Here is a 55,530-nt window from a genome sequence, read left to right on the forward strand (position 1 = left end):
GTCTCTGGTACTATGCATATTACGATTTGTTACCGTGCTACGGCTCTATATTTGAGTTTTCAAATCCTAACGGTCGATCCGAACCGTTCATCTTGTTCTCCATATTAATATGTGTTTGGAGACCAAATTTTATATTTTTTGAAAAATTTTTACTATTTTTTTAGATTTATTGAAAATCACTGTTTTTGGATGGTCCAGAATTTTCAGATCAAGTGATTTTCTAAATATCTAAAAAAAATAGTAAAATTTTTTCAAAAAATATAAAATTTTTTCAAAAAATATAAAATTTGGTCTCCAAATACATATTAATATGAAGAACAAGATGAACGATTCGGATCAACCGTTAGAATTTGAAAACTCAAATATAGAGCTGTAACACGATAACCCGTGATATGCATACTACCATAGACTCACTCAAAAAAAAATTCTTGTAAATATTAAATAATTACGTAACATCTCTAATCTTTATTCAAAAGTTTAAAAAGATAACGGAGTTCAGCATTTCCATAAATTCTGAGCTGGATCAGAAGCAGGCTAAAATGGGCCATGCGGCCCATGTAAAAACCCATCCTTCTCCCCACCGCAAGACTGAGGTGTAGCGAGTAAATGAGGGTAAATTAGTCTTTCAGCTCTAAACCCCCCACCTGGCCACGGCCACCTCCCCATAAGCCCTCTTCGTGTCCTCTCCATTTCTTGTTGAACAAGCCCTTTTCTAGCCGCTCACTGCCTCCCCTCTCTCTTGTTTGAAACCGGGAGAAGTCTCCATGGCTTCTAGAGTAATCTTGGCACGAATCTCTAGGAACAGTTCCTTGGCTGTCAACCGACTGATCTCCTCTCGGCCCGAACCACGGCTATTCGGTTCCGACCTCGTCTCTTCGTCTCCGATCAAGGTCAAAATTTTCAATGCTCATCTTGGCTCTTAATTTTAGTATATTGACTACTTGGGGTTTTGCCTATATGTCTTTCCAAGTTTTTTTTTTTCTTTCTGGATTTATGGTTTTGGTAGCTTGAGTTTAACAAACTTGAGATGAGAAGTCTTTAGCTTGCATTCTGTTTCCCTTTACGTTCATTATTGCAAAATAGGATCATGCTATGTGATTACATTTTCTAGTATTCTTTTGAAAGATTTGTGGTTTTATCTGAGCTGCAAATAAAATATATAAGAAAATTTTATAAGTTGTAGTCTTTAGTGTAGCCTAATCAATTTCCTAATATGCAAAGTAGGAAAATATTCTATGAAATAAACAAGGGGGTCTCGATATATGAAACATTGCTTTGTCTCTGCTTTACTAACATGCTTCCACTAACTGGATGAAAATTTAACCAGTGTTACAAGTCTCATGCTTTTGCTATCAGATCCTAATGGGATTATGTATGGATACAGGTACCAGTAAATCAGTTCTCAAGCATTTCAGCTCTTCTAAACGGAACGTTCCACAGATTAGGGTTTTCATCTACAGCATCGCCTGAATCTAATTCATCAGCAGAAAACAGAAAGGGGAAAGAGTCGTCAGATGAAATTGCGAAAGAGTCCTTAGAAAAGGATTCGGCCAAGGTTGAAGAAGCAACAGACTCAGGTCATATTTCATGCTTTTGTGAAAGTTTGTAGTATTGCCATATTTCTTCCCTTAAAGTTTATCTATTCATATTTACCCATTCTCTGATATGTAGGAATAAGTTAATTTATTCAGGGAACTTAATGGCATACGATGTAACTGACATTAGCTAATTTGTCAGGGTCATAGACATGAATTTATGGAACCATTTTGAATTATTTAGTTAACTCCAGCTAAAAGCCACTATATTTGCTATTATAGACCTATAATTTATTTTTCATTAGTTTATTCTGGTACTCTCTTCATGTTGTCAGGTAGCAGTAAAAATCAGGTTAGTAGGTTGACAATTGAAAAAGTACTAATGATTTGGTAACAATAATGAGGTTCTGTGATGATCCTGTACACCAGTCGGTAAATTTTGTGAAGTGCAACATCAGTGAATCATATTATTAACCACTAAACAAAAATGGTGATATATTCATACAATAGCCCTAGTCTGAGCTTTGTTGCATCTAAATAAGGGCCTGTTGGTACACTACCTTGGTGGTGTGGTACCTTTAAAGAAGCTTGCCTATTATGCCTCAATATTAAGGTGGCTATCAAGATACAGTAATACTGACTCTGGACCTGACCTGCTAACTATTGATACAAGGGATCGTTCTGTTTTACAATTAATACAATGGATTGGTGTTGCAATTTTCCAAATTTGGACGTTTTTTGGATGCAGATTTTGTATTGGTTTTTTCTTATTGTGGCTTTTCTATTGAAAATTTGGCGAACTGATAGTTTAAATTTGGTTATTAAAATAAAAATCAAGTGTAGACAGTTTTGGTTGGATGGATGGGTCCGTATCCCCCCAGGTACCTGAGGTGCAATTTAAATAAATGGACGGCCCAATTAATCCCAGCCGGATCAAACTCAATCCGGTGCCTATAGAAACTATAGGGGGTCCACTTTGAGATTCGTGCCAACTAAAAAGAACGGTTCAGATTTACTTATTGCACCTCAGGTACCCGGGGGGATCCGAATTTGGATGGACTGGACCCAATAAACATGTTGAGTAGGGTCAGCAACTTCTGCAAACTTTTTCTGCAAGACATGACTGGTACTAGTTCTGGTTTTTAGTATGCTTGAGACTGATTAGTGTTCTTAAACAGACAATGAGCCTGAGTTGTCAAGGGAAGATTTAGTGAAGCTGTTAGTAGAGAAAGATGAGTTGCTAGAACAAAAACAAAAGGAGTTTGAAACAATGAAAGATAAACTCATAAGGGGTTATGCTGAGATGGAGAATGTGATGAGCCGGACTAAAAGAGAGGCTGAGAATTCTAAGAAATTTGCCATTCAGGTTCTCTCTCTTTAGGATTTCTATTTCTATTTCTTTTTTTAGTTTTTTGAATAGCTTCTACTATGTTTGCTTTCAATTGTTGCAAGTGTGACTAGCATTCCCTGTTCTTTGAGATGCTTGCCAAGGGACAGCTTTATATAATATGATCCGTAATTAGATTTTAATAATTTTATACTACCTTTAGTGAAGCGTGTTTTCCCTCCTTTTTTGGTCTCTAGTGGGATTGATCTGAAAACCAAGCTAGAATGATTTAAGATGTTTCCTTGAATTTGAGGTTTCTCTACTGTTTATCAAGCTATTTACTGAAAGCTAATGCCAAAATGATGGGGGCAAGATTTTTTTCCTTTTCAGAAGAAAATGTGTTCTACCAGTTTTTTCACAATTGAAAATGAGCCAGAAAAGTTTTGACTGTTACTTGTACATACAAAAATTGGTGATTGATATATGATACTATGCAGAAATTTTGAAACTGTAACACCCAGTTGGAAACAGTCAACTGTGTATATATATTGATTAAAAAATATTTTTCAACTACAAATTTTCTTCATCATTACGATTCTATTCTGGGTATAGAAGATTTAATATTGTTATGTTGGATGGCATTCTTAAATTGTAGAGCTTTGCAAAGAGCTTATTAGATGTAGCGGACAATCTGGAGAGAGCTTCCTCAGTTGTAAAGGAGAGTTTTGCAAAAATCGATGAAAATGAATCTGACAAGGCTGCCCCACTTCTTAAAACCTTATTGGAAGGTGTTGAGATGACTCAGAAACAACTGTCTGAGGTATATTCCATAATTTCCTCCTATTTCATTTTGTAATAAATCTTGGTTCTGTGCATTGTGTCTGTACTGGTTTACACAAGTGACCATTTTGCAGTCCCCAATTTAACATGGTGAACTTCATTCAAATGATCCATGCCCAAACTGGGCCAAATTAGAACTGCACTTAACTCTCCATTCTAAATGTAGCATTCTATTTAATACATTTTCTTTTCGAGTGCTATGAAACTCCAATTCAAATGAGTTGGCCTCAATTTACCTTCTTTATGCAACTAAACACCGATTATATTTCCCTACCATTTAATAAGACTTGCAAATATTTCTGCATCCTATTTATATGCTTTCCTGTGCAATAGGTATTTAAGAAATTTGGGGTGGAGAAGTACAGTGCAGAAAATGAGACGTTCGATCCACATAGGCATAATGCAGTTTTTGAAGTTCCTGACCCTTCTAAACCACCTGGAACTGTAGCTGTTGTTCTCAAGGTACAATTGCTTTTACTTTCACATTTTTAGTCTGATGTTGGTCTGTTGCAATATATATATATTTTTTTTCTGAAGGTTAGTAGGCAGGCTGCCCATTAACAATTGTATTAATAATAAAAGGCACTTACAAGTGGTCTGTTGCAATCTTAAATATTGGTACCCTTAATAGCGGAGCAATAGGATATACGGATATAGTAACCGTATTGGTGGTAGTGGTAATAGGAACTTTTATTCTGACTTTGCTCTTTGCTAACAATTTTCTTGCATATTTTTACTACTGCAGAATGGTTATATGTTGCATGAGCGGGTCTTACGTCCGGCAGAAGTTGGCGTCACGAAATCACCAGCTGAAAGTTCGGAATAAATTCTGAATGTGTGTGAAATTTTGCAATTGTTAGGTTTGCTCCTACATAAAATTAGGGTTCCCGCTGAACTTTGTGACCAGAATGTTTTATATGAAGATGCCCGAATGTACTGTTCTTTTATGTTAATCAATTCATAGAGCGTTCTAATATCCATGTGCTTCGGAGAATCGAGGTAAATTTGCACGCAATGTGATTTTGCTTCTAGATTAATAAAAGTTAACTTGAGATTTGTCTATTCAAAATGTAACTCTGTTGATTATGACATGCATTTTTCCTTCAGATTTGATATTTGGCAATGTATTGCCCATACCAGCAACTTCTTTTTGACACGCCAACAAATAACTTTCTTGACATTTAATCACGTTTAGTTTAATGACAAAATCATCTCTTAGGGTAAGTGTAAGAGAAATAAACAAGGTGGCCTAAAACCAGTCTCTCGCTCCGAAAAGTATTAGAGAGCTATATTTGATCCTCTAGTAGTAGTTTCTTGAATATTTTGTGGTTTATTTATCGTTCTAGTGATAAATTCTTGCGTAAGAATTTTTTTTTTTTAAAATTCGTTTTTACTCGCTTATGCATGATTCCAATATATGAAGTATAAAATGGAATAAGCAATGATTTAATACCGGTTTCACACGCAAATTACAGAACATTTGCATCATTCCTCTCATTTTATGGCAACTAGAGAAGCAGCAATCACAAAAAGGAAAATGAAAATGAATGTGCGGTACCTGGGGTCTAAGTTCTCTGAAATTTTCGTTTCAATCTATTAACATAAAAAAGATTACATTTATTTACTATAATTGTATTAAAATAAATGGAGTTTACATATATAATTCTCTTCTGTAACCATCAAAATGATCCCAAGAAAAGGGAAAACAATGTCATAAATAAAATATTCACGGATAACTAATCATGATATGAAGTCAAAATTTACACCATTTGAAACTAAACCCATAAAAATGAATGAATTCACCAACCTGATTCATCTCTAATCCACCTAATTCTATCAATCACTGAATCAACAGACACATCAAAAGCATCTCTTATACCTTCTACCTTGTATCTTGGATCATTATACACTAGCTTTGGAATCATGTTTATAATCTCTCCTCTCATATTTTCGATTTGCTCAGCACTATAGGCGAGCAGCACATCCTCGATCTTCACCGTTCCGTTTCGTACCGCATCCTCTGGTATGTACACTGAATATTTTGTATGATCTCTTGGTAGATGCCACTTATACTGCTCATGCGCTGAGTTGTGGTGAAAAAACACCGGTATACATCCCGCAAGCATTGAATCAAATGTCGACCTACGAGTATACGAATCACCTCTAGGTTGCATGCAAAAGATTGAGTTTTGAAAAAGGGTCATTACACTAACAGGTGACCGGCATTTTCCTCCGTAGATCCCGCACTCAAACAATTTACACCTCGGCGCCGACTCAAGACACTGTTCAATGACCTGATCTCTGATTGCTGATGCAGTATGATTCTTTCGCCTGGCCCCGGTAAAAGAAAAGAGGTGCGGCCTTGTGATATGCCGTATCTTCTCCTGCCATGCAATTATATCACTCATCTTCGAAGGATGGAAGTACGTAGGGAATGGAATACCGATCTCGTTACTGTGTGTTGTGTTTGACATGTACTCCGGAATACAGGCCTCGACAATAAGCACTGTCATGTTCTTGGTCTCTGGTACACGCATGAACTTGCCGCCCCAATATGAATCATGGTCCTTTTTGCGCTGCATATCCCATGTGGGCCGACCCACCACAGTGAAATGGTCCCGACCGCCTCGTACCGCCCATACGGGGCTCGATCTCAGCCACTGAAGCATTTCATTCATCAAATCATCACGCACCTCTATAGTTTGATTCCATAGGTGCCGGCCTATGTCAAGAGCAGCGTAGTACGGTAAATATATAGCAGTGGCTTCAGCAGGGTTGTCAGTCAGACAATCATACCGCATCATGCGGTTGTGGAAGATAATTTCTAGCGTGAATTGGTCGCTACCGTACCTGTTAATCAAAAGATCAAACTTTCATCCTAAAAGCAAAGCCCAATTTACATTTATATATGGAAAATGCTTGACTACTATAAATTATAGGATTAAAACTGTAATAGAGCACAGTTCATATGTTATGGATTAATTCAACTTTTTAATTAACACATTTTCCTCAAAAAAAACTTTTTATTGACACGTTGTGATTCATGACTTCCATTAATCCTACAGGATTGATCATGAAACCAAAGAGAACAAGGGATCTTGTGAACTTAAAACATGAATGTTGGAGAAAAAAAAATTACAAACAGCGGTTGTAGCTGCTTACCATACACCGGCAGGAACAAGCGTGCCACTATTGTCGGTTAGCAGTTGCCCAAAGCCGTAATTGTCGACAAGCGGACACATGTCGGACCAACACGAAAGATTATAGCATTCTCGAACAAGACCCAAGTTGAACCGCTCCGGCAACTTTTGAACATATATGTAACGACCGGTACATGATGGTTTGGTAAAATTAACAGGTGTGCACATGGTTCTGGTCAAATTCACAAAAAGGAAGCTAGAAATAAAGAAAGAGATGAGAGCAAGGGTTAAGAGGAAGGAGAGGATGAGGAGAACAAATGAGAAGAATTTTTGGGATGTGGGTTTGATGTAATGCTGTTTCGCCATTAATGGTGCCATGGTTATAATCAAAAGGTTGCGTTTTGATATTTTGTTATATATAATGTTATATGTATTGTGGAGATGTTGCTAAGTTTCACACTTGCACCTACATTTTATAAGCAGGTTCATTTCATAAAAAATAATGATAACAATTATCAGGATATTATATATATATATATAAAAAAAATTAACTCAAGGTAGTTGGACTTGTATATTAGGTCTTTGCGTAGCCAAATTGCTACATGCCAATTACATTGCAATAAAGAGTGTGGCTATTTTATTTACTGTGTAATGCATAGATATAGATAGATCCGTTTTATGAATGGGTTTAGTTTTTGTTCAAAAGGTTTTGGACAAAAATTCATTCAAAGTCAGTTGTAAACTGTCCGATTTGTGTTAAAATTTACACGGATGGTTTAGATTTACGGAGTCATTCAGAGTTATTAAATTTTAAATATGTTGGCATGAATCTTAAAGCAAATAAAATGGTAATGTTCAGCTTTTGATGAGATTTTGTCCAAAGCCCTTTGGATAAAATCCAATTCCTTTATGAATATGTATCTTTATTTTTAAAGTTCAAATAATTGATTCAAACGGTTTAATAAGATATAAAAATATACTTGAAAATCAAATTATATATTTTTTTAGATTTTTTACTATTTCTTTAGATAAATAGATAATCACTATTTTCAAATAGTTCAGAATATTTTGATTCAAGAAATTTTCTACTTATTTAAATAATAATAATAATAATAAATTCTTAAAAATGTAAAAATTTGGTCTATAAGTATATTTTTATATGAAGATCATATTAAGTGGTTTGAATTGACTGTTTGAATGAAAACAAAAATATAAATTTATAATACAGATCATTTTGTGCATTGCAAATTACCATAGCCTTACTCTTATAATAAATTATTTTCTATTAGTGTTACATTGCAATTTTTTTTAATATTCGAATCACTATACACATTGTTCAATTTTTTTTTGCTTATTGTCTTATTAGTGTGACAATAATTCATAATTTAGTAATTTCAAGAAAATTAAATTTTGATCACAATAGTAAATATGAGCAGTATAATTTATTCTGGAGGAGGAGAGCAATTCAAGTTCTGCGCACCATGTTTAAAAAGAAAAAGAAAAATATTCTAACCATATGATCAACAAATGAACAACAATTTGTGATTGATTATGGTAACGAATTTAACAATTTTGATTCTAATATTCGCCATTGGAAGGACCTGGATTCTTTCTAGAATTGTTAAAAGAAAACTTTGTCAATGATTAAATTATTCTTATATTATAACACGTAAAAGAATCCTTAATTTATTTAACAGTGAAGAAATTTATTATTTTATCATCCTCTGACCAGCGATGAATTAATTAATTGATAGAAAATGCTGAAAAAAGAGAGAAAATTAAATAAAATCAATTTTTGCCGGAACTAAGAAATGGAGTTGCATGCACGTATATATATATTTGAGTTGAAAACACAGCCTATGTTGTGTATACAATAAGTTAAGCTCTGATGATTATTAATTATACCCCAAATTTAGGATTAGTACATGGTGACAAACCGTCCTTTATACCTAATTATGTGTTGAGATAATTAAATATAGAATATATATATGCATGCATGTCGAACAACCTGAGCTTTAGTTGCATGCACATAGCTCATTTTATACTGGCTTTGATCAGGGGTGGACCCGGAAGCGTATCCTCTGCAGAGTCGTTCTGTGCGGAGCTTTTAATTTGGTTTGTTCGTTTCAGATTAGACGGACAAGATTGAAAGCTTTGCAAATTTTGAGAATTTTTTCAATTCGGGCAAGATCTGATCTGTTCCGTCCGATCCGAAATGAACGGACCAGATTAAAAGCTCCACACGGAATGACTCCACAGAGGATACTATTTCGGGTGGACCCAGCATGTAACAGAGAGGGGCATCCGTCTCTTTCTGGATTTTAAGTTTTAGTGGTGATCTATCGGCACTGATCGACTTTGTCCTCTCTGGATGTTTGATTTGTAATTCAGATTAAGTTTAGTGTTAAAATTAAAATAATTTTTTTGAATTATGATTGATAATTAGAATTATAAGTTGCATTAAAAAATATAAGTCAAAGCATTGTTTTTTCGAGTATCTAATTAGTTAATGGATTTAAATCTGATTAGCTATTTAAATCCAATTCGATATTTTTCTGGATCTGCCTTTGATATATTAATATTATAATCAAAGCCAAGGCTTGTTCATCCAATTGTCCAGCAGACCAATAAGACTCAAATTCTCTAAGCCTGATAAATTATATTATACAAGTATATATATATAACGTAGTGTATAGGGGTGTCAACGGGTACGGTAAGGGTCGGGTGGAAGCATTTTTATACCCGTACCCGTCACAAATTATCCTTATCCGTACCCTACCCTTACCCGTTACAAATTGCCTTACCCGTACCCTACCCTTACCCGTTATAGTTGTCGGATAACGAAACGGTAGCGGGTAAATAACGGTTAATACTTGTATAATAATTATTTTTATTATTTATTAAATAAAACACTAAGACACATTTATTTGTCACATATATAATCACACTAATAATATGAAAATTAATTCTAACTATATTGATTTTTATCAAAACACAAATTTTAAAAAAAAAAATATCTCTGTTCTTTAATTAAAAAAATCAGGTATGCAAATAAAAGCAAGATGGTCAATTGTTCAAGTACTTTAACGGTGATTATGTTTAACACAGTTACATAAATGGTCAATTGTTCAACTTAGAAAATTTAATAAATTTTATGCTCATTAAGATATATAATATATACAATTTTTTTATATATTTACCCGATCGGGTAACGGGTACGAAATAGGCTCTACCCGTACCCTTACCCGTTTTGATAACGAAAAAAAATCTTTACCCGTACCCGTACCCGATAAGTTTACGAAAAAAAAATCTTACCCATACCCGTCTTATCGAATACGGTACGGGTCGGGTAAACGGATAAAAGGGTGCCATTGACACCCCTAGTAGTGTATAACTTTAATAATATTAATAATAGAGTTAGGGACCACCACTTAAAACAACTTTTTCGACAATATTTTTTCAAATCCTCGCAAACCCAAAATAAAAAAAAATAGAAAAAATTTCCTCAAAAAAAAAGAAAAAGAAAAAGAAAAAAACATTAGAGATGATGATTTTCTTATATCGTTATCTGTTAATTTTTATGTAATTTTAAGAAAGAAATAAAGAGTACTTTATGTTTTGACGCGACTAAACTAAATAGAAAATTCCGTTTTTTTTTTATTCTAATTAAATTCCGAAGTCAAATGTTTGAAATGAGACCATCAGACCCAAAATCCTTCATATCAGATTGTAGGATATTATATATTAAATTAACTTCTGTGGTACGTACATTCAATGATCCTGACCGTCCGATTTGACGAAAGAAAAAGATTTTTGAAGATTGTAACAAAAATTATGTGAAACAAGGTTTGGGAAGGAGATAAAAGGTAAAAAGGGTTCAATTTCATTCAACCACTGTCAATTAATTTATTTCTCCTCTGAGTCCACCAGTCTCAGCTCGTTTAGAGCTCTTAAAAATAGTTCAAAATTCATGAAAGCATTGGGAACTAGGAAGTAGAAGGCTGTAAATTTTGTAATAACCTCAGTATTTAATTAAAAAGCATAAATAAGATACAAGAAATAAAAAACTTGTAAGGTTTGAAAAACAATTTTACTTTATAGATAACAGTAGCAGTGATATACTATGATATATTGATATTCATAATTCATGGCAGCGGACGTGAACTCAACTAATTTAGTACTGGAACCAACAGGTATTTGGACACAAAAAGGTCGTCACAAAATTTGGTGATGCATAGATCTGGTCCAGCCAAAAGCACAAGCAGGTTCGGTGTTTTAATATTCAGTTTATATATATGTGATATACGAAAAACCACTGCATACCGTATAAGCATATGGGAATATATATTATATATGAGAATTTTAAATGAGAATTCATATATATACAAGTATACGGTAATATGTGGTATAAACCACTGTTAATATATTCTAAACCAATATTTTTATCATGGTTAATATACTCTAAGCTGCATATCCGAACCGAATATAGATTTTCTATTCGGATTGCAACCGAATAGGAATATTCGACCTAATATTCGGCCGAATAGACCGAATATTACTACACGGCAGGTTATTCACTGGTGCAAGAAAGCATACGCCTGCCGATATGCACTAGAAATCTTTGGTTAAACCGTAAAATCCATAACATTACAACAAGCTCTATAGACTGCTAGACAATACCCAAAAAAAAGTAAGCAAAAAAAGGGGGTAAAAGTAACACATCCTATAAAATTAATGCGCAACAAAAACTGCCAAAAGCATATAACAGTTGGAAAGACCAAAAAATTAGAAAAAGAGCCTCCGAGGCAGCCTTGAAGGGGCAGGTTGGGTAGACGGCCCGCTAGCCACACCAACGGGCTGGGCCCCACTTAACTTTGCATCTTGGATCTCTGACAAGCGGGCCCCCTTGGGGTCAGCAAGTAGTGACTTTTGGAAAGACTGAGGGAAGCCGGTGGCAATAATTGTGACATGAATCTCCCCCGTATACCGGTCATCAACAACTGCCCCAAAAATTATATTTGCTGATGGATCAGCCAGGCTTGTCACCACCTAACAAAATAAGTAATTTTATTACAATAAAATTAAGATGTGCAACATGTTGAAACATCATCTCCATCTCTGTGTAAAAAGAATGCTATGCATAGCTTTACAAAAGAAAGAAACCAACAGAACATGAAAATATCCTCTATAACCCCTCGTCCATCTACTTCAAATAATGCCCACTAACCATTGTGTTCCTTATATCTGCTTTAGGAAGAAAAAAAGGGGTAACTTTGCATTTTCAAAGATATTAAGAAAGAAGCCTTTGTGATATTATGCATGATTCAGACAGAGAGGAGAGATCTCTCATGCTGCAGATGTACGCAAATATATGGAAGTGATGGGACTTAAAGAAAAAAAATGAAAGAGTGGAAGAATGCTCCTCAGCACCACGAGTTTCCATTTTAGTCTTTCAATGTTTCAGTTGTATCACTATGGTCCCGTATTTTTAGTTTTTACCCATCTATATCTAAATCAAACTGAATCCTAAATTGAGGATTAACCTTTAATTATTCCCCTTCTTAAGAAACAAAAATTTGTTCAACCCTTTCAATGTGAGAAAAAAGGACCAAGTGTAAAATACAGTAAAGCAACTAAGCAGGTAAAAAGAGAAGTAGAAAGCTGAGAAAGAAGAGGCAAGAGAGAAGACTGAACCTGAGAGACTTTGTTGACCTCTTGCAAGGTGATGTCCTTGCCACCAGTGATGTTGTACACAACACCAGTAGCGGCCTCGATAGAGGAACCGATGAGAGGGGCAAGGGTTGCCTGTTCAGCTGCTTCCTGGGCCCTATTTTTGCTTGATGACACGCCAACCCCCAGCATGGCTGTGCCTGAATTCTTCATTACTGCCTTTACATCCGCAAAATCTACATTTACCAACCCTGGTATCTGCATAAGAAATACATGTTAGGAGGTCAGTCGAACTGGGTCTTTAATTCTTTGTTCAAATTAATGCTAGTAATATTGTTATATCAACTTTCAATTGTATATATCTTCAGAACATATTACACTTTTGGAAAGCCTGCTAATACAATAACCATATTTGACATTGCCAGAATGCTGATAAGTGAGGAACCTCTTCTATTTGGAAACATTAGTGACCAAATAAGCAATTCAAAATACCAACAACAACAACCAAGTTTAAAAATACCAACAACAACAACAACAATTCAAAATACCAAGTTTAAAAATTATAAAACATGAGTTAGCAACTTTTAAAATATGGCCAAGGTTAAAAATAAGGTTTGTGCACTGAAAGTATGGTCTTCAAAATTACAGAATTGTGTAGCTTCTTATATTACTGTTAACAGGAAGAATATATCAAATGGATCGTAAGAGCTTGTATCTGCATTAATGCTTATGTCGCCTTCACTAGATAAGTCTTTGTCACCAACCTATACTAGCTGTTATGCTGAACTTGAGGAAACCAGACACGTAGCTCCTCTCAAGTACACATATAACAGGATTCTATTTCAAGGTCACATCGTCAAAGTACAGCCCTCATTTGATGAAGACCATAATTATTAGAAGTTGGTCTGTCGTGTTTTGTAATTTTTAAAATACGGCTTCTTCAATTACAAAGTTAGTGCTGTCAAACACAAAAAAATTCCTGATAGGTGGGTTATTGAGTCCGGCCCTGGTTAATAAAAAAATGCCACTCTAACTGCCAACAACTCTGATCACGGAACTGTTTTAAGTATCTGTCATTGTAACAGTGAGTATATTAAAATTAGGGTGACATGACCGCAGTAATTGATCAAGTCAAGGTTCAGTAATATACATAATGGGTACTAATGCAATCAGATATCTAGCATCAGGCTGCAACAAATTCCTACTTAAGACCAATTTTAGAGGTATCAATGCAATCAGATATCTAATGGGTACGTACCATACCTATTGTATTAGAAAGGTATCAATGCACCCGCATTACTGATTTTTATGCATATTTAGTTTTACTGACCAAACTGGTAGTCATTATTGCAGATATCAATATCTGACAACCTTTATAAGTAAAAAATGGTAGCCTTATTTTTGTGACATAGTATATACTCCTCACAGTGATAATATCAGAAATTCCCTGGACACCCTGGCGAAGTACATCATCAGCAAAGAGGAAGGCATCTTGGAGAGGGGTATTTTCGTCAACTACATCCAAAAGCCGGTCGTTAGGGATTACTATTAGAGTGTCCACGCTCTTCTGCAACTTCTCTATCGCTTCTAGTGCCTGAAGAAAGATAAATATAACCAAAGAAAATACAAAGTTCAGTTGAGTATGGATAGGACTTTACTAGTGCTACTTTAGCATACTTCTGCAACCAAGTAATGAAAAAACTGATTTTTTTTTTTTTGAGAAGTTAGAGATCTGCCTAGTACCTGTACAAGTCTGATACTGGCAAATCGATGTATGGATGAAGTATCAATACTGGGTGATCAAATTATTTAGGAAAAATAAATTGGACTGTTTGCAGAACAATTGCAGATAATGCAACTTGAATGAAACCTTATTGCTGGATTAAGGGCAAATTGCAGTACAATTGAAGTAAATTGAGGCCCAATTGCACAACTAAATCTCAGGAGAAATGGAGATCTATAATATAAGTGCTTCAGCTGAGGCTTCATTAAGGGTTAAATGAGGAAAACTTATTTGACAATCAACGACGTTTAAATATCTTCTCCCCATTTAGATAGGCCGTAAATCAAATTTGGTACAATTGATTTCAAACTAGTCATATCTCAAACAATTTATTCAGTTTTATTGTTTTTTGATAGACAATTGATTATCAATTTGCACCATGTTTTAAACAAGACCAATCTAAGTGATGGAGAAAATATATACAGCCGTAATTTTCCAATTTTTATGAGATTTCCTTTTCATGTCAGTTGTTATGATAAGCATATAATTCTTTGTTAAGAACCACAATGGTGTTGAAGTTAGAAGCACAAATTGCACATCTAATGGACATGTATTTTAACTACCTGTAAAGAGCGTTTACGGCCCTCAAAGCTAAATGGATAAGTGACTACACCAACGGTTAGGTAACCAGCCTCCTTAGCTATCTGTGCCACAACCGGAGCAGCACCAGACCCAGTACCACCTCCCATACCGGCTGTAATAAACACCATATCTGAATCCTTCAGTGCATTTGATATGACTTCTTTTGACTCCTCTGCAGCTTGCTCTCCCAATGACGGGTTGCCACCTGTACCTGTTATCAAAATTATTTCAAACAAAGGATGATATTTTTAATACGTATAGTAGGATGAAACCGTTCTCTTTTTTTTTTAAGAAAATCAGACACCTTGATTTTTAAAGTATGCATGAAATGTCAAAACTGTTCAATTTACAGATAGGATTTCATGTCGGGCTTGGCACTAAATAAGACCCCTTGTACTCAACATACCAATACTCTTGCAAAAATGCAAAATTAAACCAACAAGAAGTATAAAGAATAAGCAGCAAACTGAAACTGATAGTCACTTTTATTCACCAGAACTGATACATCTTAAATTCAAACAAAATTTGAATAGAAATGATTTGTTAAGAAAAACACAGTAAAATAAACATAAAAAAACAACTTATTAAAAGAAGTACCTAGGCCACGAGTCAACTGCTCGCCTATTTGGAGAGGATACTTTGCTAGAGAGTTCACCAGTGCTTGTGAATCTGTGTTGACTGCATAAAATTCCACTCCCTACAATTTCACCAATGTTAGTAGTAGCCCGATGGTCCCTATTTGTATAGTACATCTAACACCAAGAATTACATTACATACTGAATCTTATCTAAGTACTGAGGAAATCCTATCCAGATTGTTGGATAGGAAGACATGTCATCTGCCCCCCCCCCCTGCTGCCAAAAAAAAGAAGAAAATCACTATTTCCCCTTAGAATATTGTTTTTTTATTATTATTGTTTCAGAATTGATTGAGCCTTAATTATCAGAAAATAAAGTTTTCATCAGAAACTATATCGAAATAAAAACAAAAAGACTATATTGGTTCAGTCCAGGAGTGGAGACAAAATTAAGGCATAAGGTGAGCCGAGAAGATGAATATAGCAGAAAAAGAATGATATTAATTTTTCTCAAAAGAAATAATTGATGGTTAAAATTAATAAGTATCATTTAAATTCAACATATCACTAATAACACAAAGTCCACAAAAAAAGTAGCAGTTAATTGATCTATTAAATTGCCAAAATGAATTTTGTTGTAATTAAAATTGCATTAGAAATAACAACTTGAATGCAAAAATACAAAATTTTAACTCCTTGATAAATTTTAACAACAAAATCTAAAGAAAGAGAAGCTCTACATAATCTATTTCCTCTTCCAATCCAAAATTTTAATACTTGTTCATAACAAATTATAACTTATTAGCTAGCTCTACAGCATGAATAATTCTATAGTGCTATATCCGTGTTGGACACGTATTGTGCAAGTGTCTGACAGAATACCCACATTCTTGCTCCAATAGAAATTCAATAGAAATGATGTGTCGTGTCGTGTTGTCGTACTAGACACACATGTCCATGTCCGTGCTACATAGTTCATTAGAACATCCATAATTTACTTTCAAATTGAAAATAACATCAACACCTGATTAGCTTGTAAAATGGTACACTTAAACACACATTCAGGAAAAACAAATCAAAGAGATTAATCAATAACTAATGCCTTCCGAGTAAAATAGTTGTTTGTGCTGTGCTCTATATTTACTACCATAAAAAGAGATGCTATGAATATACACATAAAAAATTTCTTCTAACTTTCATTCTCATAAATTATTTAGTTCTTAATTGATGTAAAAATTAGATCTTAATAACAAAGACATAACTTTAAAATTGAGAGGCAGCAATGCTAAATTTGAGCACCTGTACTCAAAACCTAAAACATGAATAATGTAGTAAACAGAATGCTAAATTGAGTGAGAAAAGGTAACTTTCCGGAATTCCAATACCTAATTAGGGAATTAACTATTCTCGGTAGCTTAGTAGATTAATATTTCCCTTTTAGAGAGAGAGAGAGAACCTGGAGACCACTACCAATCATGCGATTGACAGCATTGTTGCCACCGCCACCAACTCCGATCACTTTTATCTTAGCGGTCTCCATTGGAGCGCCGAATGGAGAGGAAGAGTAGGCACAGCTGACCGACGAGCGGTGGCGCCACCATCTCCGGCAAGGGGTTGCGCTGGACGCAGAGATGGTCGGTAGATGGGTGGAGAGGCGGAGAGTCGGAGCGTAAGTTGACAAAGAAGCCATTTTGTTTCTTTGTCGTTTCCAAGGGATGTGGAGCAAAGGTTGGTTGTAAGACTTGGTAATAGGGGTTTTTGTTTCTTTCTCAGTATACTAGGGTTTTGAACTATGATATCTTTTCTTATTTTTATTCTCAGTAAACTAACTCGAGCAAAACTAGGATGTAAGCACACATCCAAAAAACTATCAGATTAATTTTGAATTATGAATTTAAACCGTTGAAATTCATATACATCGTACAGAATCTAATTTTTGATTTAACCTGAATTTTTTCTTCTGGTTTCAAAATGCCTAGAACCAGCAACTTTTTTTTGCAGAAAGTTTGTATGAAACTGGAAATTTAATATTCGGTTTGGACAGATTTCGAAATTCCTCTGCATGAGATTTAGATTTTAAAATTATTTATTAATTTTGAATATTAATAAAAATTTCGGATTATTATCAATTTTAAGAAAAAGAATTCTTTCTAAAAGAGCTATGGCAAAAAAAAAAAAGGGTCTCTCTGAAAATTTAGTCAAAAATCGGGCTGAATCTAAATTTATTTTGGCTATGTTTTAATGCTTCTTACACTCAATAACTTCGATATTAGCTATTTGGGGGATATGAACTAATAAAAAAAAAATTGTGGCTCCAGAGGTATAAATTAAAGTATAATGATCAATTTTCATTCAGAGCATGTTTGCATGTGATTAGAAAATTCCTTAAAAGATGGTTTTCAATTGTCAAAATAGTAAAAAAATCATGTTAATCCAAATAACATGAATTTAAAATAGTTCAAATGTTATTTGAACTGTATTTTTTTTTTTTCAAAAGAGTAATAACATGTTATTTTATAAAAAAATTAACTAATAAAATGGCACTAACTAATACTATTCTAAAAAATATATCTTTATATTACATCTAAATAAAAGTAATGCTATTTATTTTCAAATTAGAGAGTAATCGTATCAACTCAAATATAATATTTTAATGTGTTATAATTATTTGACACATGTCAAAACAGGTTTTAACTTTATCAAAACCGTATAGCATCCGTCATCAATTTTATCTTTAACTTAGATAAACAAATATGTAGAGCGGGAAAAATGATATGGCGGAGCCAGCCCCATCACAGAACGGCACAGTTACGATACAGAACAGCAAGGCACGCGTGTCACTGCGTGCTGTGACTCGCGTGTCCCATGCTGTGACTATCTTTTAAAACTTTGGCACAACACATCACGTGAAAGATTTAGTCACAACACAGCACGTAATCACACAAGTCATGCTTAATTAGAACCATTAATTATTGATTAAATGTTGAATATTTAATAAACTAACTTAAATTATGATTAAATGGTCACGCAAGTCACGCAAAACAAATTTGGTCACAGTATGTTTGGGCACGGCGTGACTCGCATAGCGTGACCATTCGCGTGCCGTGACCACGGCACATAAAAAATTAAATTGATCACAGCACGATATGGCACATTTTTTCCACTCTAAATACATACACAATAAAGGTGTGCCTAAATCCAATTATATTTCCTCTAAATTTCACAACACCATATCAATTTACTAAACCCGGATTTAAAGAACTAAAATGAAGAAAAATGCCGTCAAAAGGCTCAACAGGTAAGGTAGAAGGCATGCGCAAGCCTGAAATCTTACCAAAATGGCAAAACCTCAATCAAGAAACTCACAAGCAAATTGACAGGTAAGAAATGCTATGGAAAAAAGGTACAGCATGGTACTACTATGAAGATTTTTCTAATATTTTCCTTGTAGTAATTAGTGAGCAATCCATTTTCAAAAGAAAAGATAATACCTAGTAAACTACATTCCGCAAGAAAATTTGCCTCTAACAGAAGCTTGAGGAAATACATGTCAAAATCTACACAAAAACAATAACTAATGATACATAAACGGAGCAGAGCAAATACATGCCAAATATGCCAAATTAGTTGCATTCGCCTAACTCGCTGGCACAAGCTGTAATAAATACTTAATAGCAAATTATCATTGGTTGAAAGATTGAAACAGGTGCAGAGATAATTAATTTACTATTATTTTTTTGCAAGATTTTTCAATACATCCTTAGCACGGTGCTCCATCTTGGGTAGGGCCCACTCATGCTGTAGAATGTCCAAACTATCCTTCTCTACGCCTAAGCTCTGGTAAAGTTATAACAAACATTTCACAGATTAATTGCTCTCATTTTCTAATCAGACAGTATCATGTAAATATCATGGATCAGGATCAAACACCAAGTTTTCAGTTTTTTCAATTGGAAATAAAGGAGTGAACTAGCAAGTAAATCAGTGCACTCATGACAGCCATTGCTTCATAGAATAACACACATAATTGACAATAATTCAAATTCTTTGATACCTGGGATGCGTTGAAACCAAATCCACCACCACCGCTCATTTGCATCATCTTTTGTGCATCATCAGTCGCTGAATTAAAGTAAAAAACAAACATCGTTAAAGTCTGCAAGTGTTTTAACAACCACATAGAAGATAGATAATAATACCAATAAACATAAATCTAATCCAACTTACCATTTTCTTCTCCAAGAATGAGACTGAAGAAACCCCTCAATCCAAAGAGATTCAAGAAATACCTAAACAGGGGTAAAACAGTAAATAGACCAAATTAATCCAAACTTGTGACAACACTGGACTAACCCAAAACAAGAATAGACAACACGGAAAATTAGGGCATCCCTGCCTACCAGACCTTGGGCATTTTGGGAAAAAGGCTCAAATCACATCACCTTCAGCACTGTTTCATTGCACCCAAAAGAACAAACCTTGGGCATTTTGGAAAAAAGGCTCAAATTACATCACCTTCAGCACTGTTTCATTACACCCAAAAGAACAAACTTTGGGCATTATGGGAAATATAGCTGATGCTATAGTGGAAAAGTGGATGCAATCAAAACTTTCCTCATAACTAATTGTCAAAATGTCGTGCATAGCCTTGCAACTCATATCTCTCTACAAAATAAGACATTCTATGCACACCCCACAAATCCATAAAACCTATTGAAAGATATGAGTAGAGTAATGCTAATCATTTAATTGGTCCACTTGGAGATGAGGGGGCTCGGTTGATGTTTCCAGTGCTTTATACGGGCCTACGTGTTTTCAACTTTTGGAGATAGACAAAGGATATTTTGAGTTATTGTAGGGCAACTTTTGATTACATCAAAGTAATAACAAATTAACAACTTTTACCAAGAACGGCTGCTGACGTAGCTGACATCAACAGTGCTCAAGTCAATGCCATTTTGCAGCATGGCCCGAAATCGAGGTGTTAATGGAAAAGGTATCTTTGCTGAGATATCAAATAATTCACAACAAAACGTATGTCAATTCCAATGCCCATAAATAAAGAGCAGTGATGATTACAAACAACATTTATTTAAGAAAATAATTCATCAACAACACTTGATTCAAATCAATTATTTCAATAGTTTTTTTGTCTAAACAATATGGTTGGCCGTACTAACACACACCAGACTTAGCCTTATTTCAGCTCATTCCGTAAAAGCAAGTACTGGTACTAACTCAGGAATCAAAACCTATTTGCTCAAGATATGTTTAATATCATTCCAGCTAAAACAGGGAAGTACTTCACAAAGAAGACATCCAATTATAGTAAAATCTGTTTAGTATTCTTTCAAATTTAGCCTTTCATACTAGATGCAGAGGAATAGGACATAATCCTCGCCAGGATCTCTTATTGCAAGATAAAGTAAATGAAAATGGAAATACTGTAAAATATACCGGAAGTTTATCCTGTGATAGGGAATTAGGAGTTACGCTTGTGCCAAAAAAAAAATTATATTTGTTTCTGAGAAAAAAATTATGAAACTAAAAAACTGCTTTGCATGTACCTGCCACAAAACCGGAAAAGAAGAAGTTCACCCAAGCAAATGTAAGAGTCTGAAAAGAAGGTCAATTTTTAAATTTGAGTGTACAAACAAAGAACTAAAAACAAAAAATGAACTATTTATCATGGTAAATAACAAGTATGCAACACATTGAACATTTATGCAGGGACAAGCATGAAGTAACCAATTACTTTGGGGCATGGACAATATTTTTGTAGTTTCGCCTGGGTAAGAATGTAAAAATTAAAATTGACAATACCTGAGGTATAATCATGGAAAGGTTTTTTTTCATCATGTCCATGGCCATGTTTGGGTCCTGAAACATCTGTGCTTGTGCCGCCTTTGCATCTTCTTTCGGGACATAAAGCAGCCCATTTTCCTATTACAGCAATGAAACTCTTTCTTTATGAACAAAAGCCTCATGTGATGCAGTTATACAACTTATGGCAATACCATTTCCTTTACCAGTAACTCTCTCTTTCTCTCTCTCAATTATGATTACCAATAACAGCTTTGTTTGGTTGAGCGGCAAAGCTACATGCAATAGCTTATTAAAATTTCAGAGCTTATCTTAGGTATGTAACAACATACCCCCTTGGATGCTTAGTCAATCATACATAAAACCGGTATAGTCCCGGCAGGTATTTAATCAAATGCGCTAAACGATACCCATACCAACACGTATATGCCTCAATAGATAGTCAATACTCACATTAACAGGCCTCAGTGGATAGTTGGCTGAAACAGAGTCTTTAGGCAGACATCTAATTGCAGAATTCCAAATAACAAAACATCGACTACGAACATAAAGGGCATTCAAAACAGGATGCAATCAGTGACACTGAGCAAGAACCGGTACCGTACTGTTATCTGGTACTAAAACTTTGTGTACCTCATTGGTGAAGTAAATTCGCCGAGAGCGAAATGACTTTAATGGAATTAGATGGGCTCCAGACCTCAAATTTCTTGCTCTGATTACTGCTTGCCTATATACAAAGTGAAATAAATTGCCAAAAAAAATTAGGTGTGTTTTCTTACTTGAAGTGGGTGAATACTTGGTAATCAAGTACAGACTTTTTTCCCTGTCGATATCAACTCAAGTAGGTTTTTTTCCTGTTGCAGTAACTTAAAACACAAAGAAACAAAGCTAATTGTTTTGTAACCATCGACTGGAACTTATTCAAATTAAAACAAAACTTCTTCCTAAACCAAAAGTCTAAAGCTTGGGCAACTGTATTCCCAATAAAAATCCTATATCGAATAACAAAATAATGACGATCAAATCAACAACCGGTTGGAAAACAATATTGAAAACTAAACATAAAATAATGAAATTTGCACGAAAATAAATAGAAATACCCTTCTTTTATCGCCTTTGTGTCAGGATTCTGTGACGATCGGGTTAGCTTGGAGACGAAGTAGCGGAGAATCCCTATGAGAACCATCACAACAGACAGAGGCACCAAGACCCAATTCCTAATCGCCGTGTCCAAAACCAGATCATCGGCCATTTTTGCTAAGTCAAGCTCGACTGCTCGAGGAACGAAGAGAGAGACAGAGAGAGAGATCTGGTCGAGAACTGGGAGATGCAAACTGGAGCTTGGGTAAGAACCTTCAATGAATGAATCGACGGTCCTGATTCTAAATTAACGAAAGATCTCTTTCCTTTTCAGAATGGTCCCTGTAGTTACATCATATTATCATAAAGGAGAATTTTATGTATACCACTCAAAAACTATGAAATTGCATTTCTTTTATCCTCCAAATTTCATAATTACCTATTTACCGTTTAAAATTTAAATTACCTCATGTATTTATCCAATTAATTGAAAACTAATATTAGTTAGGTTTAATCTTATATAAAAATATAATTAAACAATTCCTTCTAGACAAAAATGATAATTGCTCTTGTTTTCTTTTATCTTTAGCAACAAAATTATGTCCCTTCTTCTTTCCTTCCACGCTAAATATTTGCTTTTGATCGCTTCTAACCCTCTCAGCACCAATTCATCTCCTTGATGCACAACTGTGGTGAGTGAGATTTGAACTTAAGACCTCTCAACCATAAAATAGAGCTTTTACCACTAGGCTACAACTAAAACATTTGTCATTTATTGAGGGTGGCTGGACTATATAGAAAGTTAAAAAAAAAATTCAATTAAATTTCTATATGTATAATTAAAAATTTGAAATCACAGGGGTGGCTTAGCCAATAGTTTGGTGTTTACAATTTATGTAGTGGAATTTATACTTGCAATGTTAGGTGTTCGGAGTTTTTAGTATTAATACCTGCGTTGTAAATTGTTAATATGTATAGCATCTCCATCAGTGCAATTGATTAGCAATTGCAAAACACTTGTCAAATTGAAAGTAACAACTAATTGCAAAATAAATGCATTCATTAAAGAGTAGTAATTGCAAAATTTTACTTTTTAAAGAATAGTAACCGCCAATTTTCTCAGATGAAAGTGCTTTTCAATGCTTTCATAATATGAAAGCTTTCAAATTTTGAAAGGGTTCAATATTTTTGAACATAGAAATGAAACTACCAATAAAGACTTTGCAATTACATTTGCAAGTTATTGGAGATATACTTATTTCATTAGATATTTACACTTGCAAAGTCGAATGTTCACACTTTTACGTGTCTATACTTATTTCGTTAAGTATTAATTCTATACTACAGTGTTTATGTCTTCATTGTTAAATATTTACATGTTATTTGAATATTAACATCTATATAGTCAGTCTGATCTTAGATTGATAAAGTCAAGTACTTATCATAAACATTATTTTGCAGAAGTTCACGACATAATTGCATTTTTATTAATGTTAACTATAGATATGCAAATATATTATAAAAAATATATGCAATTGAGGACGAGATATTCAAAATGTTGCTAAGGAAAAAATATAAAGACGGAAGAGCGGAAAAATGTGGTTTAATTTCTACGAAAAAGAATGACGAACAAAGATGTTTGCTGAAAAAAGAACAACAGATACCATAAAAGAAAAAAGCCTGAGTAAAAAATGTCAGGGACAAACTTGAAAACAATATCAGAAAAAAAGAAAAGAAAGATGGTTTCTCTGAATAAAGTGAGGAAAAGTTTTGACACATCCTATTTTTTCCAATGTATTTATATATAGTCATGTTTTATCCCCTGAAAAATGAAAATGTTTAAAATAAACTCACCCCCACATAAATTGTCCCACAATCTAAAATAGAAAGTGTGATGTATTAAACTTAAACAGATTAAATAAAAGATTGTTATTCTAGTCCACACATTAAGAATAATGACCACAAACTAAATTTTGAATATCACGTGGATAAATTTTTACATTGAAAAAAAATACGTATTTCACAGTAAAATATCTTGTCATTCTACGAAGAAATGCTTGTTTGATTTTCTCAAGAAATATTTAAAGTGTTAAAGCTAAAAAAATCCTTGTATATAAAATATATATTTTTAGTTGAGTAATAATAGATTTTCAGTAGAGTTTCTTTTTTAAGTTTAACCGCTAACAATTGTATTGATAAATTAAAACAAGTTTATATACAAGGTCCTATAAGAAAAAAAATAGATGTTAACAAAAGAATAATTGATTTTCAGTAGAGTAACGCAAGACTTTCCAATACATCCTTAGCACGGTGCTCCATCTTGGGTAGGGCCCACTCATGTTGTATAATCTCCAAACTACCCTTCTCTACACCTAAGCTCTGGTAAATTTACAACAAACATTTCACAGATTAATTGCTATCATTTTCTATAATATCATGGATCACACACTAAGTTTTTAAGTTTTTTCAATTGGATATAAAGGAGTGAACTAGCGAGTAAATCCATGCAGTCATGACCATAGTCACAAGATTCGCGAATTAAACCCGAATAATTCGTTTTTTTTGTAATACCGAACTGAATGCCGAATTATTCGGTTGATCGAACTTTAACCGAATTAAATCCGAATAATTTGCTAATTTTACGTATTTTTCCCGAGTTTTACAAATTATTCACAAATTTTTCCCATACCATTTTTTTTTGTTTTTTGCTCTTTTGCAGGACTGAGATATCTTATCTAGATAATTCCGAATCATTTCCGAATTATACCCGAATTATTTCCAAATCACGAATTTTTGACATCGCCAAACCGAACCCAAATAATTCATTTGTCACTATGGTCATGACAAACATTGCTTCATAGAATAACACAGATAATTCCCCATAATTCAAATTCTTTGGTACCTGTGATGCGTTGAAACCAAATCCACCACCGGTCATTTGCATCATCTTTTGTGCATCATCATTTGCTGAATTAAAGTAAGACACAAACATTGTTAAAGTCTGCAAATATTTTAACAACCACAGAGAATAGAAGATAGATAATAATACCAGTAAAAAATAAATCTAATCCAACTTACCATTCTCTTCTCCAAGAATGAGACTGAAGAAACCCCTCAATCCGAAGAGATTCAAGATATACCTAAACAGGGGCAAAACAGTAAACAGACCAAATTATCCTAATTTGTGACAACACTACTAATCAAAAACAAGAATAGATCACACGGCAAAATTATATCCAAATACCCTTTACTGATGAAAAAGGTTCAAAGTACATCACCTTCAGCACTGTTTCATTGCACCCAAAGGAACAGACCTTGGGCATTTTGGGAAATAAAGCTGAGGCTATAGTGGAAATGTGGGTGCCATAAAAACTTCCCTCAGAACTAATTGCCAAAATGAAATGTCATGCACTGCTTTGTAAATCATTTATCTCTGTAAAATAAGACAATCTATGCACACCCCCACAAATCCATAACCTATTGAGAGATATGAGTAGGGTAATGCTAATCATTTAATTGATCGACTTGGAGATGAGGGGGCTCGGTTGATGTTTCCAGTGCTTTAGTTTTTGTGGGGCACAAGTGAACTTTTGATTACATTAAAGTAATAACAAATTAACAACTTTTACCAGGAATGGCTGCTGACGTAGCTGACATCAACAGTGCTCAAGTTAATGCCATATTGTAGCATGGCCCGAAATCCAGGTGTTAATGGAAAAGGTATCTTTGCTGAGATATCAAATATATAATTCACAAGAAAAAATATGTCAATTCCAATGCTTGTAAATAAAGAGCAGCGATGATTACAAACAACAATTATTTAAGAAAATAATTCACCAACAATACTTGTATAATGCAAATCAATTATTTTATTAGTTTCTTGTCTAAACAATATGGTTGGCCGAACTACGCACACCAGACTTAACCTTATTTCAGCTCATTCCGTAAAAGCAAGTAAAGGTACTAAGTACTAACTATCTAATTGTAGCCAAATCTTTTTAGTATTCTGTCAAATTTAACCTTTCTTACTAGATGCAGAGGAATAGGACATGTTCCTCATCAGAAATTCAGAATCTCTTATTGCAAGATAAAGTATTATGAAAATGGAAATTCTGTAAAGTATACCAGAGGTTCATCCTGTGATCGGGAATTAGGACTAACGCTTGTGCCAAAAAAGTACTTTTTATTTGTTTCTGAGAAAATAATTATGAAACTAAAAAACTGCTTTGCATGTACCTGCCACAAAACCGGAAAAGAAGAAGTTCACCCAAGCATATGTAAGGTACTGAAATAAGGGAGTTGCAATCATCTGAAAAGAAGGTCAACTTTTTAATTGGAGTGTACAAAAGAAGAACCAAAAACAAAAAAAAAATGAAAAATTAACTATTATCATGGTAAATGACAAGCATGCAGCACATTGAGCATTCGTGAAGGGATAAGCATGATGTAACCAATTACTTCGGGGCATTGGTAATATATTGTAGTTTCGCCAGGGGTAAGAAGTAAAACTTAAAAATTGACAATACCTGAGGTAGGTTTTTTTTCATCGTGTCCATGGCCATGTTTGGGTCCTGAAACATTGGTGCTTGTGACCTCTGTGCCTCTTCTTCCGGGACATGAAGCGGCCCGTTTTCCTATTATAGCCATGAAATTCTTTCTTTATGAACAAAAGCCTCATGTGACGCAGTTATACAACTTATGGAATACCTTTTCTTTTCCCAGTAACTCTCTCAATTATGATTGCCATAACAGCTATGTTTGGTTAAGCGACAAACTTACATGCAATAGTTTATTAAAATATCAGAGCTTATCGTAGGTATTTAACATCATAGCATACCCCTTGCATGCTTATTCAATCATACATAAAACCGGTATAAACCCAGCAGGTATTGTATTCTAATGTGCTAAGCAATACCCATACCAACACGTATATGCCTCAATAGATTGTCAATACTCTAATCAACAGGCCTCAGTGGATAGTTGGCTGAAACAAAATCTTTAGGCAGACATTTGATTGCAGAATTTAAAATAACAAAACATCGACTACAAACTCTATGGGTACTCAAAACAGGATGCAGTCGGTGCAAGAACCAGTACTGTACTGTTATCTGGTACTAAAATTTTGTGTACCTCATTGGTGAAGTAAATTCGCCGAGAGCGAAATGACTTTGATGGAATTAGATGGGCCCCAGACCTCAAATTTCTTGCTCTAATTATTGCTTGCCTACATACAAAATTAAAGAAATTACCAATAAATTAGGTGTTTTCTTACTTGAAGTGGGCAAAACTTGGTAACCAATTACATATTTTTTTTCCTATAGATGTTAACTCAAATAGAATTTTGCCTAGTCCAACTTTCTACTTGGAGACATGAAGTTAGGGGTGCAAACGGATCGGATACGGACCGGATAGTGGTAAAACCATATCCATATCTGTTTTTATTTTTCGGATACGGATACGAATCGGATATTAGACAGATACGTACGGATACGGATCAGATGTCAGATATCCGGAGATATATACATAAATATTTTCATAACATATACTAAATTATATGGTATATATTTACTATCAGATATAGATAATTAAAATTCAAAACCATATCCGTATCCCTATCCGTACAGATATTCAAATATCGGATATCCATATCTAATTTTCGGATACGGTTGAATATTATCCGATCCGTTTGCACCCCTACATGAAGTAATGTCCATCTTGCTGTCGAGTAAACTTAAAACCCAAAGAAACAAAGCTAATTGTTTTGTAACTCATGGCAGCATCACGCCCTACAGAAAATCAAGACGATGAGATCTAACTATCGATTGGAACTTACTCAGATTAAAACAAAATTTCTTCGGAAACCAAAAGTCTATAGCTTGGGCAACTGTATTCCCAATATAATCCTAAATTGGGTAAAAACATAATGACGACCAAATCAACACCAATTGGAAAATAAGTATATAAAACTAAACATAAAATAATTGAAATTTGCACGAAAATAAACAGAAATACCCTTCTTTTATCGCCTTTTTGTCAGGATTCTGTGATGATCGGGTTAGCTTGGTGACGAAGTAGCGGAGAATCCCTATGAGAACCATCACAACAGAGAGAGGCACCAATACCCAATTCCTAATCGTCGTGTCCAAAACCAGATCATCGGCCATGTTTGCTCAATGTCAAGCTCGAGGAGCGGAGAGAGAGAGAGAGAGCGCGCGTCAAGTTTTTCAAAGAGAGAGAGATCTGGTCGATGCAAACTGGAGCTTTATATGCGTGAGGACCGTATATGAATCGAGTGCGCATCCTCTGAGGTTTTTGATATTTTACGTGACTGACGTGTCCGGTGCCTATTCGGTGATGCCGTAGGGGCCAGTATTATTGGAGCTTTGAGATTCGTGCCGAACGTCTTTGAACGGTTGAGATTTTCCAAAAGGTCACGCAAAATATGAGATGTCTCAGAGGATGCGAATTCGTATGAATCCACGATCCTCATTCTAGGTGGAGTTTTTGTCAAAGGGTTTTGGACAAACTTCATCCAAAGTCATTGTGAACCGTCCGATCTGTATTAACATTTACAATGATGGTTTAGATTTACGGATTCATTCAGAGATATTAAGTTTTACATATGTTGGCACTAATCTTAAAGTAAATCAAACGGTATGTCTCATTTTTGGATGAGATTCTGTCCAATATCCTTTGGACAAAATCCAATTCCCCTGATTCTAAATTAACGAACGACGTCTTTCCCTTTCAAAATGATCCCCAAATTATTATAAATAAAAAATGAGCTCTTTTATTGGATTTATATAATTAGAGTATTGGTGTTTATTAGAGAATTTGTCGAATTTTTAAAAACTGCGTTTATTTTTGGAGGTACAGGTTTGATTTATTTGGACAATCTAAAAATAATTTAGTTATTGTCAATTTGTCTTATTAAGAAGATGCTAATATGAAATCAAAATTGCTAAAATAACTATTATATCGAACGGCTGTTTTAATTGCATGGTTCTTGTAGTCTGATGTTGTCATAATCGATGTGATTTAACACATAAGATATGTTTGATTGGAGTGAAAATATGTTATATATGTTTAGAACAAGATTATTCTAAATAATTTATATTTTATATTTGGTTGGAGTTAAATAGTTAGAATAAGAAATTCAAACTTTTCGTCTTATTAGAATAATCTATTCTTACAAAATATTAAATTTGACTATTCTAATAAAACAAATGACAAAAAAAATATTCTAACTATTCTTATTTTGCAACCAAACATACCTATAGTCTTTATTGTTCCATAGCTTCTTTAATACAGTGTTTGAGTTTGGTATCTGTCTCCATATCCCAACAGAATGGTGAATATTAACACCTACATAATCATTAATCAGTTGTTTATACATCAACCGTATGATATTTTAAGATTTACAAAGTCATATATTTATCATGAACATTATTGTGCAGAAGTACAACATGATTGCATTTTCCTAATATTGATTACGGATATACAAACAAAAAAATAATAAAAAGTATACAATAAAGGGTAAGATATTTAAAAAATTTTAAGAAAAAAAAACAAAAAAGGAAAAAAAATGTGATTTTTAAAAAGAAGGATTATGACTGGTAGATATTTGATTAAAAAAAGAGAGAGAGAAAAGAATCAACACATACCATAAAACAAAAGAGGCCGAGTAAAAAATGTCTCAGATGTTTTTTTTTTTTTTTCAATCAAAAAATGTTTGAAAATAATGATAGAAAGAAACAGATGTTTTTATATTTTTATGAAAATGTACTTGGAGATCGAATTTTATATTTTTAGATATTTTTACTATCTTTTTAGATAAATAAAAAATCACTTAATCTAAAATTCTGGACCATCCGAAAGAAGTGATTTTCTATCTATTTAATAAAAAAAATATAAAGTTTGATCTCTAAGTACTTTTTTATATAGAGCTTATGTTTGAAATTTGAAAATAGAAATATAAATTCTTATTACTAGTCGATCAGTAATATTACATAGGGGCTCATGTATTAAAAAGAAACATTTTTAGTTGAGTTATAATATATTCAATAGTGTTAATTTTTATCTTGGGTAAATTTTATGGGGTTCACTAAACTTTGTTTTTTTGTTACGATTGGTCACTCAAGTTTAATTTGTCTCTTCGAAGTTCTTAAATTTTATATTTGTTCCAATTAAATTATTTTGTACTATTTTTGTGTAAAATAATAACGTGATATTGCATGGCAGCCAATTCACATACAACTCATCACTTTATATATCTAGTTTAAATACATCAGTTTGATTTTAATTGGAATCAAGGGGCACTTTTAACGAAAATAGCAACAAAGTAATTTCATTGGAACAAATAAAAGTGAATAACCAATTCGTAACAAAAAAAAAATTATAAATGTTCCAATCAAATCCCTGAGTCAAAGAGAAATAAGAGAAATTAAAAGAAAATAACAATCTGTAATAGTGCACCTACATGTCTTCATAGACGTTGTTTTGTTATTTGGATGGTCCAGAATTTTCAGATCAAGTGATTTTTTAAATATCTAAAAAATAGTAAAAAAAATTTCAAAAAATATAAAATTTGGTCTCAAAACACATATTAATATGGATAACAAGATAAACGGTTCGGATCGACCATTAAAATTTGAAAACTCAAATATAGAGTCGTAACACAGTAACAACCCGTAATATGCATAGTACCATAGACTTACTCTATAACAAATCTCATAACAAAAAAACCGTACAATTTTGGATTTGTTTGTTACACCTATTTGAGGCCGGGACCAGAAACTCGAGAATAGATGGAAAGTGTTGCTACTATATATTCGAATTCAATCATTCATAGATCAAAGCGGAATTGAATAATAACAAAATTAGTTAATAGTTAGTTTTGACTTTTGAGGGACGAAAAAAAAACAAGCGCATGAAATGACACAGTCAGTGTGTCATCTGACAGAAAAGATTTAATCTTTTTTTTTTTAGTATAAACCCGTAGGTATAGAAAAGATTTAATCACCGGTGAGGTGAACGTCATAACAACAAAATCGTTTTCTTTTTTTCACGTGCGGGAGCTATTATTTATGAAAGAAGAATAAGTTGTAGGGGTGTTTCTGAAAATTCCCAAGAATATTGAACCAGCCCTATCCCAACAGAAATTTTTATTAATAGAAAAATAAAAAAATATCGATGATGGAGAAAAAATTTGTGTTTTTTTGACATCTAGAAAATAAACGAGAAAACATTATAAACTATCACGATCAGCTTAACGAAAATCTAATTACCCTCTTAACTAAATCACGAAAAAAAAAAAATATGAACTTCATAGTCCACCACAGCCAAAGGACTTTATAGTCTATCACAGCTAGAGAACACAAAAAAAAAGTTCTAAACACAGCATACAAACGCCACAAACACCTCTGATTGTGATGGTTTATAAAGATCAAATTTTTTTTCCGCAATTAAGTTAGTTTATAATTAGATTTCGTTAAGCAGACCGTGATAAACAATCACGTCCTTTTTAGATATAAAAAAAAAAACACAATTTTCTTCTCCATCATCTTTAATATTTATTTAATTATTTTTCTATTAATAAAAATTTCGGCTATCCCAATCCACACAAACGAGAGATTAAATCCTGTACAGTGGTGTTCCAACAAAGGAATAGATTTGAACCGTTAGATATTATCAGACGGCTGATATCAGATATTCTGACGAGATCCGACTGACTGGATGGTGCGGAATTTCACATACGTACATCAGGGGTAAAACCGTCAAAGTCTACTGGGTCTCTCACAGCATACCCTACGTCTTAACCCAGGCAAAGAGAGAGAAAGACACATTTGGAGAGAGATAGACAGAGAGAAAGGGGAAAGAGGCGAAAGAGAGAGAAAGAGACAAATAGATAGGAGAGAGATAGAGAGAAAGAAGGAAGAGAGAGATAGAGTCGAATTATTTTTCCAATAATTCCAGTAATTTCAATTTCCCCTCTCCCGCCTTTCCCACGCCATGGTGTCTGACCAGGAGATCGCCAGTTGCGTCGAGTCTCTCCTCTCCTCCGGCAGCTCCACCGGCGGAGCCGCCGCTGGAGACACCTCCTTCGCCACCGTGCTCAGAGGCGCCGAGGCCAAGCTTGGAGTCGACCTTTCGCATAAAGCCTCCTTTATTCACGACCAGATCGACCTTCTGCTGGGTCCACGGCGGCCGGCCCTCAACCATGCCCCACCACCACCGGCTCCTCCTCCGGTACAGCAACAGCCGCAAGCGGTTCAGCTGGTACAACAGCCAGTACAGCCAGTTCAAGTGGTACAACAGCCGGTACAGGTAACCTTGCCCCATCCTCCACCACCAGCTCACCTACTGTTCCAGCCTATTCCGGGTCTACACCTCATTAATGTGGGAGGGGGCAATGTGGCCGCACGGATGACAACTGGTACAACAGGACCTGCTAGTAGTGGGACCATGCAAATGGGGCAGGTGCCAGCTGGCTCAGGGATAGGGGAGGGGGTTCAGCTCGGGCAGATGGGGCAGGTACCAGTGGCTTTCTATCCACCCCCTCCTCTGGCTTACAGGTTTGGCGCATACCACACTGTACCGGGTCAGCAACCTGTGATGGTAACTCCACAACCTGTGGTTCAGGTCAGTGGGTCTCACACTACAGATGCTTCTAAGGAAAGGTATAGACTTTATGTGCCTCTCTCACGAATTTGAGTTTTCTTCTCTGGAATTGGGTTATGGGTGAAGTATTGATAAACTGTAAACGATATTGGTACTTAAGCGGTTATAAGGAAATTGTTTCCAGAGGTAATGTCGATCGTAGTTCTTCATAGCTTTATCCAATTTCATGAGAAAAATAAAACCACTTAGAACTAGAGCCTTAATTCATTATTGCTATTTAGTAATTGGTTTGGTAAGGTTTATGACCATATTTGGGCTAAAGTTAGAAGAATTCATATCTTCTAAAGTACCAGAAGCTACGTACAAGTACGGGTTTTTGTCAGGTATGAGAGAGGATGGGAAGCCAACGTAGTTTTTTTAGGTATCATTGTGTTTTATCTGTAATTAACTTTGAGTGAATTTTAGAATGTCGGATTTATGTTCTTAGTGTTGTTTGTACTAGTATCGTACCCGTGCGTTGCACGGAGACATATTACAAGATAAAAAAATTATCATACAAATGACATATTTTCATAAGAAATAGATCAATGAAAATAATTATTGTTCATCAATAAAAAATAGACCAACATATTTCTATAATTGATCATGTAATTTGATCTACATTATGTCATTTTGTAATTTGAAACCTTTTGCACCCTTTTATGAGGGAAAACTATTTCATCATTATTATTTCTTATCCACTAATGACATTCCTTATATGATATAAAAAAATGGAAAGAAATGAAGACAAGGCCAATCAATTATCAATCAATTCAAAAATTGACATTTAAAAAATGGAAAGAAGTTGGGACCAAAAGAAGGTAGACTAAATAAACTTGTGACACGTACGTGTGGCAAGTACGTATTTAAATAAATTTAGACTTTTACACGTAAATAAACATAAAAAAGATTCATAGAATCAAAAGAAGGCAGACTATTTGGTAGGAGGGTTGATATTCAATCCAAAATTTTATCTTTTAATCACAACCATTGACGGATCAGGACATCTACGTGCTTAATATAAGAATGAAGATATCAGAACCAGTTGCTTGTTTGAGGCTAAATTGCGTCCTAATAGAGGGTGGTTGCACAATTGAGGGTTAATTGTTGTGAAGGTGGAATCAATTGAGGCTTCTTTGCACAGTAATGCTTTATTTCTGAATGATTGAAAAATATTGTTAGTTTTGAAAAATAAGAAAAAACTAAACATTGGGTTTTTGCCAGTACCTATAAGCACCTAATTGAGTTCAGTACAAATCTCAGTCATTGGATGGACATTATTAGTTTTACATATATCTTTTTTTTAATACAGTGGGACTGGTGCGGTTAAGCGAAAAAGAGGAGGGCCTGGTGGCCTGAACAAAATCTGTGGTGTTTCTCCTGAACTCCAAAAAATTGTTGGCGAGACTGCCATGTCTCGTACTCAGGTTTGTTTCCTTTCCATATACTCCTTCAATCTGATCTTTAGTCTCCAATACAGGCAATACTCGGAGAACATACTTTTGGATAGAAGAGCAAATTTTGACAAAGTAAACTTGGAAAATTTTATAATTACAAATCCCGTGTACAAATAGAGTGGCTCAGAGATCTCTGTTTTCTGTTTTCCTTTTGCACCAAGTGTTTGGAAAAATAAACCTCAATGAACAACCTCAAACTATGAGAAATTTCAAGGCAGCTATCTTTTGTGCACAACCCTGGCATACGTCTTGTCCTTTTCTTCTTTTTTTTCATTTTGTTTCTGTTTTTACTGGAATGGCACCCAATAATGGATGAGGAAACCAATGTAGACAACACCCAGCCGGGCAAAGGAGAGGAGGGGCCAAAGAGTGGGGTCTAGATATATGGAGTGCTGCCAATGATTAGGGTGGCCAGTTTCTCTTTCATGAGTTTCTTTTAATAGCCAAATGACAAAGGAGGGTAGTTTGTGTTACTTGAATGAAATTGAGAAAGATATGTAGGTTGGTTTCTACAATGCTTCCTGGAGATCATCTATGAGAAATATTATTTGCACTGTTATCCTTGCTTTTTTGTAGGTTTTATAAGGAAGGGTACAGCCATGAAATTTAAAACTGGCAATGTTAATGCTTGACTAATTAAATCATATATGATGAAAAAACAGATTGTGAAGATGTTGTGGGCGTACATAAGGGAGAATAACCTGCAGGACCCAGACGACAAGAGGAAGATAATTTGCAACGATCAGCTCAAGATTCTATTTGAAACTGACTCCACTGATATGTTCAAAATGAACAAGCTCCTCTCCAAGCATATCATTCCACTTGACTCATGTACACCCCCTCTTCCTCTAAAATAATTTATTTTGCTGTATTTAATACATGTGTTTGGATTTACTGGATGGCTCCATGCAGGGTTTATGAGTCTTGTTACTGAGAAACTTGTCATAACATTATGCAACAATTTCATAGTTTTCTGAGGAGTCTGTAGTCCTACTCTATTATTTGTGCATATTATGTTTTATTGTTAGCATTCCAAGAATTGGTTAAAGTATCAATATCCAATCAGATGTTGACAAACAATCATTTTATAAAAAGGTTTTCTAGTTACAGTTGACATTAACTGTTCTTTTATTAACTTTGAGGAAATATTTTGATACAAGCCCTGTAAAAGCTGAAATCGTATGCTCTGCAGAGCTTATTATCACACTATTCCTACTTAATGTTGTCGTCATTCAAACCGTGAATCTTTTTCTTCTGAATTGCATTGTGTGAATCATGAATCAAATCGGTTCACAGCTTCACTAAACTATTCTCAATATGAACTTAAACAGCTAGTTCCTGTTTATAGTAAACAAGTACACACAAATCATTATAATACCATATTATATCATGTCTATGTGGGGACCACTTAAGACGAGTGCAATTTGAGGTTTTGAGCGTGAGATCTAAAGAGAAAATCAGAGAATCTTTATTTTTCCAGTCCCGCTTGTAATTTTTCGCCCCTGCTTGACCATGTCTCTCTTGCAGGGAGCATTTTGCTCAACAAAAAAAATAAAGGAATTATGAAAATGCAAAAAAGAGTGAGAGAGGGGACAGACTTCTCTTTTCATTGGATGGGGGGGGGGGGGGGGGGGGCGGTGGGGGGGAGCAGCCTGCCTTAACACTGGTATTTCATGCATGTTTTGATTAAGCATTGTAAGCATTGAGGATTCTCTTTTGTGGTTTGCAAAAATACACTTAGGATTGACTTGGTAACATTTGTGGATTAGACCCTAAATATGCTAGTAAGACAGGTTTTGTGTCTTGGATTAGGCACTATGTGACTCCAGCATAACAGGTGGCACTTACAAATAATTTGTTAATTTATCTATATAAATATCTCTTAATTAATGTATTTGTTGAGTAGTTGAACTGGAAGCAAGAAAACGTAGGGCCGCAGAGCTATTGGCAGCTAAGGGTGACAAGCCTGAATCATCAGATCAAAATTCAAGTTCAAATTCAAATTCAGTGCTGGTTTCTGATGAGCTGGCCATGTTCATTGGCACAGAAGATAAAGAAATGACACGAGATGATGCACTAAAACATGTATTAGACTACGTCAAAGCCAACCATCTAGAGGTACAATTATCAGGCTAGCTGGTATATCTGGATTGATACCACTAAGATCTAACAAAATGAGTGCCAGATATTCAGTAAATGAGCTTCTTGTCATGCACCGCATAGTTACTAATGGAACTTTAAACCTGGCTTGTTGCTTCAAACTACCTGTTGCTTTATTACCAAATTATCTTAGCACACAGTACTGCTAGTTTTGGGCACCAGTCAGTTCGTATGAATATTGAGTGTCGTGTGCTGGTAAGAGCCTGGCTGTTTGTTTGGTTTCTACTGGATATGCCACCACACTCTGCTCAGTCAAACTTGGTTCTAAATTGATTTCATACAGGATAATGAAAATGCAACAATATTATGTGATGCAAAGCTGAAGGAACTCCTTGGTTGCGATAGTGTACCAACTTCTGGTGTATTTGATATGCTGGTCCGCCATTTTATTGCGGAGTCATGATAGTTTTCTCCTAACTGGTTAGTCTCTCTTTGCTTCAGATCTATATTCTCAATAGTTCGTGTATTATAGTTTGTAAAGTTCTGTAAAAAATAATTACTATATTTTTTTTTTACAGAAGCAGATTTAGTTGATTGCGGTGAACCCAAGTTTAGTGTCTAACAATTTGGAAGAGGACAGATATACAATAATATTTTGTACTTCTATCTAATTAGATTAGCTCAATTGTATGAAAATCATAAGGGTTTGTGTTGATGTTGTTTGCAATCTGTGTAGTGTTGGGAGATTCTTTTTAATGTTGCTATAAGTTTGATTGTAGTTTGCTTTGTTAGTTCTTTGTAGTTTAGTTCTAATTTAGTGCTTGGATTTATTCTCTGACTCCTATATGTAAATGTTAAATTATTGATTGCAACTTGCAAGAATTGCCTTTTGTAGTTCCAACTGTTCAGTTATTTCTCTCCTTGAGGGAATCAAAAGAGAATTTGTATCCTCTGAGTTAACTCAAATTTTGAGTTAAGATCTAAACCGACCGATTTAAATCCGCAATAATATTAAAGGCCCTGTGTGTTATAGGCGTGGGCTGGATTGATCCAAATTCTGATCACATGGCAGAAAAAATTAACTCAAACGGTGTGTTAATGCAGAGGATATGGATTCATCAGAAGGTAGGAGTAGGTGAAGTTCTCAACCAAATCTTTTCAGTAGATGTGAACAAGAGTAAACAAGCTCATGCCTATGTGCCCTTATAAAATCTCATTGCAACTATTTCATACCCTGCAAGAAAAAACCGAGTTTGCCAAAATAATAATCATATTTCGTAAAACTCATGCACAGTTTTGAAGAAATGTTAATTGTCAATTAAGGACGTTTGCTGAGATTATTGAGAAATTCAAAAGCTACTAGACTTTGCTATTTGCTTGAACAACACTCAAGTCAATACTATCACATACACAATTTCCTTTTATCAGCATTCTTATTTAGTTTAATTACAGACATGCTCCTGTTCTTTATTTTCTTTGTGCAAATAATAACATATATTTTTTTCATCCCTAATTCGATGGGATTTTGCTTCAATAGTATTATTGAACTAGAACTCGATGGGAGTTTGCTTTGAGATGATTATTCAATTGGATCTGTCTTCTTTCGTTCAATTGTTATTCTGCAACATATTTTTGTTGCCTGAAGAATTAGATTGCAACTGAGAAGAGCCTTGTCAATTTTTCCTATATAATGATATAAAGGAATAATTAATAATTGGACATAAATAATAAACACTCAGAGAATTAGAAGTCCTACAAACAACACTGATTTTTTTTTTTTTTAAAAAAAAGGAACAGAGTGGATTACCTTCAACTTAATTTCTGGTGTCAACTGATAAAATCAAAAGATTAGTTCAGCAACAGACATTTGTCAGAATCTCAAATCCTTTGGCAAGCTAATGTCAATGAAATATAGGCTGCACAAGAAGAAATGCCATTATAAAGCATTTGCATTTGTGATTGTTATTGTGTTAAGCATGATGCAACAGAAAGGGAGAAATTCATACTTCCTGTTTCTTTTGTTTTCAAAAGAGAACTAGGAATTGAGAAACTAAAATGTTAAAACTCAAACCTTGCAGACATGAATGCCATGCCTATAAAGACAGCTCTGGTTGCATGTCCATGACCGGCATAGTCAAATGCAAGCGGTAGCAGCTCGTGAAATGTCAAGACTGCCATTACTCCACCGACTAAGTAAAAGAGAAGGGTTTGACAGATAAACAGTAGAATTAGTATTTAGACAAAGTTGTAACTTATCTTAATTCTAAATTAGTTTTCAAATAATATGTATCTTTCTAATTAACCTGATCCAAGTAAGCCTTCAAATATTTCAGGATCCAAAGTTTTTGGAAATAAGTATGCTGCAAATTAAAACAAACAATTATCAGAAAAAAGTTCAAATTTGATAGAAGATTATTCGTAGGATGCATTAGCAGTTTCATAAGATTCAGATAGATTGGCCACAAAAATAGTAAACATATCATTTTTCTCAGTAAACAATAGGAAGAAAACAAGTTTGCCATCCAATAACAGTTTTCATTAAATATAAAAATTTGGGGGAAATTTTATGTTGCGAGTACTATTCTTATTTCTTTGGATTAGGAGCCATTACCCCATAAAAATAATTATAAGAATTGAAAACCCTTTTCTTCATTTGAAAACTAGATCAAAAGTGAAAAAAAAACAAGGTAAGATACATACTCATGGAATGAGAATAAATATCAAAACCTACCTACAATTATAACAGCTAAGGGTTCAGCAAAACCAGCGAGTGTCGCAAGCTTAAATGCCTCCCATTTGCTGTTTATTCATCATATAAATTAATAATCACAGGTTCTTTTTTTAAAAAAAAACTGCAGATCAATATATCCTGTGTCTTTTAAAATTTCAGTAAATGTTCAATCTCCAGTCTTTTAATTTTACACCAAGCTAATGAAACATCTACCTGTCAGTTGCAAAGTAGGCAGGAAGAGCCACCGCAACTCCCTAACAAAAGATACATTTTTACCAAATAAATCCAAAGCATTTTTACCAGTGAACTTCTGTCTAATATCAGGAAACAAAGTTTGATTTTTTTAAATTTAAAATGACAAGCAAATTGAGCTTATTTATATGAAATACACCTCGGGTATGTAATGTAGAGCAATTGCAAGAGCCAAGTTGAGACCCACATGGAGTCCCTGGAAATTTCATATAGACAAACCATGATATGTTATTTTGAATTATAAGCAAATTATTCATGGAATATCGATAAGAAAACATGTACATACCTTGGTGGATCCAAGAAATGAGGCAGTTCCTTCGGGAAAGTTCTGCAAGCTAATTCCTGCAACTGTTTTAAAACAGATATATTTTCATGTATAACTGAATAAAAACTCATATGTGGCAAATATACTTTTGGAAAATTACAAATTCAGTGCTAACTTGACAAAACACAATATATTTCAGACCACTGTGAAATTCAAAAAGTGAATTAAACAGTCAAATAATATGTACCAACAGCAGATGTTAAAACACTGAAAACAACTCGTCGGCAATGCCTCCTCATTAAGTCCTTGTTTGTTCCAGTTCCATCACTCAGCTTTTTCTCCTTCAAAAATTTCATGAATTAAATGAGTAATATAAACCTAGTTAGCACAGAATATATATATATATATATCTATAATGGAATTAATGTTAGCATAACTATTTGATTCTTTCTGGTACAAAAGTATATTAATTGTTCATGTAATTTAAATAGTCCAAAATATTTAGGCCCAAGCACCATCTGACAAACCTCTTTTTTATTTACATCACTAGCTGAGATCTCTGGTTCTGGGAAAATATCCACAATAATTGAAAAGAAAAGAGCCCCTGCAAAGAACTACATGAAAAATATAACTTAGTATAGATCTTAGAAAAGTATAAAATTATCCGTAATGAATGAAAAGAAAAATAACACCACAAGGATCTGAAAAGAAAATTAATCTAACTTGAGTATTTATAATAGAAAAGTGTCATATCTGTTTATTAGATATTATCTTATTATGTATGCATGGAAATTTCTCATATTTCAACAAAAGCTTACTAGTATCTTAACTAATAACTCTGCATGAATGAGGTTGTCTTTTTTTTTTTTTTTTTTTTTTTTTTTTTTTTTTTGTTAACTGGGTGCAATTGATATAATATGATTGATGTGAGGAACATTGGCATTTATGCAAATCAATTCTCCTTGTAAATATTACTCATGAATAATTCCACAACTTCCTTTTTAATTTTCCTCCTCATTTGAAAAGAATATTATCAATCACTTCCGAGGCTTATCATTCCATTCTCAATTTCCTTCTGAGTTTCAAGGAAATGAAGAAAACAAGTCATGCTCTTTCTGATCAACAATAACATTTCATTAAACTTGATATAGAAATTTGAGGTATCGCTTCATTTCTTTTGAAACAAATGTCTTCTGAACTGTAATTGTGCACTGAAGAGGAGACGAGACATTTGCTCGGGAATATGAACCTCGGAAATATATAAGCGACTAACCATTTATGTGCACGCGCTATTCGACAATTGACAACACGATCACACACACATCATACTAATTATGCAGGCTTGTCTCGATTTAATTGAGTAATTTATTTCAGTATATATTTGATTTGATTTTTTAGTTTCAATTTATAAAATTCTGTTACTCATAATGGAAATTAAGAAATAAGTATTTTTTTTTTCTTTTCAAGATGAGGCCGGAATGGGATCAAGCCACCAAACGCTCTAATATCAACAAGGGATCCTCAACCATGTTTCGAACCAGCAACCTCTCACACAGAAAATATTATTTTTTTTTTCCACTATATCAAAAACTTCTTATACGAAACAAGTAGTTAGATAAGAAAACCTTCTTGATTTTAATGGTCGGCTTATAGGTTTCATGTACTACAGAGCACATCTTTTCATTATAGAGGCATACAAAAACATAATGGATCTGAAATAAAACAAAATGAAGAATAAATTGCAAATTGGTAATTAGTAAAAATCATTACCCAGAGATTGGCTTTTAGGAAGCCAATGGAATTGATAGCATTGTGTGCCAAGTCTAGGAAGGAAATGCACAGCATAAAACCAGCAGCAAAGCCCTGAAAAGTATTGTTTAGGAATTTAATAGTTTTATTATTTTAAGCATTAAAAACTAAGCAAGATGTCTGAAATTTCAAATTAGACATGAAAACCATTGCAAAGGAAAATAATAAGATGAAGCAAAATCACCTGAAGGAGTCCAAGCATGTGAAGACTAGGGGTGCGATTTAGAATTACCAGAAATGCCCCTGTTCAGTACAAAAAAAAATGGTGAAACTAAATGATAATTAAGTGATTAAGTCAATTATTAAGAGTAATAGTATTTTACAGGGAAGATTAGAAAAGTTGTTTAATTTCCTTTTTTCTTGAGATACAATGGACACAATTAAATCTTATAGCGATATTAGTTTCAAATATATAGATATGCTCCTGGAGCTAGGGGTGTTCAAACAATCGGTTCGGTTCAAACCGAAATAAAATGATCAAATCAAAATTTTCTTCGATTTTCAAAAATAAAATCGAACTGAACTGAATTGATTAAAAACCGAACCGAACAAACCGAAGTAAATTTCGGTTTGTTCAGTTCAAAGCGAAGTAAACCTATTGGTACCATTATTAACGAAAAGAATACATTGTCATACACAACAATTGAAGTTCGGTTTGGTTTAATGAAATCATTATAATACCAATAAAATTAGAATCAAACCAATAAAAATCGGTCGGTTCGGTTTAGTCGGTTTTGAAAAGTCTAAACCGAACCGATCCATTTAAACCGAAAAACCAATCCATTTAAACTGAAATTTTCCGGTTTGGTTAAAAACCGAACAAACCGAACCATTTGAACACCCCTACCTGGAGCAATGTTGATCAATATACTAGAAAGAAAAAAAATATATAGATAGAGAACTCCAAATTTCACTTAAAGGATGCATAATATATTTACAGCAAGTTCTCTTTCCCTTTAGACAGCTAAACTAATTGAACTCACACTTATGACTTACCTATAGAGGTGCTAAGGCCCCCAACAAGCGAGAGAACCAAAGCGACAACCACCTCTGCATCCATTTTGCTTTAGTTAGATAGATATGGAAGAGAAACTAAGCTATGTATATTTTGGAGAGAGATGAATTAATTCTATCTCTCAACAGAGATGGATGTGGTGCTATTTAATTAATTAAGTGCAAGAGGAGATCATATATAAAAGTAGCTAGTGCACTTTTTGTATTATATAAAGAACGTCCAATGGGGTCATTGGAGAACAAGTGGAGTAAGAAAGAGGCTGCGTGTCATAGCGAGCTAACCTAGAGAGAGATCTAGAGAGAGAGAGAGAGAGAGAGAGAGAGTGCGTGTGTGCGTGTGTGTGATGAGAGAAGGTCAAGTTTGGAATGACTTGGCAATGTTTTGCAAACAAATGGGGTCTTTGGCTTGTGCTTGCTTAGAACACTAGACAATGATAGCATTCTACACAGGCCAAAGACAATTAAATTTAATTAATGGACTGGGTTTCTTATCTTTCGGATCGGGTCGGATTACGTGTAATTCTTATTGGATTTTACCTGTATGTGGTTATTCCAAATCCGAATTTCAATGAAGGTAACGTTTGGATTTGTATGCGGTTAGGGTTGTTCATTGGTTCCGGTTTAGTTGGTTTTGAACCGAACCGAATTAGTTTGGACTAAACGGTTCAGTTTTTTCGATTTAATGGTTCGGTTTAAAAAAAATTTAAATCAAAATAACTGAATTAACCAAACTTTTATATATTATGACTTTGATCTGGACAGCTCCGGTTTATTTCTTAATCAATTACTTTAAATACTTCGATTTATTTCTTAATATACTTCGGTTTATTATAAATTAATTACTTTAAATAAAAAAAATAATATATATATTTTGGTTTGAACTAAAAAAACTGAACAAACAGAAATAAAATTTTGGTTTGATTGTAATGCTAAATCTATTCAGTTCAGTTCTATTTTTAAAACCGAACTATAACTTTGATTTGCCTAGTTCAACTGATCAACCGAACCGATGAACACCTCTATATGCAGTACACTATATTTTAAAATAATATATATTATTTCACGTTTAATCGCTGTTTGATTGTTTTTTTAATGATGAGGTGTCTTCAATTAAAGTTTGATCGTATTTTCTTAATTAAATTTTGACTGTGCATATAATAGATAGATGGATATATATATAGATAGATAGATAGTCTTTTGTATGTGGCTTTGCGCAGATGTCTCGGTTTGATTACGTGAATTAGTTAAAGAGCAGTAAATTGCATTGTATGATTATTATAATTAAGTGCACTGACATGACATGACATGCCAGCACTAGTAGTACGTAGTAGAACCAAATGGAACGCATGAAATTAAATTAAGATGGTTAGTTAGCCTGCCTGGCTGCCTGCTACACTTGACAGCTATATATATATATATATATATATATATAGAGTACGGCTAACGCGCTTCCTCTAGCATATGGGCCGAAATGCTTCCGGTGGAAATTTGAAATTTCAAAATCCAAAAAGTCGATCTGAACCGTTCATCTTCTTCTCCATATTAATCTTGGAGACCAAATTTTACATTTTTCTGAAATTTTTTACTATTTATTAAGCCACTTTGAAAATTGCTGATCCAACGGTGGCTTACCAAACAGTAAAAATCAGAAGCTACCGTTGGATCAGCGATTTTCAAAATGGCTTAATAAATAGTAAAAAATTTCAGAAAAATGTAAAATTTGGTCTCCAAGCAGATATTAATATGGAGAAGAAGATGAACGGTTCAGATCGACTTTTTGGATTTTGAAATTTCAAATTTCCACCGGAAGCATTTCGGCCCATATGCTAGAGGAAGCGCGTTAGCCGTACTCTATATATATATATATATATATATATAGAGTTAGGCTGGGGTGCTATGGATAGCATAGTGGCCTCTATGCTACGGCTCAATATTCGAGTTTTCAAAATTCAAACGGTCGATCCGAACCGTTCATCTTATTCTCCATATTAATATCTGCTTGGAGACCAAATTTTATAATTTTCTGAAATTTTTTACTATTTATTAAGCCACTTTGAAAATCGCTAATCCAACGGTTTTACTATTTTGTGCAGCCACCGTTGGATCAACAATTTTGTAAAATACTTAATAAATAGTAAAAAAATTCAGAAAAATGTAAAATTTGGTCTCCAAGCAGATATTAATATGGAGAATAAGATGAACGGTTCGGATCAACCGTTTGGATTTTGAAAACTCAAATATTGAGCCGTAGCATAGAGGCCACTATGCTATCCATAGCACCCCAGCCTAACTCTATATATATATATATATATATATATATATATATATATATAGAGTACGGCTAACGCGCTTCCTCTAGCATATGGGCTGAAATGCTTCCGGTGGAAATTTGAAATTTCAAAATCCAAAAAGTCGATCTGAACCGTTCATCTTCTTCTCCATATTAATATCTGCTTGGAGACCAAATTTTACATTTTTCTGAAATTTTTTACTATTTATTAAGCCACTTTGAAAATTGCTGATCCAACGGTGGCTTACCAAACAGTAAAAATCAGAAGCTACCGTTGGATCAGCGATTTTCAAAATGGCTTAATAAATAGTAAAAAATTTCAGAAAAATGTAAAATTTGGTCTCCAAGCAGATATTAATATGGAGAAGAAGATGAACGGTTCAGATCGACTTTTTGGATTTTGAAATTTCAAATTTCCACCGGAAGCATTTCAGCCCATATGCTAGAGGAAGCGCGTTAGCCGTACTCTATATGTTAGTTTGTAATAATCTAGAAGTCAATAATACGATAAGTTAATCATAAAGCTTTGTTCATGAATTGAATGTTTATTTATATATCATTTTGTTGCCTTGAGTATTATTGAAATTATGGATCATTTCGAGTTCATGACTGAAATTGTGAAACTCCATAATATAGATAATATATACTCTTAAAAGTCACTGACCAAGGTAATTAGCAGGAACACTAATTACCGCGATAAGGTTAGCATGTGGATTAAAAGATGGTTAAGTTTTACAAACCACCTGACACGAGATGTCATTTTAATCACATGGATACATGTTCTAGGAACATGGTATTTGACAGACCCCGAATGAAACATTAAATAGAATTGTGTTCGTGTCATTTATGTTTTCATTCAGTGTCAAAGTTCTACAGTATGAGGTATTTATCGTTCCCACTAAGAAATATATATGAGTAAGTGTTATCTAACGCTGTCCGTAAAAAGCAGCCATAACGGTAGCATTTCCATATATATAACTTAGCTGAGGAAGTGATAGTCTGCTAAGAATACTATTTGTCCCTCGTATCTCTATACGAGCTATAGCATCACTGGGCCCCTTGATAGAGTTAGATTATCTGCATGCGGTATAATTACAAGAGTAATTATATTTGATAATCTACTCAAGATCAAGAAAAGATACAGTTACCAAGGATGACACACATCTACCTTGAAACTGATCTGATAGCTATGAGACAGAAGAACTGACACAAGTAAATTGTTTACTGGATCGTGATATTGTACAGTACAGCATCATCTGTGTAATTGGATGGTCATGATGTGTTGCCAGATGCCACCCATGACTAACAGAAGTTAAAACAGTTTTAACTTTGTTTACCAACATAACACAGATCCTATTGGGTCACACCATATAGGAGCTACTCGGAGAATCTTACTGATTAATTATAAATTGATTATAATTAATATTAAGATGGTTATAATTAATTATACGTGATATAATTAAATTATAAATGTCATTTAGAATGACAAGCAGAAACAACAGTTAATTTATAAACGTACACGTTACGTTGTATAAAAGTTACCGAACAATAACCGAAAAGAAATATAATTGTACATGACAATTATATATATATGATTTGGAATTTTAATTGTTAATTATGGGCTTGAATTATGGATTTAAAAGCCCAAAATAATCAAAGCCTTAATTAAAATTAAAGGCCCAAAGTCAAAAGCCCAAAATCAAAGCCCAACACTATTCATGCCTTAATGGGCCAAGGGTATTTTGGTCTTTTTCACCCTATGCCGACTTCCCTTGTGTTGACATGTGTCATGTGAGGTGGCAAGGGTATTTTGGTCATTTCACATGATAAAAGGATGAGGTGTCAAGGGCTTTTGGTAAATAGATTTGTTTTGAGGGGTATTTTGGTCTTTTGCCAACCTCCTCAAAAGTCTATAAATAGAGGGGTAGGGGTAGAGAGAAAGACTCACTAATTCACGTGTTAATCTGATTACTTCGTTGATCGGTTTTCCCTCTCTTCCCTGATTTCGGTTATTACGAGATTCGGAAAAATATATTTTTAGATTCTGCGGTATTTCATGTTTTGCTTTATTAGTAAAACGGAATAACTTGCATTCTTAAATATATTTAATCTGTCTCTTTTTGGTGAATAGTGTTTCTGCAGAATTCCGCGGTTTACGGTATTTCTGGCAGAAGAAGTAAATCGCTCTCCGGTTAGTCCTGGTGGATAACCAATAGAGGTATCACACGTGTGATACTGCGAGTCGATTCCATCCCTGGTGAGGCTCTACTCGCTCGGTCTGCATTCCAACTGAGATTTGGAATCAAGGTATAAATTGTTATATTAATCTATTTAATTTGTAAATAGATTTAATGCTTTAGGAAATCAATTATGGAGTAGATCTGTAAATAGGATTAAACGAATCTTCTTGATTCATTTAATCCGTAGCTTAAGTTAGATGTAAAAATTTTTGTTTTACTCTTTCCGCAGCTTAAGCTAATTAAATGGGTTTGAACCGTTCACGAAAACCCAACACTATATATATATATATATATATATATATATATAGAGTTAGGCTGGGGTGCTATGGATAGCATAGTGGCCTCTATGCTACGGCTCAATATTTGAGTTTTCAAAATCCAAACGGTTGATCCGAACCGTTCATCTTATTCTCCATATTAATATCTGCTTGGAGACCAAATTTTACATTTTTCTGAATTTTTTTACTATTTATTAAGTATTTTACAAAATTGTTGATCCAACGGTGGCTGCACAAAATAGTAAAACCGTTGGATTAGCGATTTTCAAAGTGGCTTAATAAATAGTAAAAAATTTCAGAAAATTATAAAATTTGGTCTCCAAGCAGATATTAATATGGAGAATAAGATGAACGGTTCGGATCGACCGTTTGAATTTTGAAAACTCGAATATTGAGTCGTAGCATAGAGGCCACTATGCTATCCATAGCACCCCAGCCTAACTCTATATATATATATATATATATATATAGAGTACGGCTAACGCGCTTCCTCTAGCATATGGGCCGAAATGCTTCCGGTGGAAATTTGAAATTTCAAAATCCAAAAAGTCGATCTGAACCGTTCATCTTCTTCTCCATATTAATATCTGCTTGGAGACCAAATTTTATATTTTTTTTGAAATTTTTTACTATTTATTAAGCCATTTTGAAAATCGCTGATCCAACGGTAGCTTCTGATTTTTACTGTTTGGTAAGTCACCGTTGGATCAGCGATTTTCAAAATGGCTTAATAAATAGTAAAAAATTTCAGAAAAATGTAAAATTTGGTCTCCAAGCAGATATTAATATGAAGAAGAAGATGAACGGTTCAGATCGACTTTTTGGATTTTGAAATTTCAAATTTCCACCGGAAGCATTTCGGCCCATATGCTAGAGGAAGCGCGTTAGCCGTACTATATATATATATATATATAGAGAGAGAGAGAGAGAGAGAGATGGGCTATGGTGCATTGCAATGCATAGGTCATGGTGTACATTGGATCATAAATCACCAATTCAAAGTCCAAATGACCGATCCAAACCGTTCATCTTGTTCTCCATATTAATATGTGCTTGGATACCAAATTTTATATTTTTTGGAATTTTTTTACTATTTATTAAGCCACTTTGAAAATCGCTGATCCAACGGTGGCTTCTGATTTTACTGTTCCAAACAGTCACCGTTGGATCAGCGATTTTCAAAGTGGCTTAATAAATAGTAAAAAAATTCCAAAAAATATAAAATTTGGTCTCCAAGCACATATTAATATGGAGAACAAGATGAACGGTTTGGATCGGTCATTTGGACTTTGAATCGGTGATTTATGGTCCAATGCACACCATGGCCTATGCATTACAATGCACCATAGCCCATCTCTCTCTCTATATATATATATACTGTCAAGCTTTCAAAAAAAATATTAGCCTGACTGCTAAGTTGTCTGCCATTATATTAACAGTACGTCTATTCATTTTTTGAAGATACGGACGGACTTTATCTGAAACTTTGACACGTCATATATATATGAACAATTATATTACTCCCCCCCATTCTATCCCCCCACCATCCCCCCACTCTATCTCTCTCCAAATTAGTTTTATCTCATTTTAATCTCGTTCACATTTCTCACGATCTATGAGAAATTTTGCGAATCTAAAACCATGAACGTTTTCTACGTAATTTTCTCTTTCAAATGAGATCCATGATGACATACTTTCGGACAAGTCGTTACAAAAGTATTTATCCCTCATCGTGCAAGTATTTATACCTATACAAACATATGAAAGTATTACTATCAATTATTATAAATATTTATACTGATATATGAAAGTATTAATATCAAGTATTATAAGTATTTATACTGACATATGAAAGTATTAATATCATGTATTATAAGTATTTATACTGACATATGAAAGTATTAATATCAAGTATTATAAGTATTATATGCAAAAAAAATACTTTCAAGTATAGATATAAATACTTGCACGATGAGAGATAAATACTTATGTAACGACTTGCTCGGAAGTATGTCATCATGGATCTCATTTGAAAGAGAAAATTATGTAGAAAACGTTCGTGGTTTTAGATTCGCAAAATTTCTCATAGATTGTGAGAAATGTGGACGAGATTGAAATGAGATAAAAAAAACCCACCTCTAAAAACGTGCATGGTCCCCCATGTGATTTGAGATTCCCCCCACTTTTCATGAAAAAAACTTGAATGGTCCCCTAAATACTTTCGTGCTTAGAGATAAATATTTTCGTTCTTAGAGATAAATACTTCTGTAAGTAAGTATTAATACCTTATGAAAAAAAAATGACAGCTGGAGTTTTTTGGCATTTTGTGCGGGGTTAATTGCAGGGTGGGAGGTGCGGGGTTAATTATCAGCCTCCTATATATATAGAGAGAGAGAGAATTGAGCTATATATGATGCGTTGCAATGTATAACTCTTCTTGTACATTGAACTATAAATCGTTAGATTTGAAGTTTAAAGGGCTCAACATATTCTCCATATTAAAATGTGCTTGGAGACCAATTTTATATTTTTTTTGGATTTTGTTTACTATTTTATTAGAATCTTTTTTTTTTTAGAAATTTCTGAACTATAGAAAAACAATGATTTAAATATTTTTTTTAAATAGCAAATAATTTTCAAAAAATATAAAATTTGGTCTCCAAGCACATTTTAATATGGATATCAAATTGAATGTTTTTGGATCGGTTATTTGAAAATCTAAACCAATAATTTATAGTCCAATGTACAAGAGGGACTATACATTGCAATTGCAATCCACCATAGCTCAACTCTATATATATGAGTTCACTAAGCAATATAGGTATAGGATGGTGTTGGATAAAATTTTCATACCAATTTATATAGTTACATAAATTAAGTTGAAATAATATTATTCAGGTCGTGTATAAGATGTTGTTTTTAAGGGATTTGGCTAATATGCTATGGGTAGCTAAGAGGCCTCCCGTGCTACGGCTCAATATTAGATTTTTCAAAATCCTAACGGTCGATCCGAACTGTTCATCTTGTTCTCAATATTAATATGTGTTTGGAGACCAAATTTTACATTTTTTGGAAATTTTTTACTATTTTTTTAGATTTATTGAATATCGCTGTTTTTTATGGTCCAGATTTGTCTGAAAACAGCAATTTTCAATAAATCTAAAGAAATAGTAAAAAATTTCCAAAAAAATGTAAAATTTGGTCTCCAAGCACATATTAATATAGAGAATAAGATGAACGGTTCGGATCGACCGTTAGGATTTTGAAAAGTCGAATATTGAGCCGTAGCACGGGAGGCCTCTTAGCTACCCATAGCACCGTAGCCAAGTCCTGTTTTTAAGTGTATTTCGATTCTATCATGTAAAATTTGAAACCACAATCAAAATAATTCGAAGTTATTGTTCCTTAAATATAATTATAAAAACGATTGATAATAACTCCAGAATATTCAATAGTTGATTAGAACTAATCAAATTGGTGACAAGAAGAAAAATGTAAAATCAATCAAATTTATTCAATTTATGTGGGGCCAAGAAAAGAAATTTTCATTTGGTTTCTTTCTATTAACGGATTCTCAAGAATGAATATCTCAAATCAGAGAAAGAGAGTGGAGCATATTTCCAATCAGACGTGTGGAGAGATACTATTAGAGAACTAAGTCAAATTAATTAGATAGTAAAATATGAGGGGATAAAAAACTGACTAATTCATAGTGGAAGGAAGAAATGAGAATATATAGAGAGAGATGGGCTATGATACATTGCAATGTATAGGCATTGTTGTATATTGAACTATAAATAAGCTGATTCAAAGTTTAAATAACCGATTCAAACTGTTCATCTTGTTCTCCATATTAATATGTATTTGGAGACCGATTTTTACATTTTTTTACATTTTTTTTTACTATTTTTTTAGATTTATTGAAAATCGCTGTTTTCAAACAAATCTAGAACATAAAAAACAGCGATTTTCAATAAATCTAAAAAAATAGTAAAAAAATTTTAAATAAGATGTAAGGAAAAAAAACAATATAACTTTTTCTATCTCAATTTTCTTTGATTCTGCCTCTGAAATAGATATTTCGGAGAACAGCTCCTAGAAAATAGTGAGGAAGAAAGAGTAATTTTGTTGATCAAACACTTTATGTCCTATAGTTTAGTCTGTAAAAATTGAATTTTTTTAGTTTCTTTAAAAAAAATATTTTTTACAAAAAAATATATATCATTAGTTTTTTTTTTATGAAAATAAAATTATATAAGCCTTATTTATCAAACTTTCTCCATCTTAATTTTCTTAATTCTACCTCTGAGATAGATATTCTGGATAATAGCTCTCAGAGAATAGTGAGAAAGAAAGATTAGTTTTGTTGTTTTTTTCCTTGTTATTTTTATTTACTGTTAATCTGATAGTGGTATCAGTTCTGCCAAAAAAAAAAACAAGAAGATTAGTTTTGTTGTTCCATAGCTAGTGTGTGGTCAAGAAATGAGCCAATTAACAAGATACCTTTTTTAATAGGTTTCAAAAGTTGAAATTAACGGTAAATGTTAAAATTGTTCATGTCACGAAAACAACAATTTTTTGTAATTAATTATATTTCCAATTTCAAGTTGAAATCGTAATATCACGCATCACCAAATTCAAATTAAAATAAATTTCTTGAATTATTATGGTAATTAGAATTATTATGGTAATTAGAATTATATGTTAGAAAATCAGAAATTACAAGTTATAATATTGGAAAATATAAGTTAAAGCATTGTTTTTTATCGAGTACCTAATTAGTTAACGGATTTAAACTTGATTAGTTATTTAAATCCGATTCGATATTTTTTTGCCTCTTGACGAAAATCCTGGGTCCACCCCTGCTTCATGAATCTGAATTATCTTTGCATATGTTGATATTAAATCAAGAGTGAGTCTATGGTACTATGCATATCACGGGTTGTTACCGTGCTACGGCTTTATATTCGAGTTTTCAAATCCGAACCGTTCATCTTGTTCTCCATATTAATATGTGTTTGGAGACCAAATTTTACATTTTTTGAAAAAAAATTTACTATTTTTTTAGATATTTAGAAAATCACTTGATCTGAAAATTCTGGACCATCCAAAAACAGTGATTTTCAATAAATGTAAAAAAAATAGTAAAAAATTTTCAAAAAATGTAAAATTTGGTCTGCAAACACATATTAATATGGAGAACAAGATGAACGGTTCAGATCAACCGTTAGAATTTGAAAACTCAAATATAGAACTATAGCACAGTAACAAATCGTAATATGCATAGTAGCATATACTCTTAAATCAATGTGATAAGAGATGTAGATTGACACCGATACATTACTTTTCTCATCTGATAACAATCTTTACTAAAAGTAACTAGGTCGATCGATAGTGAATTAGTGATGCTTCCCATACTATTAAATATATGTTTTTTTTATGATGCTGGTACCATGTAATTTTCCATGCTTTGCCAGGGAATCTGTTTTAATATTCTTCGTGGCCTCCAATGGATGTAATCTTCCATATAGTGGGTCATAAGACTCTTTCCTCAGACCCGCTATATATATTTTTAGAATGTTAACACCAGGAAACATTTCGATTGAAATTAGGTGATAGGTAATTCAAGCCAATTTGGCCGAAAGTTGGCAAAAACTGAAGAATGATGAGAAGCCAAATTTGAAATTTGGAAAAAAGGACTCGGGTCTTTATGGCCGATCACCAATTTAAGCCAATTTGACAAGAAGTTAGCAAGAATTGAAGAATGCTGATAAGGCAAAATTCTATATTGCATAAATACAGGTACGGGAATCATATCGGATAATACAGTGATACGGTAATTTTTAAAAAATTTAGACACGATACATCAATTAAATATATTATTTTTATTATTATATTTATGTTATTAATTCAAGTCTTTTATTTTTCTTTTATAGAAGTGGTTATACCACCGATTTTTATTAGAATGAAAACCAAACCAAAGTATTACAAAGTTTTATTGTGCCACCAATCTGGTACCAATGACAAACCAATAACCTACACAGATATTAAGCAAATACTGACAAACACTAACCAGAAATATCCATATAAAGTTTAACAATAACTACTAAAATAGCAATACAGCTTAGATAAAAGCACAAAACAACCACAAACCTACAAAACATATCATATAGCTATAAAAGTATAAAAAAATGCACTTAAGTCCCTACATCTTCCAAAATCACTAAAGGAACCAGCTACATCTCATCCTCTCCAGCCGAAGTTGTCCCTCCTCCTCTCCTATGGGTTGTATCCTGTAAATCCACCAGCTACAAGGCATAATTAGCTTAGATGATCAGTTAGATCACATTTCTGTGGTGATGCTCAAAAATAAGCAAGAGAAATAATTTTTGAACCTAATGTTTGAATATTCAAAATATTGTCATCTCTAAAAATAACAATAATTATGTTCATATCCAGCCAAATAGACCACAATAATGCACCTCTTATAATTCAACCCTTATTAAATATAAAAAATATTAGAGGGTGGTTATACAATAATCCAATTATATATTAAATATTATAACTACTCCATTCAGACATCAAATATGAATTGGTGTAGTGTTAAAGGCGATATGTTGCTAAACCAAAGGGAATGAGTTCGATCATACAGCCGTATTGCTGCAGTGTATTCGGGTGCATATCTTCTAAGTAATTAAGGATTCAATACAAATATGGAACCCTAAATGAAACGAAGTATCGAGGTAACTGTCACACTCCAGATTTTTACCATCTGGAGCGTGATTATATAAGCATCTTCACATCTTTCCTTGGCCCGTCAACCTACGTCGCCAACAGAAAAGAAAACAAAATAACAAAACGGAATCAGCTACAAAGCTCAGTAACCGGTTATTTAATGACGCGCTTCTCTATAATTGGCTTAATTTAACAATCAATCAAATAGGTTGGATTAATCCACACAAATACACATCTAATTATGCACGCATATTTAAACAGCAATAGCACGTCGGTCTAGGTTATTCATAAAACTAATCGCATCACATTCACACATGTGTAATCCATGTCACAGGCGATTCCCACATTCTCATAACACAATTCATTTAAACCGCCAATCCAATGGAAAATCCATCCAACATGGAAGGCCGCCAACCCACTGAGAAATCCATCCAACAGTGAGAGGCTACGATCACATATCAAATTTCAACGTCAGACACGCTATCCCGTTAAATATGACATCATAATTCAATATGTAATACTAACATCCAAATCAACCATACAAAACAAAAACACATATTATAGAGAAGTCTGGTTACCTGATAGCGAGATTTTCGGAACTCCAAATGGGATTTCAACAACAGCTCAGAATCACTACGACGTAGTCAGAAATTCAAATCAGACGAGCACTCGATCAATAATTGAAGTTAGAATAATGTCAATTGGAATAAAATGAGAAATTATTACCAACAGATGAGATAGACGTCGACTGGAGCGATTATTATTGGCAATCTAGTTAAATATATAATTTATGGAGAATATAGAGAGGATAAACTAAGACAAGATATATTGAAAAGAGAAGAAATTTCACAGGGAGCGGGGGTTAATTAATCAAGGGGTTACGCACTTACGCATGGGTTTTCATTTATAGGAGGCGGTTTAATCCAAAGGTTATATTGATGAATTCGACGGGTGTGTACAGGGGCGCCTACAGTTATTGAAGATCTATTGAATTCAACATTCAAAATTACAGTAGAATAGTCGGTTATTGACATATTACGAATTAGCCGAGATGTATAACAGTTGTGACCTTGTTATATGAAGTTATAAAGCATGAAGCTATATTTAAAATATACTATGTAGTGTAAAAAGAGACTCAAGTAAGGTAGTAGATATATTTTTTAAGTTAATTGAACAAAAAGACTGATGTAGTAATATTCCGAGTAGTACAATATAATCAAATTCATTATTTAGAAAATCAAATAAAATATGACAAGTTTATTATTTGATTATTTATTTTTTTTCAAAAGAGACGTCTATAGTGTTTTTTAATATTATAAATATAATTTTGTAAGCATAAATA

General features: G+C 33.6%; 7 protein-coding genes and 1 long non-coding RNA gene across 12 annotated transcripts; 3 read left to right on the forward strand and 5 right to left on the reverse strand.

Annotated features, from left to right (window-relative positions):
- The first annotated feature begins 616 nt into the window (after positions 1–616).
- On the forward strand, positions 617–4,788 carry LOC144569450 (grpE protein homolog 2, mitochondrial-like). Its single transcript, XM_078319802.1, has 6 exons — positions 617–890; positions 1,385–1,577; positions 2,714–2,901; positions 3,518–3,682; positions 4,036–4,164; positions 4,448–4,788. The coding sequence occupies exons 1-6, from the start codon at positions 765–767 to the stop codon at positions 4,526–4,528; spliced, it is 882 nt and encodes a 293-aa protein (XP_078175928.1). The 5' UTR covers positions 617–764; the 3' UTR covers positions 4,529–4,788.
- A 713-nt stretch (positions 4,789–5,501) lies between these two features.
- LOC144569816 (xyloglucan galactosyltransferase KATAMARI1 homolog) lies at positions 5,502–7,220 on the reverse strand. Its single transcript, XM_078320290.1, has 2 exons — positions 6,865–7,220; positions 5,502–6,552 (listed from the first exon to the last, which is right to left on the reverse strand). Exons 1-2 carry the CDS (start codon positions 7,218–7,220, stop codon positions 5,502–5,504), a joined length of 1,407 nt encoding a protein of 468 aa, XP_078176416.1.
- A 4,203-nt stretch (positions 7,221–11,423) lies between these two features.
- Positions 11,424–17,228, reverse strand: FTSZ1-1 (homolog of bacterial cytokinesis Z-ring protein FTSZ 1-1). The gene is made up of 6 exons (XM_078320185.1): positions 16,912–17,228; positions 15,475–15,574; positions 14,859–15,088; positions 13,939–14,106; positions 12,537–12,770; positions 11,424–11,891 (listed from the first exon to the last, which is right to left on the reverse strand). Exons 1-6 carry the CDS (start codon positions 17,143–17,145, stop codon positions 11,628–11,630), a joined length of 1,230 nt encoding a protein of 409 aa, XP_078176311.1. The 5' UTR covers positions 17,146–17,228; the 3' UTR covers positions 11,424–11,627.
- A 1,620-nt stretch (positions 17,229–18,848) lies between these two features.
- LOC144569724 (uncharacterized) lies at positions 18,849–22,678 on the reverse strand. Its single transcript, XM_078320192.1, has 8 exons — positions 22,379–22,678; positions 21,912–22,005; positions 21,279–21,398; positions 21,023–21,071; positions 20,361–20,460; positions 19,683–19,744; positions 19,510–19,577; positions 18,849–19,292 (listed from the first exon to the last, which is right to left on the reverse strand). The coding sequence occupies exons 1-8, from the start codon at positions 22,528–22,530 to the stop codon at positions 19,185–19,187; spliced, it is 753 nt and encodes a 250-aa protein (XP_078176318.1). The 5' UTR covers positions 22,531–22,678; the 3' UTR covers positions 18,849–19,184.
- A 1,948-nt stretch (positions 22,679–24,626) lies between these two features.
- On the reverse strand, positions 24,627–28,598 carry LOC144569751 (uncharacterized). Its single transcript, XM_078320223.1, has 8 exons — positions 28,371–28,598; positions 27,489–27,582; positions 26,885–26,992; positions 26,595–26,667; positions 25,988–26,087; positions 25,437–25,498; positions 25,261–25,325; positions 24,627–24,737 (listed from the first exon to the last, which is right to left on the reverse strand). The coding sequence occupies exons 1-8, from the start codon at positions 28,520–28,522 to the stop codon at positions 24,627–24,629; spliced, it is 765 nt and encodes a 254-aa protein (XP_078176349.1). The 5' UTR covers positions 28,523–28,598.
- A 3,593-nt stretch (positions 28,599–32,191) lies between these two features.
- Positions 32,192–37,510, forward strand: LOC144569719 (uncharacterized). Its single transcript, XM_078320184.1, has 6 exons — positions 32,192–33,037; positions 34,330–34,444; positions 35,137–35,305; positions 36,381–36,592; positions 36,918–37,054; positions 37,153–37,510. Exons 1-5 carry the CDS (start codon positions 32,370–32,372, stop codon positions 37,035–37,037), a joined length of 1,284 nt encoding a protein of 427 aa, XP_078176310.1. The 5' UTR covers positions 32,192–32,369; the 3' UTR covers positions 37,038–37,054; positions 37,153–37,510.
- LOC144569725 (uncharacterized) lies at positions 33,046–34,164 on the forward strand. Its single transcript, XR_013516140.1, has 2 exons — positions 33,046–33,473; positions 34,050–34,164. It is a non-coding gene; the product is annotated as an uncharacterized LOC144569725 (long non-coding RNA).
- Positions 37,511–37,963: 453 nt separating the features above from the next.
- On the reverse strand, positions 37,964–42,895 carry LOC144569722 (zinc transporter ZTP29-like). Of its 5 annotated transcripts, none has more exons than XM_078320190.1 (13): positions 42,628–42,895; positions 41,816–41,874; positions 41,593–41,685; positions 40,350–40,436; positions 40,070–40,151; positions 39,844–39,905; positions 39,697–39,753; positions 39,519–39,559; positions 39,306–39,373; positions 38,878–38,934; positions 38,646–38,763; positions 38,382–38,490; positions 37,964–38,257 (listed from the first exon to the last, which is right to left on the reverse strand). In XM_078320190.1, the coding sequence occupies exons 1-12, from the start codon at positions 42,689–42,691 to the stop codon at positions 38,445–38,447; spliced, it is 834 nt and encodes a 277-aa protein (XP_078176316.1). In that variant the 5' UTR covers positions 42,692–42,895; the 3' UTR covers positions 37,964–38,257; positions 38,382–38,444. The 5 variants fall into 5 exon arrangements, with proteins under 5 accessions (XP_078176316.1, XP_078176317.1, XP_078176315.1 ...); XM_078320191.1 differs by having other exon boundaries at positions 39,310–39,373; positions 40,070–40,163; XM_078320189.1 differs by having other exon boundaries at positions 37,964–38,213; positions 40,070–40,163.
- Between the last annotated feature and the right edge of the window lie 12,635 nt (positions 42,896–55,530).

This window comes from Carex rostrata, chromosome 18 (genome assembly GCF_964058835.1).
Source record: "Carex rostrata chromosome 18, lpCarRost1.2, whole genome shotgun sequence".
In the NCBI taxonomy this organism is placed as follows: Eukaryota; Viridiplantae; Streptophyta; class Magnoliopsida; order Poales; family Cyperaceae; genus Carex; species Carex rostrata.

Excerpts from the sequence above, each read along its gene's own strand:
- LOC144569450 (XM_078319802.1), top strand. The coding sequence starts at position 765 with ATGGCTTCTAGAGTAATCTTGGCACGAATCTCTAGGAACAGTTCCTTG. Across the intron at positions 891-1,384 it reads TCTCTTCGTCTCCGATCAAG|GTACCAGTAAATCAGTTCTC; the intron begins GTCAAAATTTTC and ends GTATGGATACAG. Across the intron at positions 4,165-4,447 it reads CTGTAGCTGTTGTTCTCAAG|AATGGTTATATGTTGCATGA; the intron begins GTACAATTGCTT and ends TTACTACTGCAG.
- LOC144569816 (XM_078320290.1), bottom strand. The coding sequence starts at position 7,220 with ATGGCACCATTAATGGCGAAACAGCATTACATCAAACCCACATCCCAA. Across the intron at positions 6,553-6,864 it reads CTTGTTCCTGCCGGTGTATG|GTACGGTAGCGACCAATTCA; the intron begins GTAAGCAGCTAC and ends TTTGATTAACAG.
- FTSZ1-1 (XM_078320185.1), bottom strand. The coding sequence starts at position 17,145 with ATGGCTTCTTTGTCAACTTACGCTCCGACTCTCCGCCTCTCCACCCAT. Across the intron at positions 15,575-16,911 it reads TGATTGGTAGTGGTCTCCAG|GGAGTGGAATTTTATGCAGT; the intron begins GTTCTCTCTCTC and ends GTGAAATTGTAG. Across the intron at positions 12,771-13,938 it reads GAATTTCTGATATTATCACT|ATACCAGGGTTGGTAAATGT; the intron begins GTGAGGAGTATA and ends TTTCTTATGCAG.
- LOC144569724 (XM_078320192.1), bottom strand. The coding sequence starts at position 22,530 with ATGGCCGATGATCTGGTTTTGGACACGGCGATTAGGAATTGGGTCTTG. Across the intron at positions 21,399-21,911 it reads GAATTTACTTCACCAATGAG|GAAAATGGGCTGCTTTATGT; the intron begins GTACACAAAGTT and ends TTGCTGTAATAG. Across the intron at positions 19,745-20,360 it reads TACGTCAGCAGCCGTTCTTG|GTATTTCTTGAATCTCTTTG; the intron begins GTAAAAGTTGTT and ends ACCCCTGTTTAG.
- LOC144569751 (XM_078320223.1), bottom strand. The coding sequence starts at position 28,522 with ATGGCCGATGATCTGGTTTTGGACACGACGATTAGGAATTGGGTATTG. Across the intron at positions 25,499-25,987 it reads TACGTCAGCAGCCATTCCTG|GTATATCTTGAATCTCTTCG; the intron begins GTAAAAGTTGTT and ends GCCCCTGTTTAG. Across the intron at positions 24,738-25,260 it reads TTGGTTTCAACGCATCACAG|AGCTTAGGTGTAGAGAAGGG; the intron begins GTACCAAAGAAT and ends TAAATTTACCAG.
- LOC144569719 (XM_078320184.1), top strand. The coding sequence starts at position 32,370 with ATGGTGTCTGACCAGGAGATCGCCAGTTGCGTCGAGTCTCTCCTCTCC. Across the intron at positions 35,306-36,380 it reads TATCATTCCACTTGACTCAT|TTGAACTGGAAGCAAGAAAA; the intron begins GTACACCCCCTC and ends TTTGTTGAGTAG. Across the intron at positions 36,593-36,917 it reads TCAAAGCCAACCATCTAGAG|GATAATGAAAATGCAACAAT; the intron begins GTACAATTATCA and ends GATTTCATACAG.
- LOC144569722 (XM_078320189.1), bottom strand. The coding sequence starts at position 42,691 with ATGGATGCAGAGGTGGTTGTCGCTTTGGTTCTCTCGCTTGTTGGGGGC. Across the intron at positions 40,437-41,592 it reads TCCTAAAAGCCAATCTCTGG|TTCTTTGCAGGGGCTCTTTT; the intron begins GTAATGATTTTT and ends TTTTTCATGTAG. Across the intron at positions 38,935-39,305 it reads CTTAGCTGTTATAATTGTAG|CATACTTATTTCCAAAAACT; the intron begins GTAGGTTTTGAT and ends TTTAATTTGCAG.